Source organism: Nansenia antarctica (assembly GCF_963989245.1).
Source record: "Nansenia antarctica genome assembly, chromosome: 10".
NCBI lineage: Eukaryota > Metazoa > Chordata > Actinopteri > Argentiniformes > Microstomatidae > Nansenia > Nansenia antarctica.
In genome coordinates, this window is record NC_137680.1 from 22,843,491 (window position 1) to 22,903,490 (window position 60,000).

Consider the following 60,000-nt stretch of genomic DNA (forward strand, 5'->3'; position numbering starts at 1 on the left):
TTGGCGTCGGGCAGGATGATGTTGGGGCTCTTGCCCCCCAGCTCCAGGGTCACCTTCTTCAGGTTGCTGCTGGCCGATGCCCGCTGGATCAGGTGACCTACCTACACACACACACACACACACACACACACACACACAGCAGACGCACACACAAACACACACACACAGCAGACGCGCAGACGCACACAGCAGACGCGCAGACGCACACGCACACACACACACACACACACACACACACACACACCCCACACACCACTTGTTATGACTTTTAAGTCACTTAATGATTTTATTTTATTCATTTAATTTCTTATTTTTATACATTTAACCTGCTTAGCTACTTGGATGATATCTATCCATGGGCTGGCATTTCTATTATTGGATTCAACTACAGTATATCAAATAAGTATTAGTATTATTTGGGTGAATTATTATCGTCATTATCTCTAACATTAGGGTATTTATAAGCTGGTACATCTGGGCTCTGGCGGTGTATGATGTTCAGTGTTGCCACAGTTACTTTGAAAAAGTATTCTGATTACTGATTACTGATTACTCCTTTAAAAAGTAATCTAGTTACTTTACTGATTACTTGATTTTAAAAGTAACTAAGTTAGATTACTAGTTACTTTTTTTGTTACTATTGGCAGCTGCCTAGGCACCCGACCCCCCCCCCCCCCCCCCCCGCAACATAAAAATGAAAACTGGTTTTGCCAAAACTCACTTTATTTTAACAGTAACTTAAATTACATAATTAAACTTTAAACAATAACTTAAAACAACAAAATAAAGAGTCTTTCTTTGCCTCACCCAACATAAATACTTGTTTTTAAACAATAAAATAAATATAATCTTTATTTAACAGTAACTAGCAAGGAGTGGTTTCACAAAACCTAAAACCTACCCTGACCATTCAGATATGATCCTAATATAATCCTAATCCTAAACTGGGTGAGTCTGAGTTTATCAATGATCAACATTTATGTTCTTGTCATCCTTTGCTGACACAAACTCAAAATAATCCTTATATTTCCAGCTATTTAACGAATATCTCTGTTCTCGCTCCATTGTGTAGGCTACGCTTCTGTTTACACTGTGCAATCAGCGTGGTGATACACGTGAGCGATTCTGCTGCAATCTCGCGATAGTCGAGAGCCGTTTTTTGCGGGCATGGCCTTCCATAGTAACCTCGTGTTGAAAACGTGAGCACTGACGTCACTCCCCAAGACACGAGAAAAGCGAACAAATGTTTGTTTACTATCGAACATTACAAAGAAATACTGCATTTAGCCTAAGTTATGAGGTAGTAACGCAATAGTAACACACAGGCACTTGAATAAGTAACTTTAATCCGATTACTGATTTGGAAATAGTATCGCGTTAGAATACTAGTTACTGGAAAAAGTATTCCGATTAAAGTAACGCGTTACTTAGTAACGCGTTGCCGGCATCACTGATGATGTTACACATGTACTACAGGTTAGGGTTAGGTGTATGATGTTACACATGTACTACAGGTTAGGGTTAGGGTTAGGTGTATGATGTTAGGGTTAGGTGTATGATGTTAGGGTTAGGTGTATGATGTTAGGGTTAGGTGTATGATGTTAGGGTTAGGTGTATGATGTTAGGGTTAGGTGTATGATGTTAGGGTTAGGTGTATGAAGTGCTGCTAGCCAAGAGAAACAAATCAATTATATTCAAGTAAAAACAATGAGCAGGTTTTAGGCCTCGGACCTCCAAGGGTGGTACAAGGCGGGTCACAGATAGCTTCAATGTGTGTGTGTGTGTGTGTGTTACCTCTGTGGAGCCAGTGAAGGCCACCTTGTCTACGTCCATGTGGTTGGCGATGGCGGCGCCCGCGGAGGGACCCATGCCTGGCAGGATGTTCACCACCCCGGGGGGGAAGCCCACCTACACACACACACACACACACACACACACACGCACATCCTGTGTGTAGCATAACTGGTTGAATAACATCCTGTGTGTAGCATAACTGGTTGAATAACATCCTGTGTGTAGCATAACTGGTTGTTAATAACATCCTGTGTGTAGCATAACTGGTTGTTAATAACATCCTGTGTACTGTGTAGCATAACTGGTTGTTAATAACATCATGTGTGTAGCATAACTGGTTGTTAATAACATCCTGTGTGTAGCATAACTGGTTGAATAACGTCCTGTGTGTAGCATAACTGGTTGTTAATAACATCCTGTGTGTAGGATAACTGGTTGAATAACATCCTGTGTGTAGCATAACTGGTTGTTAATAACATCCTGTGTGTAGCATAACTGGTTGTTAATAACATCCTGTGTGTAGCATAACTGGTTGAATAACATCCTGTGTGTAGCATAACTGGTTGTTAATAACATCCTGTGTGTAGCATAACCGGTTGTTAATAACATCCTGTGTGTAGCATAACTGGTTGTTAATAACATCCTGTGTGTAGCATAACTGGTTGTTAATAACATCCTGTGTGTAGCATAACTGGTTGTTAATAACATCCTGTGTGTAGCATAACTGGTTGTTAATAACATCCTGTGTGTAGCATAACTGGTTGAATAACATCCTGTGTGTAGCATAACTGGTTGAATAACATCCTGTGTGTAGCATAACTGGTTGTTAATAACATCCTGTTTGTAGCAGAACTGGTTGAATAACATCCTGTGTGTAGCATAACTGGTTGTTGGCTCAGCTCTACTGTAACTGACTGTTTCCATAATGTCAAAATGCACTGATAGTATTTATGTCCTTTAGATATTGTACATTTATGTGGACATAAATAAAGCATTTAAAATGTGTGTATGTGTGTGTGTGTGTGTGTGTGTGTGTGTGTGTGTGTGAGTGAGTGAGTGTGTGTGTGTGTGTGTGTGAGTGAGTGTGAGTGTGTGTGTGTGTGTGTGTGTGTGTGTGTGTGTGTGTGTGTGTGTGTACCTCTCGTATCAGGCTGGCTACATACAGGGCGGTCAGGGGCGTCTGCTCCGCCACCTTCATCACCACCGTGTTCCCCGTGGCCAGCGCCGGGCCCAGCTTCCACGCCTGCATCAGCAGGGGGAAGTTCCACTACACACACACACACACACACACACACACACACACACACACACACACGTGCTGCATCAGGATGGGGAAGTTCCACTGGGGGGCGGGGCCAAACAGCTCCAAGGTTGTTGAATCCTCCAGGTACAACTGCTAGCCAAGCTAATGCTAACACATACATACACACACACACACACACACACACACACACACACACACACTCACTCACTCACACTCACACTCACACTCTCACACTCACACTCACACACACTCACACTCACATACACTCACACTCACACTCACACACACACTCACTCACACTCACACACACACACACTCTCTCACACACACACACTCATACTCACACTCTCACACACACACACACACACACACACACACACTCACACTCACACACACACACACACACTCACTCACACTCACACACACACACACTCACACACACACACACACACACACACACTCACACTCTCTCTCTCTCACACACTCACACTTTCTCTCACACACTCTCACTCTCAGTCTTACAGTGATTATCTGTATATACTGTATATATGTATATATACAGTATATGTATATCAGTCTTACAGGGATGATCTGTATACGGTATATATATGTATATCAGTCTTAATAATAATAATAATAATACATTTATTTTATAAGGCGCCTTTCATGGCACTCAAGGTCGCCGTACAACAACAAATTTAAAAACAGTTACAAAATTCAAAATACAAAATACATAGAAATATACAGTATACTGTAAAACATAGCTAGCAGCAGAGCAGCACGGGAACAGTAAATCAACACGGATATGCCTGCGTAAACAGGTGGGTTTTGAGGTGGGTTTTGAATGAGGAGATTGAATCAATGTTCCTGATGTCGAGGGGGAGGGAGTTCCAGAGGCGAGGGGCGGAGCGGCTGAAGGCTCTAAACCCCATGGTGGACAGACGGGCTGGGGGGACGGTCAGGTTGATGGAGGAGGCAGACCTGAGGGACCGGGTGGGAATGTTGATGTGGAGGAGGTCGGACAGGTATGGAGGGGCGAGGTTATGGATGGCCTTGAAAGGATGGAGAAGGATTTTGTAATCGATGCGGTGTTTGATGTGGAGCCAGTGGAGTTGGTGTAGAATGGGGGTGATGTGACTGATGACAGGGGTTCTGGTGACAATACGGGCAGCAGCGTTCTGGACCAGTTGGATCTTGTGGAGCAGTTTGTGGGGGAGACCAAAGAGAAGGGAGTTACAGTAATCTAGGCGGGAAGTGACGAGGGAGTGGACCAGGATTGCGGCGCTGTTGGGAGTGAGTGAAGGGCGGAGGCGGTTGATATTACGAAGATGGAAGAGTAAGCAGACCGGATGGTGTTGTTGACGTGGGAGTGGAATGAAAGGGTGCTGTCGAGGACGACACCCAGACTCTTAACCTGGGGGGAGGGGGAAACCAAGGAGTTGTCTATGTTGAGGGTGAAACTGGGGTGCTTGGTGAGTGTGGATTTGGAGCCAATGAGAATTACCTCTGTTTTATTACTGTTTAGTCTTACAGGGATGATCTGTATATATATATATATATATATATATATATATATATATATATATATATATATATGTATATATATATATATGTATATCAGTCTTACAGGGATGATCTGTATATATATATGTATATATATATGTATATCAGTCTTACAGGGATGATCTGTCCACAGACGCCCACAGGTTCGTGTATATATATATGTATATATAGTATATAGTCTTACAGGGTTGATCTGTCCACACACTCCCACAGGTTCTCTCTCTCTCTCTCTCTCAGTCTTACAGGTTAGGGTTAGGGTTATATGTACGTATATATATATAGGTATATTACAGGGATGATCTGTCCACACACTCCCACAGGTTCGTGTCTCTCTCTCTGTATATGTCACGCCCTCTAACTCTAGGTAGTGGGCAGTGCCTCTCTCTCTCTTTTCCCTCTCTCCCTCTCTCTCTCTCTCTCTCTCTCTCTCTCTCTCTCTCCCTCTAATTGGCAGGAGTAGTTTCAGGTTTGCAGTTGTCCGGCTGTTCTCAATTACCACATCGTTAGTCCTGCATAACATTTACATTTTTGGCATTTAGCAGACGCCTTATTCCAAAGCGACTTACAATCAATACATTTGAATACTAAGCATGTGAATCAGCAGTCCACTATTCGTTGCAGGAAGAGTACTCTAGCTCGGGCCCGGGGCCACTGATAGAAGGAAAAACCTTCTCCCTATTATCGCCTTCTACTAAAAAAATTTTTTTTAAAGACCCGGTCCAGCCGGATCGTAGCTTCAGCTTACCGTATGATACGCTTCCAGCTCCCCTACCTAATTACTACCCTGCCTGTACCTGCCTCCTACTTACCCCTGTTTTGCCTTTACCCCCAGACTCCTGCTACCTGCCCTCCTGCCTGCCTGCCCTACCGGCCTGACCCCTGCCTGCCTGCCGACTACCCCTCCTGTCTAAACTCCTGCCTGCCTGCCGTCTACTCCCCCTGCCTGACCCCCCGCTTGCCCTACGACCATTCTCTGCCCAACCCCTTAAATAAATATACCTTATTTTTCTACATCTGTCTCTGGTCTGTGTCTGCGCTTGGGTTCCTTATCTGACCATAACAGTATATATATATGTATTATAGTTAGGGTTAGGGTTAGGTGTATATACATACAGGGATGATCTGTCCACACACTCCCACAGGTTCGTGTCGTGTGAAGGTGAAGTAGTCTCCGTCGATGGGGATGGTCTTACCCTCCACCTTATCAGCCCAGCCAGCATAGTACCTACACACACACACACACACACACACACACACACACACAGACACACACACACACACACACACAGGACTCATGAGTACACAGACACACACACACGCACACACACACACACACACACAGGACTCATGAGTACACAGACACACACACACACACACACACACACACACACACACACACACACACACACACAGGACTCATGAGTACACAGACACACACAGGACTCATGAGTACACAGACACACACACACACACACACACACACACACACACCTCAGGACCTTCACCACCATGGGCAGGTCTACGGAGTAGGACACGGTGTAAGGCTTCCCGTTGTCCAGCGTCTCCAGTTCCTATGGCAACAAGAGGTCAGAGGTCAACAAGAGGTCAACAGAGGTCAACAGAGGTCAACAGGAGGTCAACAGGAGGTCAACAGAGGTCAATGAGCCATGAGGTTTCACAGCAGAACAGAGACAAGATCAGCAGTGTGTAACCACGACAACCAGGGGCCATGACAGTATCCCAGAGGTCATGTGACTCACCGCCAGGTAGGCGGAGTCTCTCTCGATGGCGTCGGCCAATCGGCTCAGCAGCAGCCCGCGGGCCGAGGCGTCCATCCGTCTCCATGGAGACCCCAGCCTGAACGCCTGCTTGGCTGCCTGCACGGCCTTGTCCACATCAGCCTGGGGGGGCAGAGGGTTCAGATAGCGGGGTGGGGGGAGGGTGAGAGGGGGGAGGGTGAGAGGGGGGAGGGTGAGAGGGATTAAAGTGTAGGGGTCTTAGACTAGGGTCTTAGACTAGGGTCTTAGACTAGGGTCTTAGACTAGGGACTTAGACTAGGGACTTAGACTAGGGTCTTAGACTAGGGTCTTATACTAGGGTCTTAGACTAGGGTCTTAGACTAGGGTCTTATACTAGGGACTTAGACTAGGGTCTTAGACTAGGGACTTAGAATAGGGACTTAGAATAGGGACTTAGACTAGGGTCTTAGACTAGGGACTTATACTAGGGACTTAGACTAGGGACTTAGACTAGGGACATAGACTAGGGACTTAGACTAGGGACTTAGACTAGGGACTTAGACTAGGGACTTATACTAGGGACTTAGACTAGGGACTTAGACTAGGGACTTAGACTAGGGACTTAGACTAGGGACTTAGACTAGGGACTTAGACTAGGGACTTAGACTAGACTAGGGTCTTAGACTAGGACTTAGACTAGGGACTTAGACTAGGGACTTAGACTAGGGACTTAGACTAGGGCCTTAGATTAGGGTCTTAGACTAGGGTCTTAGATTAGACTAGGGACTTAGATTAGGGTCTTAGACTAGGGTCTTAGATTAGACTAGGGACTTAGACTAGGGACTTAGACTAGGGACTTAGACTAGGGTCTTAGACTAGGGTCTTAGATTAGACTAGGGACTTAGACTAGGGTCTTAGACTAGGGACTTAGACTAGGGACTTAGACTAGGGACTTAGACTAGGGACTTAGACTAGGGACATAGACTAGGGACTTAGACTAGGGACTTAGACTAGGGACTTAGACTAGGGACTTATACTAGGGACTTAGACTAGGGACTTAGACTAGGGACTTAGACTAGGGACTTAGACTAGGGACTTAGACTAGGGACTTAGACTAGGGACTTAGACTAGACTAGGGTCTTAGACTAGGACTTAGACTAGGGACTTAGACTAGGGACTTAGACTAGGGACTTAGACTAGGGACTTAGATTAGGGTCTTAGACTAGGGTCTTAGATTAGACTAGGGACTTAGATTAGGGTCTTAGACTAGGGTCTTAGATTAGACTAGGGACTTAGACTAGGGACTTAGACTAGGGACTTAGACTAGGGTCTTAGACTAGGGTCTTAGATTAGACTAGGGACTTAGACTAGGGTCTTAGACTAGGGACTTAGACTAGGGACTTAGACTAGGGACTTAGACTAGGGACTTAGACTAGGGTCTTAGATTAGGGACTTAGATTAGACTAGGGTCTTAGACTAGACTAGGTTCTTAGAATAGGGTCTTAGACTAGGGTCTTAGACTAGGGACTTAGACTAGGGACTTAGACTAGGGACTTAGACTAGGGACTTAGACTAGGGTCTTAGACTAGGGTCTTAGATTAGACTAGGGTCTTAGACTAGGGTCTTAGACTAGACTAGGGTCTTAGACTAGGACTTAGATTAGACTAGGGTCTTAGACTAGACTAGGGTCTTAGACTAGGGACTTAGACTATACTAGGGTCAGGTTCAGGGTTAGGGGACAGGGGTCAGGTTCAGGGTCTCACCGCGTCGGCCTCGGCCACCTGACAGATGACGTCACCAGTAGAAGGGTTGATGGTGGGGAAGGATCGCCCGCTGACCGCATCCTGCCACTCGTTGTTAATGAACAGCTGCAGGGAGAGACATGTTATAACTACTGTTATTACTACTGTTATTACCACTGTTATAACTACTGTTATAACTACTGTTATTACTACTGTTATTACTACTGTTATTACTACTGTTATAACTACTGTCATTACTACTGCTATTACTACTGATACATGTTATAACTACTGTTATTACTACTGTTATAACTACTGCTATTACTACTGTTATAACTACTGTCATTACTACTGCTATTACTACTGATACATGTTATAACTACTGTTATTACTACTGTTATAACTACTGCTATTACTACTGTTATAACTACTGTCATTACTACTGCTATTACTACTGATACATGTTATAACTACTGTTATTACTACTGTTATAACTACTGCTATTACTACTGTTATAACTACTGTCATTACTACTGCTATTACTACTGATACATGTTATAACTACTGTTATTACTACTGTTATTACCACTGTTATAACTACTGTTATTACTACTGTTATAACTACTGAGACATGTTATTACTACTGTTATAACTACTGTTATAACTACTGTTATTACTACTGTTATTACTACTGCTATAACTACTGTTATTACTACTGAGACATGTTATTACTACTGTTATAACTACTATAACTACTGTTATAACTACTGTTATTACTACTGCTATTACTACTGTAGTATGTGTATGTGTGTGTATGTGTATGTATATGTGTATGTATATGTGTACATATACACTGTATATGTGTATGTATATGTGTATGTATATGTGTATATATATGTATATGTGTATGTATATGTGTATATATATATGTACCGTATTTTCCGGACTATAAGTCGCGGTTTTTTTCATACTTTGGCTGGTCCTGCGACTTATAGTCAGGTGCGACTTATATATCAATAATTCATAATCTCTGACTGACATGAACAGACATACGGTAATCTCTGACTGACATGAACCAAGGAGTAACTTCCGCTAGCGCCTCATACACGATAGAATAGCCATTATACTTGACAATGTGGACATTAAACACGACAATGTGGACATTAAACATGATGTTATGGACCTTATACACAATGTTATGGACGTTATAAACGATATTAAAGTCATTTATTCCTTCCAGAGACTGTTCTATGTTGCTAAGTTACCCCCGCGAGGCTATTTTGCTACTTCCGCTAGCGCCACATACGCGATAGAATAGCCATTATACTCGACAATGTGGACATTACACACGACAATGTGGACATTAAACATGATATTATGGACCTTATACACGATATTATGAACGTTATACACGATATTAAAGTCATTTATTACCTTTCAGAGGCTGTTCAATGTTGCATTGTTTGTAGGCCGCCCTTCATCCTAACTACTTCCGTTTTTCACCAAGCTATCTTTGTCATGGCCTTATACACGATAAATAGTCGTTACACTCGACAATGTGGACATTAAGCACTATATTATGAACGTTATACACGCTATTATGAACGTTATACACGATATTAAAGTCATTTATTACCTTTCAGAGGCTGTTCCATCCTGTTTGCTTGCTCCCGCGACACCATTTTGCTAACCTTCGTTAGCAACGCGCTAGCTAGCCCTGGCTTTACACTCGATAATTTAAGTATTTCTAACCTTTCAGAAGAAGTTTTAACGTGAATTATGTCCTTCCTGGGCTTACAAATCCTCTCATGTCTCTTCACAGTGCCAGACTAGAGTCAAGCTCAACAGGGTCTTCTTTCCCCGCTGATTCCGCCAAGCCCGTTCCCTTGAACCATGCGACTTATAGTCCAGTGCGACTTATATGTGGTTTTTTCCTCTTCATGACCCATTTTTGGCCTGCTGCGACTTATACTCGGGTGCGACTTATAGTCCGGAAAATACGGTATGTATATATATATGTGTATGTATATGTGTATGTATATATATATATGTATGTATGATATCGTATCGTGACTATCGTATCGTGAACCCCTGTATCGAGAGGTGCATCGTATCGTGAGTTGAGTGTATCGTCCCATCCCTAGTATATATATATGTATATGTATATATATATATGTGTATGTATATATATGTGTATGTATATATTAGGGATGCACCGAACATTCGGCCACCGAATGTATTCGGCCGAATATCGCAAAATAAAGCACATTCGGTATTCGGCCGAATGTGTGAAAACACTGAATGTTTACCACCGAATAGTGTGCGTGTTTTGATAACGCAATACAATTAAATATAACTCTCAACAGGCGCGCAGCGCGAGGCGACGCGCTTTCAAAACTGGCTGCGTTCGTAAATTCACTCAGGAAATCCGATCAGCACTCGTGGAATGCCTCTCGTCCAATCAAATGACTCGGTTTCTCTATGACGTCGGGCCCAGTGTGCGCTCCAGCGCTCTCAGAGCGACTTTACGAACGCAACCTTACACTCATCTAGCTAGTTAGCTTAGCAGTCGTAGCTCAATTTAAAATTGGAGTGAGAAGCAGAGTTGTTGCCTTGTTGAAAACATATTCAGACTCCCCAGCTGTTCTACATGAGTTTATGACATGCAGCTGTATCATGCGGTGGTTTCTATGCAAACCAGAGACTATAAAAACAAAAGATATTCATTCTGAAATAACATGAACTATTATCCTTACACTCAGGTGGACTCAATTCAACTTGTTGAATGACTTGTTGAAGACATTTAGCATTTGACCTAATTTTAAGAGTGACAAAGGGTCTGAATACTTATGTACATGAGGTATTTTAATACATTTGCAAACATTAAAAAACGTTTTTACTTAGATTATGGGGTACTGTGTGTGGATTGATGGCAAATCTACTCGAAAATGTGAAAAAAGTGAAGGGGTCTAAATACTTTCTGAAGCCTATGTAGAGACAAATCATGAATATCATATGAATAAAAAGCAAAATGTATTTAGTTTATGCAATGATAAAATTAAAAACTACCGATACACATTCGGTATTCGGTATTCGGTATTCGGCCAAGTGTTTCCTTAAATTCGGCCTCGGCCTCGGCCAAGAATTTTCATTTCGGTGCATCCCTAGTATATATATGTGTATATATGTGTATGTATATATATATATGTGTATGTATATGTGTGTATATATATATATACTGTATGTGTATGTATATGTATATGTGTATGTATATATATGTGTATGTATATGTATATGTGTATGTATATATATATGTGTATGTATATGTATGTGTATGTATATATATATATGTGTATGTATATATATATGTGTATATATATATATATGTGTGTGTGTGTATGTATATATATATATATATGTGTGTATGTATATGTATACATGAATACATTGCCGGGAGATTCAACAAGGTAGTTGTCAGGTCAGCTCAGGTTAGGGAGGCAGACTTACACTCATCAACACCTATTTTGTTATTTTTTTTCTATATAGCGAAGGCGATCGTTGACCGGTAACGACATTACATAATTGTTTGCCTGACTGACCATGGGATTTGGGCTCCTAATAGCTAAAGAGCAGTACTGTTTACTTATGTTATACTGTTAAATTAACAAAGACCTTGAATTTGTATTTACCACAAGTCAAACTAGAGGGACTGTTTCCCCCCCAAAAGGGGCGGGGCATGATGACAGGGGGCGGGGCATGATGACAGGGCAAAATACTCTGATTAACATGATGACAGGGCAAAATACTCTGATTAATCTCCATGGCAACACACCTTTCACCTAGTTTCATGTCATCCCAGTGGAGGAAAGGTGTGTGACAGTGTGGCGGCCAGCCCCCAGTAATGAGCAGCTTCACCCTACATGGAGTTCTAACCCTAACCTCTTGTTCTAACCCTAACCCTAACCTCTTGTTCTAACCATAAACTCGTGTTCTAACCCTAACCCTAAACTCTTGTTCTAACCCTAACAACTTGTTCTAACCCTAACCTCTTGTTCTAACCCTAACCAGTTCCTTCATTCCTAGACATCCATATATGGTTATATTATTCTGCTCAATTCCTAGACATACATGGTTATATTATTCTGCTCTCGAAACATTTCGCAATGTGAGGCTGCAGCATATTTCCGGTGCATTATCAGTAGAATATGTGCAGATACAGATATGGAAATGTATCAAAAGGACAATATCGATCGATAATATCGGTGCTCTGACCGTAGCCAACACTCTCCAAGGAACTCAACTACGGCTGCTGCGTTCGTCAAGTCGCTCTGAGAGCGCCGGAGCGCACACTGGGTTCAACGTCATAAAGGGACCAAGTCATTTGATTGGACAAGAGGCTGTCTGACAATGAGTGCTGATCGGATTCCCAAAGCGAATTTTACGAACGCAGCCTTTGTGACTATTCGAGTTTTAGCAAACTGCACGTTCGCAGAAATGCGGCGTAACCGCGCAGTGTTCAGATGCGTGTCGTAGCGGTCTGCAGGGTAACACACCGACCTGTCAGCAGGGTCAGGGCAGGGTCAGGGGTTAAGGGTCAGGGGTTGCCTACCTGGGTGTAGTGGACCTCCGGCTTGGCGTTGGGGACCGGGATGGAGGAGTAGCGGCAGGCGGAGACCCCGGACCACCGCGGCAAGGCTCGGGAGAGGACAGACCTGAGCATCGTGTTGCTTCTGTGTGTGTGTGAGTGTGTGTGAGTGTGTGTGTCAACAGAGAGACGGACGGACTTGTTGCACAACCACCCGCTCGCCCTGCCTGTCTCTCTGCACACCGCCCTCGGCTGGGTTTTCAAAATAAAAGCCCGTACGTTCAACTTGTTTAAGCATTTAGAAATAGTCAGTATGGATAAAGGAGCCACACATTATATATAACTATCAGTGGCGGCTGGCCAATAGAGGGCGCTAGGGCGCCGCCCCCACCTTCCAAAGTGCCCCCACTTCCTAGTTGCTACTTGTAAAAGTTTTTTAAAAATAAACATTGTTTATTCATAAAATGCGGCTGATATTCTGTCGGCGCCTATCAGCATTCATTAAAAATCCTCCAATACAATAAACATTTTATCTGTGTGTGTGTAAAATTCACTGTGAAAATACATAGGGGAGGAGTCCGGGACGCTGGCCGAATGGCACTCTATGGCAGTCCAAATACTTTTGGCTTACACGTGAGCTGTAGCAGCGCTCCAATTGGCTGTCTCCTATTTCTCGCAAAAAAATGCGCCCCGAGCATGCGCAGATTATAGGCTTACCTAGGCTGCAGCCTAGGGCCACTACCACTAGGGGTAGTAAAAATTAAAAAATGCGTGAGACTTGAGAGCCCTGAATATCCGGTTGTTAAGTCTGACGTCAAACGTGACGTTTTGCAATTTCCGGGTCCAAACCAGAAATTCTCCGCACCAGAATACCAGTGTACTACAGCGGTAGAATGACAGTTTAATCGTTTTTTAGACTCGGATCTATTCATACAACAAGGGACACAGCACTTTCCCGTTTTCCCCATATTGTCAGGGTATTTGAGCCTCGGAAAAGCGCTATATAAATATAATTTATTATTATTATTATTGCAGCATTTCGAAGACAGCGCCTCAGCCAACTTTGGACCCGGAAACACGTCGCGACTTAACAACCGATATTCGGACAGACAACAGGAGAGGAGAGCAACAGAGAGACAGACAACAGGAGAGGAGAGCAATAGAGACAGAACTGAGGTGAGGTGAGCAACAGAGATAGTTCAGGATGATAACAAACAGTTCAGTATGACAGAGACAACTAATAGAAAGACAACTCTATGATTATAGAGTTTACATGTTCAAGGAAATATTGTATGATAATAGAAAGGTACACTTTAATTTAATTAAAGAAGTAACAAAGAACACATTTATTATCACAATTGCATTGTGTTCCATGTCTTTCTCCATTGAATAAATAATGCCTAGTTGAATGGCTAAACAAGACAAATGTCTGGACAGTACTGCTACAATTATTCACCTTACCGCTGCACAGATAGACGAAGGGTATAAGTCCATTCTGTTAACATTAGGTCTACTCTGCTAACAAAGACTATTCCAGTTGATTTGTCAGTTGTTGTGCATTATATTTTTGTTGTGTTTGCAGTTTGCCCTTTAATAAGTTATACATAAAAATAATTAAGTTATATATATATTCTCATGCTAAAATCGACTGTAAATCCAGATTTTAACCTGTGCCCCACCCAATATTTTTATCACCAGCCGCCACTGATAACTATAACTATGTTACGGTACATGTAAGAATACAGTACATGTGGGAAAACTAGGGTTAGGTGCTAGGGTGCTACGGTTAGGGTTAGGGGTAGGGTTAGGGTTAAGGTTAGGGTTAGGGTTAGACATGCCAGCATGTACCAAGTCACCCTAGCACCTAACCCTAACCCTAGTTTTCCCACATGTACCGTATTCCCACATGTACCGTAACATACATTATATATAACTATGTACCTGAAATAAACATGTCATCCTCTTTATGTCATATTTGTGTTTTTTTAAGGGTTTGTAATTCTTCTAACATCCTAATTACCCAGATGAAAGACTGAACGAAGCAACACACACGTCCCCAGAAAGAAAACAGGACTTTTACTCTTTTACCTGACAGTAGTCCAGTTGGATGTTTTCCTATAATGTGGAAGAATTGTATTGTAGTATTGTATTGTAGTATTGGTAATTGGACTGCACTTATATAGCGCCTTTATCCAAAGAGCTTTACAACGGCCTCTCATTCACCCATCCACACACCAATGGCGGCAAGCTACGAAGGCGCCGGCCCGCTCACTGGGAGCAATTATTTGGGGTTCAGTGTCTTGCCCAAGGACACTTCGACGTGTGGCCAGCCGGGGCTCGAACCGCCGATCTGCCAACCTTGGGATCATTAGACAGTGGCTCTACCTCCGGAGACACAGCCTCCCAAGTATTAGTATTGTATTGTATTGTAGTATTGTACTATTGTAGTATTGTATTGTAGTATTGTTGTGATGGCTATCATGTCTATCAAATTATCAAATTAGCCATCGTCCTGGCATGAGTGGGTGTTGGTTCCAACGCACCTGTTGTTTCTCGTTCATCCGTTTGCAACAAAAACTCTGGACCTTTCCATGAATTAAAGTAGTCTTAAAATCCAAAGTTAAAATCAAAGTAACAAACGAAAGTACTATGTTGGTGTGGTGTGGTATGTACGCGTGTGTCAATGTTTGTTTGTATGCGTGTCTTTTCTGGGTCGGGCCTATTTCCGATCCGAATTCAATAGCAAAGTTTAACAAACAAAGTATTCAAGTTCCCTAAAATGAAATATAACGACAAATATCTTGTATTTATATCATTTTCTCTAATGTGGTGGTTATCGTGGGGTGGTAATGGTAATGAGTGATGATATAGTGTGATGGTTGAAAAACCCTCACGTGTCAGGACTATTCAAACCCAAGCAAGGAGTCATCACTTCCTTATATCCATACTGGTCCAGTATACTAGTATTGTAGTGTAGTATAGTATTGTAGTATTGTATTGTTGTATTGTAGTATTGTATTGTAGTGTAGTATTGTATTGTATTATTGTAGTATTGTATTGTATTGACGTATTGTAGTGTAGTATTGTATTGCAGTATTATATTGCAGTATTGTATTGTAGTATTGCATTGTAATATTGTAGTGTAGTATTGTATTGCAGTATTGTATTGTAGTATTGTATTGTAGTATTATTATACTCTCTCATTACCCATCAGTTAACACCCATCTGCCCTCTCATTACCCATAACACCCATCTGCCCTCTCATTACCCATAACACCCTGCCCTCTCATTACCCATAACACCCTGCCCTCTCATTACCCATAACACCCTGCCCTCTCATTACCCATAACACCCTGCCCTCTCATTACCCATAACACACTGCCCTCTCATTACCCATAACACCCTGCCCTCTCATTACCCATAACACCCTGCCCTCTCATTACCCATAACACCCTGCCCTCTCATTACCCATAACACACTGCTCAGTCTGCTCACTCACCCACATGAATGTGACCACAGTTCCTTGTTTTCTTACTCGTGAAGGTGTGGTGATTACCTACAGTATGTACCTAGCTAGCTTTATTAGATGTACCTAGCTAGCTTTACTAGATGTACCTAGCTAGCTTTACTAGATGTACCTAGCTAGCTTTACTAGATGTACCTAGCTAGCTTCAGGCTGTACAGACCAGATGCTGAGTCAGATAAAACAGATAAGAGCTCTGTTTGTTTGGCTTGTTCAATCCACTCTAAAGCCATCCAAATGGCCTACAACTCAACTGTACACACTTAAGAAGTTTGGAGTACTTTGGCATGATTCAACTCTGGCTGGGAACTACCACTGCAGAACCACAACCAGTATTAGGGTTAGTTAGTTAGGGTTAGTTATTGGACCTTTTGATCCGTCATAAACACCTGTATGTACTCTGGATTTACTTTCTGTATACCTATAAAACTTGTGAATTAAATCCTTCCTTGCCTTAACTTTGACCTCAGGGTCACCTGACTGTGGGAGCATGAGCAGTAAAGCCTTCATTTCAAAGACTACACACTATAAACATGTGCTAAAAAGTGGAAGACAGTGTCAAAGTTTGACAAAATATATATTTAATGGGATAAGAATAACAAACAAAAGAACAATCTCAAAGACAGACAGACCAGGGGCCTCATTTCTAGAAATGAGTACTGATCTACTAGTGGATCAAATTTGATCTTACCCGTGTCGTACGTAGAAAACCACGTCAATGTAGTGATTTCTAAAATGTCAATGTGAGTCAATTTGACAGGTCTTGACTTGACGTACGCACATTACCTACTGGTTATTACAGGCATGTGAGCCGCACTCGAACACGTTGCCTACTGTAATTCATGCGAAGTGAAACTAAAGTGGCTCGTAATAAAATTAAATATGTTGTTATCAGCCGAGAAAATGAGTTTAATTCAAGATTTAAAGGGAACTGATGTTTATGATTGTATTTCAGTCTTCCTTTATATCTCTCCGGAGCTGTCTATCTCCCCTTCAACATGACAGACAGACAGACAGACAGACAGACAGGCAGGCAGACAGACAGGCAGGTTAACAGACAGACAGACAGGCAGGTTAACAGACAGACAGGCTAACAGACAGACAGGCTAACAGATAGACAGACAGGCAGGTTAACAGACAGACAGGCTAACAGACAGACAGGCAGGTTAACAGACAGACAGGCTAACAGACAGACAGACAGGCAGGTTAACAGACAGAGACTAACAGACAGACAGGCTCACAGACAGACAGACAGACTAACAGACAGGCAGGTTAACAGACAGACAGGCAAGCTAACAGACAGACAGGCAGGTTAACAGACAGACAGACAGGCAGGTTAACAGACAGACAGACAGGCTAACAGACAGGCAGGTTAACAGACAGACAGGCTAACAGACAGGCTAACAGACAGACAGACAGGCAGGTTAACAGACAGACAGGATAACAGACAGACAGGCTAACAGACAGACAGGCAGGCAGGTTAACAGACAGGTTAACAGACAGACAGGCAGGCTAACAGACAGACAGGCAGACAGGTTAACAGACAGACAGGCAGGCTAACAGACAGACAGGCAGGCTAACAGACAGGCAGGCTAACAGACAGACAGGCTAACAGACAGGCAGGCTAACAGACAGACAGGTTAACAGATAGACAGACAGGTTAACAGACAGACAGGCAGACAGAGAGGTTAACAGACAGGCAGACAGGCTAACAGACAGACAGGTTAACAGACAGACAGGCTAACAGACAGGCAGGCTAACAGACAGACAGGCAGGCTAACAGATGGACAGACAGGCTAACAGGCAGGCAGACAGACAGGCAGGCTAACAGACAGACAGACTAACAGACAGACTAACAGACAGACAGGCAGGTTAACAGACAGACAGGCTAACAGACAGGCAGGCTAACAGATAGACAGGCAGGCTAACAGACAGACAGGCAGGTTAACAGACAGACAGGTTAACAGACAGACAGGCAGGTTTACAGACAGACAGGCTAACAGACAGACAGACAGGCAGGTTAACAGACGGACAGGTTAACAGACAGACAGGCAGGCTAACAGACAGACAGGCAGGCAGGTTAACAGACAGGTTAACAAACAGACAGGCAGGCTAACAGACAGACAGACTAACAGACAGACAGACTAACAGACAGACAAGCTAACAGACAGACCGGCTAACAGACAGACAGGCAGGTTAACAGACAGACAGGCAGGCTAACAGACAGACAGGCAGGTTAACAGACAGACAGGCAGGCTAACAGACAGACAGGCAGGTTAACAGACAGACAGGCAGGTTAACAGACAGACAGACAGGTTAACAGACAGACAGGCAGGCTAACAGACAGACAGACTAACAGACAGACAGACTAACAGACAGACAAGCTAACAGACAGACCGGCTAACAGACAGACAGGCAGGTTAACAGACAGACAGGCAGGCTAACAGACAGACAGGCAGGTTAACAGACAGACAGGCAGGTTAACAGGCAGACAGGCAGGTTAACAGACACACAGGCAGGCTAACAGACAGACAGGCTAACAGACAGGCAGGCTAACAGACAGGCAGACAGGCAGGTTAACAGACAGACAGGTTAACAGATAGACAGACAGGCAGACAGAGAGGTTAACAGACAGACAAACAGGTTAACAGACAGACAGACAGACAGACAGACAGACAGGCTAACAGACAGGCAGGTTAACAGACAGACAGACAGGCAGGCAGGCTAACAGACAGACAGGCTAACAGACAGATAGACAGACAGGCTAACAGACAGGCAGGCTAACAGACAGACAGGTTAACAGACAGACAGGCAGGCAGGCTTACAGACAGGCAGGCTAACAGACAGACAGACAGACAGGCTAACAGGCAGGCAGGCTAACAGACAGACAGGTTAACAGACAGACAGACAGGCAGGCAGGCTAACAGACAGACAGGCTAACAGACAGACAGACAGATAGACAGACAGGCTAACAGACAGACAGATAGACAGACAGGCTAACAGACAGGCAGGCTAACAGACAGGCAGACAGACAGACAGGCTAACAGACAGGCAGGCTAACAGACAGACAGGTTAACAGACAGACAGACAGCCAGGCAGGCTAACAGGCAGGCAGACAGACAGACAGACAGGCAGGCTAACAGACAGACAGGCTAACAGACAGACAGACAGACAGGCTAACAGACAGACAGGCTAACAGACAGACAGATAGACAGGCAGGCTAACAGGCAGGCAGACAGACAGACAGGCTACGGGTATCAGTGGACAGGGCGTGTGTTAATATCAGTGTTTCTATCAGTCGACCTTCAGACTGTCAAACAGCTCCGTGTTTACTGGAGGATCAGACTGCCACTAAGCACAGATAAGGACTGATTAGATAGGGATGTGTGTGTGTGTGTGTGTCTGTGTGTTTCACAAAACAACCTGTGACCAGTAATAAACCTAACCCTAACTAACCCCTACCCTAACTAACCCCTACCCTAACTAACCCCTACCCTAACTAACCCCTACCCTAACTAACCCTAACTAACCCCTACCCTAACTAACCCCTACCCTAACTAACCCCTACCCTAACTAACCCTAACTACCGCGTGCTAACCCCGCGTGCTGAAGGCGGTGGACCCCAGAAAAGCCTCAGGGCCGGACGGTGTCCTGGGACGGGTGCTGAGGGACTGTGCCGACCAGCTGGCCGGGGTTTTCACCAACATCTTCAACCAGTCCCTGTCCCAGGCCACCATCCCACCCTGGCTGAAAACCTCAACAATCATCCCAGTCCCGAAGAAAAGCACGGTGAGCTGCCTAAACGACTACCGCCCGGTGGCACTCACACCAATCATCAAGTGCTTCGAGAAACTGGTCCGGGCCCACATAGTCACATGCCTCCCGCCCAACCTGGATCCAGGTTACCAGTACGCCTACAGAGCCAACAGGTCCACAGAGGACGCCATCGCGACGAGTCGACGACTCTCCACTCCACTCTATCCCACCTGGAGAGGGGGAACAGCTACGCGAGACTGCTCTTTGTGGACTTCAGCTCTGCTTTCAACACTATCCTTCCAGACAGGCTAGTGACCAAACTACTAGACCTGGGACTATCACACTCTATCTGCGCATGGATCAAGGACTTCCTGTCTGACCGCCCCCAGAGAGTAAGGGTGTGCTCCCACACCTCCACAGCCCTCAGACTCAGCACTGGGTCCCCCCAGGGCTGCGTGCTGAGCCCCATCCTCTACAACCTCTACACCCACGACTTCACCCCCATCCACCCAAGCAACTCCATCATAGAGTTCCAATAAAAAATCCAATAAAATCCAATAAAAATAAATAAATAAATAAATAAATAAATAAATAAAAAAATAAATAAATAAAAAAAGTTTTAGTAGAAGGCGATAATAGGGAGAAAGTTTTTCCTTCTATCAGTGGCCCCGGGCCCGAGCTAGAGTACTCTTCCTGCAACGAATAGTGGACTGCTGATTCACATGCTTAGTATTCAAATGTATTGATTGTAAGTCGCTTTGGAATAAGGCGTCTGCTAAATGCCAAAAATGTAAATGTAATGTAAATGAGTTTGCAGACGACACCACCGTGGTGGGCTGCATCTCGGGGGGGGACGAGGCGGCGTACAGGGATGAGGTGGAGCAGCTGGGCAAGCTGTGCAAGGTAAACAACCTGCTGCTGAACCAGTCAAAGACCCAGGAAATCATCGTGGACTTCAGGAGGAAAAAATCTGAGGTCCAGCCCCTGCTCGTCGATGGAGGGAGCGTGGAGAGAGTCTCAACTCTCCGATTCCTGGGGGTGCACATACAGGAGGACCTGTCCTGGAGGACCAACACAGCAGCCATCATCAAGAAGGCACAACAGCGGCTCTACTTCCTGAGAGTCCTCAGGAAATACCACCTCAGACAGGAGCTGCTTGTGACCTTCTACCGCTGCACAGTGGAGAGCATCCTCACCTACTGCATTTGCGTGTGGTTCTCCAGCTGCACAGCCGCAGAGAGGAAAGCGCTACAGAGAGTCATGAGATCGGCCCAGAAGATCATCGGCGCCCCCCTCCCCTCTCTGGAAGAGCTGTACAACACACGCTGCCTCAGGAAGGCCTCCAAGATCTCCAGGGACCCATCCCACCCTGGGAACGAACACTTTGTTCGGCTGCGCTCAGGCAGGCGGTTCAGGACCATGTTCGTTCGCACGGACAAATAGACTGAAGCTCAGCTTCTACCCTAGGGCCATTCAGGCCCTGAACACAGCAAAGACCTAGGTTCTAGGCCCTGGACAATCTAGACAATTCGATGGCAGCTACTAGATTGTAAACATAAGTGCAATATTGAAATACAAGCCCCGCGGTGGCGCAGCGGTCTAAGCATCAGTCTCTGGTGCAAAGCTGCCCACCGGGGACTGGGAATCGAATCCCGGTCTCGCCAGATCCGGATATGGCCGGGGCCCACAGGGAGCGGCATATTGAGCGGCCGCTCCCAAGGGGGGTATAGGACTATTTCCGGACAAGGATCCGTCGCGCAACACCGCCCCCGCCTGGTGCTGAAATAACAGTGTTGGGCTCGAGGAGCCAGACAGCTAGTCTGCCTGGCTATCTCCTCTGGGGCTGCCGGCCACGGGGTCGTGCGGCGGATCCTACGCAATAGGCAGGGGATAATTGGATACTAGGTTGGGTGCAATTGGATACCAAATTGGGTGAAAAAAAGGGATAAAATCATAAATAAATAAATAAATATTGAAATACAACTGTGAACATTTCAAACATGCTAACTGCGACACTTTAATGAATGTGCAACAATACTATGTGCAATATGACAACCCTTGTGTACATACGGTTCAGATATAGGAAAAAGTTAGGATATTTATAGCATAGCATAGAGTACAGCACAGTGTTTTATTGTATAGTATAGTAGTATAGTATAGTACATAGCCTTTATTTATGTAAACCAGCTCTTTTCCCTTTTTTTTTTCCCTTGGACCTCTTGTTTTTAGTCTTTTTTCCAAGCACCAGGGGAGCCCCCCCTCCTAAATTTCGTTGTATGGTACCTGTACTGTATTAATGACAATAAAGACCATTCATTCATTCATTCAGTAACCCCTGCCCTAACTAACCCTAACTTACCCCTACCCTAACTAACCCCTACCCTAACTAACCCTAACTAATTGTGATACCCCCAAAGTAGTGACACAGAGTCCCGGGGTTGCTTGGAATAGTGTTAACTTTTAATGTCTCTTGGCAGGTACAACCAGTCATCACCGCTAGCTAGTACGTTCTGCCTCTGCAGCCTGTTGCCTACTCTGGGGAAACCTAGGGCTCCACCTGGTGGACAACACCGTATATTACACTAAGGCATTTACATTTTTTACATGTTTGGCATTTAGCAGACGCCTTATTCATTTAGCAGACGCCTTGTTCCAAAGCGACTTACAACTGATACATTTGACTAAGCAAGTGAATCATCAATCCACCAGTCGTAGCAGGAAGAGAAATCCAGCTCAGGCCCGGGGCCATTGATAGAAGGAAAAACCTTCTTCTATCACCTTCTTCTAAACCTAGGTTTCTTTTTTTTTCTTTTTTATATAGACACTGGGGAAACAGAGAAACAGTACAAGGGGGGCAAAATAAGTTTTTAGGGACACAGTAAAGGGAAAAGCGGGTGTCTTCAGGAGACGCAGTGCTGGGGGGCAGTAGATGTCTCAGGAGACACAGTACACGGGGTAGTAGATGTCTCAGGAGGAGCAGTTAAGGTGTAGCCTGAAGAGATGGAGGTCTTCAGTCTCCAGTGGAAGATGGGTAGTGACTCGCGGTTTGGTCCTCTGCGCCACACTCGCACGACGCATTTGGGGCCAAGCCCCATCTGTGCATTGATGAGCGGAAACGCCCGACGCCGGTCCGGAGACGATTGAGCCTCACCCAGGATAGCCTTGGCAAGTCCATCCCGAGGGGCTCAGGGCCAGCGACTGGGATGTGGTCGCGGGGAGCCAGTGTTGTGAAGAGACGTGATCGGGCAGCATTCAAATACTGTCTTTGATACCAAAGCATTTATGTTTATGAAATGCTGAACAACAACTGAACAGTTAAACAAAACACATTTGCATCACAGTACTTTTGTCTTTAATAAAACAACAAATAAGGTCAAGATAGTCAAAGCAACAAGTCGTATCTCGTTCGTATGGCTTACTGTGGAAACCTGAATACAACAACAGGACCTATAATATAAAGTCTAAGCAACATTGTCCTTTTTAGTTCAACAAAAAGTCAAAGAATTAAATTGCAACCTTCAACAACAAAACATGTTTACTCGCTTAAACAGACCATGTGAGGGAGCTGTGAATGCAGCTTTATAATAGTGGAGGACATTGCAACAGCATGTAAGCCGTTCAAAATTGCATTGAAAAGGTATGTGATGTTGTATGTCCCGACAAGAAGCAGGCATTTGCAAATATCAGCATGTCCCGAAACACCGTGGCTAGCTGGGTGGATGAGCCTCCGACCTTCAGATCCAGATAAAAACTAAAGCCAAGGAATGTTTGGTATTGGTTGGCTGCAGGTGAGAGTAGGAACAGGAATGTTTGGTATTGGTTGGCTGCAGGTGAGAGTAGGAACAGGAATGTTTGGTATTGGTTGGCTGCAGGTGAGAGTAGGAACAGGAATGTTTGGTATTGGTTGGCTGCAGGTGAGAGTAGGAACAGGACGGACGCTGCCCACCTTCCATATTCATGCGGGGGGGGATGCTCAGTTTTCCGTCACTGAGGAACTTCTGGATATAAAAGCGATTCCCAGTAAGGCCTGGACAGGACAGGACAGGACATGTTCACACCTGGACAGGACAGGACATGTTCACACCTGGACAGGACAGGACATGTTCACACCTGGACAGGACAGGACATGTTCACACCTGGACAGGACAGGACATGTTCACACCTGGACAGGACATGTTCACACAGGTGCAGCGGTGCGTCAACCAAACGGTCCATACCGAGCCATACCGAGCCATACCGAGCCATACCGAGCCATACCGAGCCATACTGAGCCATACCGAGCCGTACCGAGCCGTACTGAGCCGGTACTATCCGTGCTAGTCTGTGTGTGACGTGTGACGCTGCAGACCGTTGATTGGTCAATAGAAATCGTCACAATAACGTCATCCCAGGTAGATATTCGAGTTCACCTCTAACCGCCATTTTTAAATACCAATCGCTCTAGGCTATAGACCCTTTTAGAGTTTGTAAACAATGATGACGTACCAAGTATGCGCGCGCATTTAGGCAACGGAAAATGGCAGAGTGCACTGACTTGTCAAGCTATGCAAGGACATTATCCACAATAGATCGGGAATGCTGCTTCAACAAACTAACTGTCACATGGTCGGCGACTCCCAGATCCGTGTGCTATTACTGAGTGGGTAGATGACATTAGCAAGTGGCCCAATATTCAATGGACAGAAATATATACTTATTTGGTGGAGAAGCCTAGCGTGTACACCGGTGAGAAATTGAGAGCATATAAGTCACTCGATGCCGACAACTACGCCATCTGTGGAAAGTGTACAAGGGAAGTGTGTCAAATGTCATTTACTTTCTCTGTAATTACTTATTAATAAAGATTAAATATTTTTTGAAACATTATGACAAACATTTTATTATCTCCTCCTGTACTGGGGTAGGACTAGGTTTGTTGTGTGTCTGTGGGCTGCTGGTCCTGGAGTTGAACAGTCTGAAGCCCTCTCTGGTGGCAAAGTCCCACGCCAACACTGCCAGCCTCTCCCCTTCTACAGGGAGGGAGGGAGGAGGGAGGGAGAGAGGGAGGGGAGGGAGGTAGGGAGGGAGGGAGGAGGGAGGGGAGGGAGGGAGGGAGGGGAGGGAGGGAAGGGAGGGAGGAGGGAGGGAGAGAGGGAGGGGAGGGAGGGAGGAGGGAGGGAGGGAGGGAGGAGGGAGGGAGGGGAGGGAGGGAGGGAGAGAGGGAGGAGGGAGTGAGGGAGGGAGGGAGGAGGGAGGGGAGGGAGGGAGAGAGGGAGGGGGGAGTGAGGGAGGGGAGAGAGGGAGGAGGGAGGGAAGAGGGAGGGAGAGAGGGAGGAGGGAGGGAGGTAGGGAGGGAGGGAGGAGGGAGGGAGGGAGGAGGGAGTGAGGTAGGGAGGGAGGGAGGGAAGAGGGAGTGAGGTAGGGAAGGAGGGGAGGGAGGGGAAAGGGAGGGAGGAAGGGAAGGAGGGAGGGAGGAAGGGAGAGAAGGAGGAAGGGAGGGAGGGAGGGAGGGAGGGGGGAGGGAGGAGGGAGGGAGGGAGGGAGGGAGGGAGGGAGGGAGGGGGGAGGGAGGGAGGGAGGGAGGGAGGGAGGGAGGGAGAGAGAGAGAGAGAGAGAATGAGGAGAGTACATACAAGAAAGTCTGTACCTGCGTGGCTAACAGTGACTAGCGTGGCTAACAGGCTAACAGTGCTGGTCCTGTACCTGCGTGGCTAACAGGCTAACAGTGCTAGTCCTGTACCTGCGTGGCTAACATGCTAACATGCTAACAGGCTAACAGTGCTAGTCCTGTACCTGCGTGGCTAACAGGCTAACAGGCTAACAGGCTAACAGTGCTAGTCCTGTACCTGCGTGGCTAACATGCTAACAGGCTAACAGTGCTAGCCTGTACCTGTGGTGTGTGGAGCGCCCTGGCGCTGGGAGGAGGCGGCCAGGCAGAACAGGTGATAGGCCGCGTAGAAGCGCCAGTCAGGGACGCCGTCGTGGAGGCCTCGGGAGCTGCAGTACTGGCCAATCAGCTCCTCCGGTGTGGGCCCGCCCACCGGGGCCAGGCAGAGAGGCAGCAGGCTGGAGGTCAGCTCTGATTGGCCGTCTCCCAGAGAGGCGTGGCCCCAGCCCAACACTGCCACCACCTCCAGCCTGTCTGGAGCAAACACCAGACTGGACAGACTGACAGACAGACAGGCAAGCAGACAGACAGACAGACAGACAGAAAGACAGGCAGGCAGGCAGGCAGACAGGCAGACAGGCAGACAGACAGACAGACAAACAGGCAGACAGACAGGCATACAGACAGACAGACAGACAGGCAAGCAGACAGACAGGTAGACAGACAGACAGACAGGCAGGCAGACAGGCAGACAGACAGACAGACAAGCAGGCAGGCAGACAGGCAGACAGACAGACAGAGAGACAGACAGACAAGCAGGCAGGCAGACAGAGAGACAGACAGACAGACAGACAGGCAGACAGACAGGCAGACAGACAGGCAGACAGACAAGCAGGCAGACAGGCACAGGCAAGCAGACAGACAGGCAGACAGACAGGCAGACAGACAGGCAGACAGACAGGCAGGCAGACAGACAGAGAGACAGGCAGACAGACAGACAGACAGATAGATAGACAGACCGACAGACAGACAGAGAGACAGACAGACCGGCAGACAGACAGGTAGATATTGACACAGACAGACAGACAGGCAAGCAGACAGACAGGCAGGCAGAGAGACAGACAGACAGGCAGACAGACAGAGAGACAGACAAACAGACAGACAGATTATTGGTTAGAGTTACAACTGACTATGTAAGTATGGTAACGGTTGTGTGTGTGTGTGTGTTTGCGTGTGTGTTTGTGGGTATGTGTGTGTGTGTGTGTGTGTGTGTGTGTGTGTGTGTGCATGCTTGCGTGTGTGCTTGCGTATGTGTGTGTGTGTGTGTGTGTGTGTGTGTAAGTGTGTGTGTGTGTGGGTATGTGTTTGTGTGGGTGTGTACGTGCTGCTTGTGTGTGTGTGTGTGTGTGTGTACGTGCTGTGTGTGTGTGTGTGTGTGTGTGTGTGTGTACCTGTAGTCTCCATGCACCAGTGTAGGTGTGTGTTGTGTGGGCAGGTGCAGAGGCAGCCATTGGATGAGTCTCTCCATGGCTGGGGACGGAGAGCTCTGATTGGCCCTGTACTGTTGGCTCCGCCTCTCCAGCTGCTGGCCCAGGTCTGGGGGGCAGGGCATCAGACAGTCAGGAGTCATTCTGCAGAGATACCTGTTTGCCTGCCTGCCTGCCTGCCTGCCTGCCTGCCTGTCTGCCTGCCTGTCTGTCTGCCTGCCTGCCTGTCTGTCTGTCTATCTATCTATCTATCACTCTATCACTATATCTATCTATGCATCTATCTATCTATCTATCTATCTAACCCTATCTATCTATCTATCACTCTATCTATCTATCACTCTATCTATCTATCACTCTATCTATCTATCTAACTAACTATCTATCACTCTGTCTATCTATCACTCTATCTATCTATCACTCTATCTATCTAACTATCTATCTATCTATCACTCTATCTATCTATCACTCTATCTATCTATCACTCTATCTATCTATCACTCTATCTATATCTCTCTCTCTATCTATCTATCACTCTATCTATCTATCTATCTATCTATCACTCTATCTATCTATCTACCTACCAGTGTAGCCGAGACCCTCCAGAGCAGCAGTTTCCAGCCTGTGTATCTGCGCCAGGGTCTGGGCCTGGGCCTGGTACACAGCCCTCCTCTCTGTCAGGGTCAGAGTCAGGGTCTGGGCCAGGGTCTGGGTCTGGGTCTGGGTCTGGGCCAGGGTCTGGGTCTGGGGGAGAGGCTGTGGCTCGGGGAGGGGCAGGTCACAGAACCTCCGGCCTGGACACACCTCCATCAGCAGAAACGCTGCACCAATGACACTGGACACACACACACACACACACACACACACACACACACGTGACCAGGTGACTTGGAGAGGATCGTTGTCTTCTCCATGAGCCCTCACCACTGGGGTCCCTCAGGGCTCTGTCCTAGGGCCCTTACTGTTCTCCCTCTATACATCTACTACCCCCCTGTACTGTCCCTCCTGAGACATCTACTACCCCCTGTACTGTTTCTCCTGAGACATCTACTACCCCCCTGTACTGTCCCTCCTGAGACATCTACTACCCCCTGTACTGTTTCTCCTGAGACATCTACTACCCCCTGTACTGTCTCTCCTGAGACATCTATTACCCCCTGTACTGTCTCTCCTGAGACATCTACTACCCCCCTGTACTGTCTCTCCTGAGACATTTTCTACCTCCTGTACTGTCCCTCCTGAGACATCTACTACCCCCTGTACTGTCCCTCCTGAGACATCTACTACCCCCTGTACTGTTTCTCCTGAGACATCTACTACCCCCTGTACTGTCTCTCCTGAGACATCTACTACCCCCTGTACTGTCCCTCCTGAGACATCTACTACCCCCTGTACTGTCCCTCCTGAGACATCTACTACCCCCTGTACTGTCCCTCCTGAGACATCTACTACCCCCTGTACTGTCCCTCCTGAGACATCTACTAACCCCTGTACTGTCCCTCCTGAGACATCTACTAACCCCCTGTACTGTCCCTCCTGAGACATCTACTAACCCCCTGTACTGTCCCTCCTGAGACATCTACTACCCCCTGTACTGTCCCTCCTGAGACATCTACTAACCCCCTGTACTGTCCCTCCTGAGACATCTACTACCCCCTGTACTGTTTCTCCAGTGTCTGATTTAAAAAAAAGACAAGAAAAAAGAAACACGACTGCCTATGGCCCCTGGCCTGAGCTAGATTACTCTTCCTGCTACGACTGGTGGATTGATGCTTCACTTGCTTAGTCAAATGCATCAACTGATTGTAAGTCGCTTTGGAATAAGGCGTCTGCTAAATGCCAAATATGTAAATGTAAATGTGTGTGTGTGTGTGTGTGTCTGTGTGTGTGTGTGTGTGTGTCTGTGTGTGTGTGTGTGTGTGTGTGTTCTCACCTTGGATCCTCACAGTAGTGGATGACGTCTGGAACAGGGACGCTGGTACCCTGGAGCGCCTTCAGCACCCTGGAGACACAACACACCTCAACACACCTGAACACACCTGAACACACCTCAACACACCTGAATACACCTCAACACACCTGAATACACCTGAACACACCTCAACACACCTGAACACACCTCAACACACCTGAACACACCTGTACTCACCTCAACACACCTCAACACACCTCAACACACCTCAACACACCTGTACACACCTCAACACACCTGTACACACCTCAACACACCTGTACACACCTGTACACACCTCAACACACTCTTCCTTTTACCACAGGTCAACAAGAAGAAGCCACACATCAATGATTGATGATTCAGATGGACATGATCAGTCTTAAGGCTCATCACTGATCAACCAGAACACACACACACACACACCACCCCTCCCCACCTGTGCTCTGTCTGCAGGGTGTGGGGGTGGTGTGGCTGCTGTGTTCTCAGTAGAAGGTGGCGCCCCCCGGAGGTGGTGAGATGCAGGGCGTTCCCCTGGCTGGCAGGCTGGACGGAGGCGTAGTCTGGAGAACACAGAAACACCACCTGACACCACCTGACACCACCTGACACCACCTGACATCACCTGACACCACCTGACACCACCTGACATCACCTGACATCACCTGACATCACCTGAAATCACCTGACACCACCTGACACCACCTGACACCACCTGACATCACCTGACACCACCTGACACCACCTGACACCACCTGACATCACCTGACATCACCTGACATCACCTGACATCACCTGACACCACCTGACACCACCTGACATCACCTGACATCACCTGACATCACCTGACACCACCTGACATCACCTGACACCACCTGACACCACCTGAAATCACCTGACATCACCTGACACCACCTGACACCTGACATCACCTGACATCACCTGACATCACCTGACACCACCTGACATCACCTGACATCACCTGACACCACCTGACATCACTTGACACCACCTGACATCACCTGACATCACCTGACACCTGACATCACCTGACACCACCTGACACCACCTGACACCACCTGACATCACCTGACATCACCGGACACCTGACATCACCTGACACCACCTGACATCACTTGACACCACCTGACATCACCTGACATCACCTGACACCACCTGACACCACCTGACACCTGACACCACCTGACACCTGACATCACCTGACATCACCTGACACCACCTGACATCACCTGACACCTGACACCACCTGACATCACCTGACACCACCTGACATCACCTGAAATCACCTGACATCACCTGACATCACCTGAAATCACCTGACACCACCTGAAATCACCTGACACCTGACATCACCTGACATCACCTGACATCACCTGAAATCACCTGACACCACCTGAAATCACCTGACACCACCTGACACCTGACATCACCTGACACCACCTGACATCACCTGACACCACCTGACATCACCTGACACCACCTGACACCTGACATCACCTGACACCTGACATCACCTGACACCACCTGACATTACCTGACACCACCTGACATTACCTGACACCACCTGACATCACCTGACACCTGACATCACCTGACACCACCTGACATTACCTGACACCACCTGACATCACCTGACACCTGACATCACCTGACACCACCTGACATTACCTGACACCACCTGACATCACCTGACACCACCTGACATCACCTGACACCTGACATCACCTGACACCACCTGACACCACCTGACATCACCTGACACCCCCTGACACCACCTGACATCACCTGACACCACCTGACACCACCTGACACCACCTGACATCACCTGACACCACCTGACACCACCTGACATCACCTGACATCACCTGACACCACCTGACATCACCTGACACCTGACACCACCTGACATTACCTGACATCACCTGACATCACCTGACATCACCTGACACCACCTGACATCACCTGACATCACCTGACACCACCTGACATCACCTGACATCACCTGACACCACCTGACATCACCTGACACCACCTGACATCACCTGACACCACCTGACATTACCTGACACCACCTGACATCACCTGACATCACCTGCAGTGTTTCCTCTATATGTGTTGTGAAGGCCCACAGTTTAGTGCCAGTTTTAGTTTCCCCAAACCAGCCCTATTTTTGCCCCTAGTATTTCCTTTGTTATTTTCTATACAATTATATACGTTTCGTGAAGTATATGTATTATTCTTGTAATGTTTTATGCATATGTTTGATGACGTAGTATCCGGGGTGTGTCTGTGACCCGGATGTTACGTTCGGTGGTGCCTATATAAGAGCCGGAAGGGCGGAGTCAGTCAGAGTGTGTGTAGAGAAGCCGAACGAGAGAGAACTAGAACGAGAGAAGCAACGAAGCCGATCTAAGATGGCGGATTCAGCAGCGAGCACACCGTGCAGCAACTGAAGACGCCAGGAAAAGCGATTCTTGAGTGAGCCACTGTAGCCTGTTGGTTGTGTTCCCGTTGGACCGTCTTGCCAGCGGCCGGCTGTTCACCGTGGGACCAAGCGGGACGCCAGCTGGACATTAATCGTCGTCTCCACGAGCAAACACAGACTCCAGCGGAGCTTCAACGCGGACCACTTCGTCGACGCACATGCCAGTCAACCAGGCCTCGACGCGCACCACGCCACTGGACTATAGGCCTGTTCAGGCCAGAGACTGTCAGTGAGTGATTGAGAGTGTGTGTGGCCGGCCGGGTGGGAATGTATATATGGGGATGTATACAACCGTCGTGTAATAAATGTGTTGTTCATCTGTAATACCGTGTGTTAGTTGTTTGTAGCTTCAATGCTAATGCTAGTTGTTTGTAGCGCTAATGCTAATGCTAGTTGTTTGTAGCGCTAATGCTAATGCTAGTTGTTTGAAGGCTAATGCTAATGCTAGTCCCCTTGCTAATGCTAACGACCTTAACTGCTAGTCTAACGGTTTGCTGTCGCCCCCTGCCTGTATCCTCTTATACTGCCTATTTAGCTCCCTTAGTTAGATAACCAGCCCTTTCCTAAAAGTATACAGTCCTTTTCAGCTACTCCCTGGTTACAATTGGTCCTTCGAGCCGGATAGGTAGTGTAGTGATAGCATGGCTGAGCGCAGCCAACCAGACCAGACAGTTACCCCCCCTTCTCCGCCCCCTGAGCCAGAGCCACGACCACAGAGAGTCCCGCGGTTGCCTCCGAGGTTACAGGAGTATGAGCTTGAGCTTGAAAGCTCACTGAGTGGTAGCGAGGAGCGCACTCCACGGGATACAGTGGTCGGAGAGGCCGAGGTGTCCGCCGGCGAGCAGGTGGCTAGCACTGAGACAGCCCTCAAAGAGCACCAGCCTGAGGATGAGATGGCAGAACCGCAGGGTTTTGCCGTGGAAACGGAAGAACAGGAAGGAGAGGCCCGGTCCGACAGCGCCTGCGGGCGGAAGAGGGAGGGCCTCAGCCTTAACGATCTGCCTCCCAGTACGGCGCGCTCGAGACCTAGCTCCTGCCGCTCAGTGGCTTCCTACCGGTCCAGGGCTTCCGTGGGCAGTTCTGCCTCTGGGGCGGATAGCCTGCACTCCAGAGGGAGTGGTGCCGCGCTGTCCGAATATATGCGCCAACAGGCCGAGATGGCGTTAGAGCGGGAGCGCCAACAGGCCGAGACGGCGTTAGAGCGGGAACGACTCCAGTTCGAGCGTGAACGCCTCCAGCGCCAGGAGGCGCTAGAACGCGAACGCCTCCAGATGAACGGAGCGGAACGCGCGGCGGAGAGACAGCGCCAGGAGGCGCTAGAACGTGAATGCCTCCAGCGCCAGGAGGCGCTAGAACGGGAACGCTTCCAGATGGAGCGCGACCGCCTCCAGATGGAGGGGGCGGAACGCGCGGCGGAGAGGCAGATGGCGAGAGAGCAACTGCACGCAGAGAAGATGGAGGAAATGATGCAGACCATGCGCGACGTGTGCATCAGCAGAACTCCGTCGGCCTGTAGCTCCAGAGTATCATCCGCACGGCCCTCTCGAGTGCCATCTCCTGAACCCCCCGCCGATGGCTCCATGACCCCCGCCAGGACTGTCCAACCACAGGCCCAGCTGACCACCTGGAAGGAAGAGGACCAGGGACCCGACCGCTACGCGGCCCAGAGGGAGCCAGCGTCGCTGCCCGGGGGGGGAGTCATCCCCCAAGAGCGTAGCACACCCCTAGGTCCTCCAGTGCACCAAAATGCATGCAGGCCGGACACCCAGACCGTCACTCCAGCACCGATGATCCACTACAGGATGTTCCCCCAGGTGGAGGGACCCAAGTTCCCCTTCTTCAAGGACGAGGACAGGAGCCAGTATGTGGAGCTACGCATCTGCCTAGACACGCTCTTGGACAACTCCTGCTCCGAGTCCTACAAATATGCGATTCTCCTTCAGCATGTGAGGAACCCCAGAGCCCACAACATGGTACTGGCCCATGCCTCCGCACCGACACCTTACACCAGAGCGCTCGCTGACTTGGATGCCCGCTACGGTCGTCCCTGGAACCACGCCCTTGCTGAACTGCAAGCCCTCGAACAGCAGGCCCCCATCAAGGATGACCGGGCGCTGGATGACTTCGCGCTCCGCGTGCACACCTTGGTTGGGATGCTGAAGACGCAGGGCCCAGCTGGCGCCAGCGAGATCAACAGCACCTCCAACGTAGAGCGGCTGCTCCGCAAGATCCCACGCTTCCGGCAGGAGAGGTTCCGGCGACAGCAGCGCGTTCGTAACCCCGAGAAGTTGGGTCTGAGCATGGCTGCCTTCGCGGAGTTCCTACTGGAGGAAGTGCATGACACCAACGTAGACGCCATGGGATACGCTGAGCCGAAGAAGGAGAGGGAGAAGGGAGACCGCTGGGACGGGCCGAGCTCGAACAGAGGACGCCCAGTAGGAGTGCTGCACACGGAGGAGGAGCCTCGGAGAGAGAGGACCACCCGACCTGAGGGAAAGGATTCCTCTCAACCCTCTCCAACGGGACGGAGAGGTCCACCGCCATGTCCGTACTGCACCAGCGAGCACTGGCTCAATGAGTGCAGTGACTTCAACAACCTGAGTACCGAGGCCAAGCAGAGGTGGCTCGAGAAGAACCAGAGGTGCTGGAACTGTGGGCGCGACCATCTGGCGAAGAACTGCACCTTGAGGAGGAAGTGCAACCGCTGTGAGGAGGTCCACCTCCACATCCTACACGAGGTCTCCCTCGCCAGGTCCACGGAGGGCAACAGAAGCCCTAGGTCCGGTCGCGCACCGGAAGAGGAAACCCCTGTCTACTACCTAGACTCGCCACAGAGCAGCGGCTCCAAGGTTCTACTGAAGGTGGTGAAGGTCCGACTTCACCACAACAACGCTGTGTACGACACGTACGCCGTTCTAGACGACGGGTCGGAACGGACCATCCTTCTCCAGGGGGCAGTGCGCCAGTTGGGGCTCCAAGGGACTGCGGAGAAGCTGACTCTGCGCACGATACGTCGCGACCTTAAAGAGGTCACCGGGGCGAGAATCAACTTCTCTATCTCCCCGGCGGGGCGGCCGTCGGATAGACATCGGCTTCAGAATGTCTTCACCGCCGACCAGCTAGCGCTCTCCCGCTACGACTACCCCCTGGAGAGGTTACGCGCAAGATATCCCCACCTACGGGGAGTAGACCTACATCCGATAGAAGGAGCGGAGCCAACCCTTCTCATCGGCTCGGACAACGCTGAACTGATCGTGTCGCTCCGTCCTCCGCTGAGAGGACCACGAGGCTGCCCGATGGCTGTTAAGACGGCGCTTGGGTGGGCCCTCCAAGGCGCTACCGAGTGGAGAGAGAGGGACGGGAGAGCTACGTCATCCCTCCATGTCCGAACCGAAGAAGCAAACCCACCAACCGGACCGCCTGGAGTGGAATCTATTGCTGCCAGTGCACCTGGAACAGTTAGTACCACAAATGGTTCACCACAGGATGACCAACCGAGGAAGAAGTCTCTGTGGACAGAGCATAAGTCTCTGGATGGGAAGACCTACTACTACAACTCCCAGACTAAGGAGTCCCGGTGGTGGCGCTACCGTGCCATGGCGGCAACAGTTGTTGCCGAGGAACACCTGCAGGTGGCCATGCACCCTCACGTGGCCGAGGTCAGCATTGACGCACCCGTCAACTCCGTCAAGTACACGTCAGCCATGAAAGTCTCAGCCAGTATTGTAGACGCCTCCAAGGAGGAAAGGCCGAAGTTGGCGAAGAAGAGAGTAAAGTGGAACCCAGAAGAGGAGGCCAAGCAGGCCTTCAAAGAGCTTCTGGAAGAGGATGGTGGTTCATCCGACGCGTCATGGGAGCAAACCATGAGAATGATCATCAACGACCCACGCTACAGCGCCCTGCCCAAGCTGAGTGAGAAGAAGCAAGCGTTTAAGGCCTACCAGGCTAAGAAGGAGAAGGAACAAGCCAAGCAGCTCAGGAAGAGGAACTGTGAGGCGCTGACGAGCATTCTGGACAACATGGCCAACGTCACCCACTGCACCACCTGGTCCGAGGCCCAGCAGTACCTGCTGGACAACCCCACCTTCGTTGAGTACGAGGCGCTGGAGAACATGGACCAGGAAGACGCTCTGATCTGCTTCGAGGAGCACATCCGCGCCCTGGAGAAGGAGGAGAAGCAGAAGATTCTGCTGAGGGAGAGAGACAAGATGTCCGAAGGTGCCGTGGTACTGGGGATGGACCAGTCCCTTCCGCGCGCCGCCTGGCGGACAGGCAGAGTGGTCGACACTCTCACCTCCTACTTCACGCTGCTAGAGCAGCCTAGCCAGTGTGCCTTCTTAGTTGACTGAAACCGAGGGTTTCATGGGGCGGCTGTTGTGAAGGCCCACAGTTTAGTGCCAGTTTTAGTTTCCCCAAACCAGCCCTATTTTTGCCCCTAGTATTTCCTTTGTTATTTTCTATACAATTATATACGTTTCGTGAAGTATATGTATTATTCTTGTAATGTTTTATGCATATGTTTGATGACGTAGTATCCGGGGTGTGTCTGTGACCCGGATGTTACGTTCGGTGGTGCCTATATAAGAGCCGGAAGGGCGGAGTCAGTCAGAGTGTGTGTAGAGAAGCCGAACGAGAGAGAACTAGAACGAGAGAAGCAACGAAGCCGATCTAAGATGGCGGATTCAGCAGCGAGCACACCGTGCAGCAACTGAAGACGCCAGGAAAAGCGATTCTTGAGTGAGCCACTGTAGCCTGTTGGTTGTGTTCCCGTTGGACCGTCTTGCCAGCGGCCGGCTGTTCACCGTGGGACCAAGCGGGACGCCAGCTGGACATTAATCGTCGTCTCCACGAGCAAACACAGACTCCAGCGGAGCTTCAACGCGGACCACTTCGTCGACGCACATGCCAGTCAACCAGGCCTCGACGCGCACCACGCCACTGGACTATAGGCCTGTTCAGGCCAGAGACTGTCAGTGAGTGATTGAGAGTGTGTGTGGCCGGCCGGGTGGGAATGTATATATGGGGATGTATACAACCGTCGTGTAATAAATGTGTTGTTCATCTGTAATACCGTGTGTTAGTTGTTTGTAGCTTCAATGCTAATGCTAGTTGTTTGTAGCGCTAATGCTAATGCTAGTTGTTTGTAGCGCTAATGCTAATGCTAGTTGTTTGAAGGCTAATGCTAATGCTAGTCCCCTTGCTAATGCTAACGACCTTAACTGCTAGTCTAACGGTTTGCTGTCGCCCCCTGCCTGTATCCTCTTATACTGCCTATTTAGCTCCCTTAGTTAGATAACCAGCCCTTTCCTAAAAGTATACAGTCCTTTTCAGCTACTCCCTGGTTACAATATGCATTTATTGGTGGCGGGCCGCCACAAATGAATTTCCTCCGCCACTAATTGATTCAGACAGTCCACTTTGATTCAGGCTGCGCAGAAAGGCAGCGAGTTATTATGACCGGAGAACAGAAAAAAAGCAGATCGAAGCTAGATTTAGGCCGCTTCCAGACCAACATTTCGTTACGATTTAGGGCGTAGTTATTTACAATATGTTACAATGTTGCAATTAACCTCGTCTTTTGTGTTCGCACTACAATCGAGACTGAAGCGAGGCGACGCGCGAGGCGACTGAAGCGAGGCGTTGGTGTCCTCAAATTTAAGAATTGGTTTTCTTTAACTCAACTGATAGCATTACCTTGCTGTTGTTGTTTACCGAATGCTCCTGTCACACTGTGATTTTACTTGTGTAAACAGTTAATGAGTAACGTTAGCCGGTTTTGTGCGTGTACTCTCACTTAGGCCTACTTCAGTGGTGTAGTCTAGTTTTTCTAGTGGGTATACTGTGATTTTTCCCTCCCAGCCTCATATCGTTCATAAAAATACATCTGCGCTCCCTGTCTAACGTTATATATATATATATATATATATATATATATATATATATATATATATATATATAACATTACATGTTATAAGGCTGATCTGTGCATGATAGTGCTGCATTTTGACACATTTCATGTCGCATCTTCCCCATGTTGATGGTATATGACGCTATAGTCAGTCCCAATGGTCCAAAAGTCAAGTGCTTCGTAACACAGACGGTGTGAATTTTATGAATGAAAGTGAAAGTCCTGTCACAAAACGCTGTTACGTATCCTCACACATTTTTAAGTGGGTGTATGGAAATCCTTGGCTTTCCTAGTGGGTATACGGCGTAGTCCTGCGTGTCACGTAGACTACACCACTGGCCCTACTTCGTATTGATCTTTCTGTGTGTGTGTGTGTAATGCGCGTTCCGCATGTTCCGCTGCAGCTGTAGGATATATTGGTATTTGGTATCACCTTCTATATAAAATCACCTGCTCGGCTTTAATGACTTAATCGCTATTTAAGAAATTATAATTGTTGCCACCCTATAGTTTTGGGTGAAATTACGTCTTTGTTTTGAGCGCCAGTGCGCGTTTTATGCGCGGCGCGCGCGAAAGAGGACCGCTCCGCCACTAATGTGAAAAATCCTGGGGGAAACACTGACCTGACATCACCTGACATCACCTGACATCACCTGACACCACCTGACACGCGTTCTGATTGGTTGGGTCCTACCTGTGTCAGACAGATGGAGGCGTGTCCTCAGGTACTGTGTGAGCTGGTTTAGGAGAGAGGTCGACCCAGACCCACGCTGAAACACTACACACACACACACACACACACACACACACACACACACACCATGGGTTAGATAGATAGTCAGACAGATAGACAGACAGACAAGGCAGACAGACAGACAGACAGACAGGCAGGCAGGCAAACAGGCAGACAGACAGACAGACAGACATACAGACAGGCAGGCAGGCAAACAGACAGACAGACAGGCAGGCAGGCAAACAGACAGACAGGCAAACAGACAGACAGACAGACAAGCAGGCAGGCAGACAGACAAGCAGACAGACAAGCAGGCAGACAGACAGAGAGACAGACAGACAAGCAGACAGGCAAACAAACAGACAGACAAGCAGGCAGACAAACAGACAGACAAGCAGGCAGACAAACAGACAGACAGACAGGCAGACAAACAGACAGACAGACAGGCCTACCTGTGGGCAGTAAGACAGGTGAGGGAGTCAGAAGTGGGCACCTGTCAGAGATGACAGCTCTGTAGGAGGACCTGAGCTCACGCACAGCTGGGCACAACAACTGTAGCTTCTTCTTCATCATCATCATCATCTGTCCTGGCCAACAGAGTAGAGGGATTGTCTGCTGTCATAAAGTTACGGTTTCCTGTGTCTGATAGAGAACTAAGTTCATGTTGCCATGGCAACGGCTGGCCTACTGCACGTCTTTTACGCAGGTCTGTCAAAATAAAAGTCTGACATCAGAAAGCTAAACACCAAGTATCTGGGGGGTTTCTCCAGTGTTTTTTTTTTTTTACCACACACTCTGACTCATTTACCGCGACCCATTCAGAACGAGTCAGACCCTCCCTGGTTAGCTGGTTAGCTGGTTAACTGGTTAGCAGGTTAGCTGGTTAACTGGTTAGCTGGTTAGCTGGTTAACTGGCTCGGTGTCTCTGACCTACCGTCGCTGCGAGGTTTATAGGCCCTGGTTCCACAGTGTCATGAAGAGCATGTTATATTATGTTATATTAAAGTAAAGTCTCGTGCACTACTCTCACTACTTCTGTTGTTTACATCCGGGTTTAGGTCATGTGATCGAGACGTAGCTGCACGTCGCTGAGACTACGTCACTACGCTCCTTGTTTTACCTTCACACTTGTCTTGTCCACGATACATGTTAGCACATCTCATTCTCAAATGGAAGAAATCGGCAGAAATTCCTTTGGACAAACCAGAAAAAAAGAAAATGATAAAAAGTTCTCAAAAGGTTGTTTATTTGTATTATCTTTATTAAATTCTCCAGGCTTTGTGCGCATGCGTTAGGGTGTCGGTCTCTGTCTCGAACAGGAAGCAGCAGAACGATGAGGTAGTAGACCAACAGCGCCATCTGCTGGCTCGAGTGTGAAGTACTGCACTCCAGTTATGCCTTGTTTTTCAGAAACCATTCATAACATCTGTGCTTGTGACTGACCATTTGTCAGGTCGTACATACATTCACATTTACATGTTTGGCATTTAGCAGACGCCTTATTCCAAAGCGACTTACAATCGATACATTTGACTAAGCAAGTGAATCATCAATCCACCAGTCGTAGCAGGAAGAGTAATCTAGCTCAGGCCAGGGGCCACTGGCAGTCTCTGTGATAGAAGGAACACCTTCTATCTTCTTTTCACATCACCTGATTGGTCAGTGTGTGTAGGAGCCTACACCTGATTGGTCAGTATGTGTAGGAGCCTACACCTGATTGGTCAGTGTGTGTAGGAGCCTACACCTGATTGGTCAGTGTGTGTAGGAGCCTACACCTGATTGGTCAGTGTGTGTAGGCGCCTACACCTGATTGGCCAGTGCTACAGTAAGCCTACAGTTTACATAGGGCCTTCAGTGGTTGGCTAGGCTTGGGCTTATGCTTGTTCAAGCAGCGTAAGGTAACAGGGTCTTATCTAACCAGGTCTGCTGGGGCTGTCTCATCACACAATCACAATAAGCCTGGATTCTCCTTTAGCAACATTGATGGAATACCCCCCTGGACTCCTCGGCTGACAGGACAGAATAGTGACCTGAAGATGAAGACTTCTCTGTCCATCCTCATCCAGTCTGAGGCATCAAAGAGCTAAGACACAAAAGGCCCATTTCTCTAAAATGTTGTTCACAAATGTGTTTAAATCTGTGTTAGTGAGCACTTCTCCTTTGTCCACCTGACAGGTGTGGCGTATCGATGCTGCCGAGACAGCAGGAGTATCTGTGGCTGGTCACAATAAAAGGCCACTCTAAAATGTGCAGTTTTATCGTGAAAAGAGAAATTAAGAGGCACTGAACTAGGGATTTCAACTGTGATGTTTTCAGCTTCCAGGAGTTGTGTCCAGATCCTTGCAGTACCGGTTTGAGACACTAGTGGTCTCTGCTGGATCTGCCTCTCTCTCTGACTGTCTTCATTCAGCAGCGTCTGTCTATATCATATCATATATAAATATCATATATATCATATCATATATCTCATATCATATATAAATATCATATATATCATATCATGTAACTCATATCATATATAAATATCATATATATCATATCATATAACTCATATCATATATAACTATCATATAATCATATCATATAACTCATATCATATATAACTATCATATATCAGGGGTCACCAACTACATTTATCCAAAGGCCAGAATTCCAAAGGGCAGTCCTCTCCCCGAGGACACCCAGCAGCAGAGGTATGTGGTGGTATGTGCTGCCTCTGGCTCTGAACATGACAGTGCAAAACTCTCGTTTCGGTGGTAGCCTATGTACTGGTGCGCTGTCACAGTGTCACCAAATAGGCCCTATGTTTTCCCCATGTGTTAGGTGCGCTGTCACCTGGGCTATGTTTTCATCGGTGTTTCGGGTGCGCCGCCACCATAATGTTTGTGTTGCTGCACTCTGTGTAGTGTTATTATTGATACAACAATCCAACCTATATTGTAGGCTAGTTTGCAAAGTTTTGTTACATTTCTGTGCTATGAAATCTAATCCTGGCGGCGCCACTGCCTTACGTTACTTGTGCATGGCCGAACTTTTGCTGGACTTTGAGGTGCGCCGTCCTCACCAGACGCGTGTCTGCTGCTACCGCAGCGCGTGTGGGGTTCTCTGTTCTCCAGGCTTTCAGAGGTGGTTGGTTGTTCTATAGGCTTTCAGTGGTGGCTGTTTGTTCTCCAGGCTTTCAGAGGTGGTTGTCCCGAACTATTGGTGTCTTGATGCCTTGCTGTCCCTATTATCCCCTCTGTCTCTTTACCACTTTCATTAACTTAATTAAGATCACCAGTTCTTTACTAGAGAGCCCCCCCCCTCGCGCTCACAGCACCCAGAGACACCTTGGTAACGCCATGGTAACGTCATGGTAACGCCCCCACTCAGAGTAACCACGGCGACAGTTAAACAACGTTCAGACATTTTAATACGAAATGTTTTATTTATATAAATCTTCTCTGAGGCTATGACATCAGCAACCAAACCATGACATCAGCAACCAAACCATGACATCATCAGGGAGACACCTTGAAGGACAGGTGTCAGAGTCTGCCCGGCAACAGTACCTCCTGCTGGTCTGATTGGTCATCGCCCCACTCCTCTGGCTCCTGATTGGCCTGTAAAAACACCAAGGCCTGGTCTGTCTGCTGGTCTGTCTGCTGGTCTGTCTGCTGGTCTGTCTGCTGGTCTGTCTGCTGGTCTGTCTGCTGGTCTGTCTGCTGGTCTGTCTGCTGGTCTCTCTGCTGGCTGGGCGGGAGCAGGGCTTGGGCGTGGTCTTCTGAAGGCCTCTCCATCTCCATCCCTCCATCCCTCCCTCCATCCCTCCCTCTTCTGGCCCTGCCCCTCACCTCTCCTCCTCCCCCCTCCCTCTCCTCCTCCTCCTCTTCCTCTCTTCCTGTCCTTGCTCTCTCTGAAACCTCAGCTGTCATGACGACGTCACCTGCATGGTTGTCAGGGACAACCTCCTGACCCCCCACAGGCCTGACCTCTGACCCCTCCCCCACCATCCCCCTCTCCCCCTCCTCCCCAACCACCATCCCGCTCTCCCCCTCCTCCCCAACCACCATCCCGCTCTCCCCCTCCTCCCCTACTTCCATCCCCCTCTCCTCCTCTACCTCCATCCCCCTCTCCTCCTCCTCCCCTCCTACCTCCACCCCCCTCTCCTCCAGACCTCCTATCTCCTGCTGGTCTGCTCCTCGTGTTTTGACTGTCGAACTCTTGAATTTCTTCTTCTTCTCCTCCCAGGCCCCCTCCTCCTCCCAGCCCTCCTCTGCCTGAATGGACACTGGACCCTTGAGGCCCACGTCTCCCCTGCCCTCCCCCCTGCCTCCCCAGGTGGCGGTGATGAGGCTCCTGACAGCAGGAGAGATGGAGGTGGGCCCTGAAAACAACAACACAGATGTTCAGACAGACAGGTCTGTCAGACAGAAAGGTCAGACAGGTCAGAGAGACAGACAGGTCAGTGAGACAGAGGTCAGACAGACAGGTCAGACAGACAGGTCGATCAGACAGACAGGTCAGACGGACAGGTCAGACGGACAGACAGACAGGTCGATCAGACAGACAGGTCAGACAGACAGGAAGACAGGTCAGACAGACAGGTCAGACAGGTCATACAGACAGGTCAGACAGGTCAGACAGACAGGTCAGACAGGACAGACAGACAGGAAGACAGGAAGACAGGTCAGACAGACAGGAAGACAGCCAGCTTGGACAGACAGGTCGGACAGACAGACATGTCAGACAGACAGACAGACATGACAGACAGGTCAGACAGACAGGTCAGACAGACAAACAGACAGACAGGTCAGTCAGACAGCTCAGACAGACAGGTCGGTCAGACAGACAGGTCAGACAGACAGGTCAGACAGACAGGTCAGACAGACAGGTCGGTCAGACAGGAAGACAGACAGGTCAGACAGACAGGTCGGTCAGACAGACAGACAGGTCAGACAGACAGGAAGACAGCCAGCTTGGACAGACAGGTCGGACAGACAGACATGTCTGTCGGACAGACATGACAGACAGGTCAGACAGACAGGTCAGACAGACAGACAGGTCAGACAGACAGACAGACAGACAGACAGGTCAGACAGACAGACAGGTCAGACGGTCAGACAGACAGACAAGTCAGAGAGACATACAGGTCAGAGAGACAGACAGGTCAGAGAGACAGACAGGTCAGAGAGACAGGTCAGACAGACAGAAGTGTCAGAGAGACAGACAGGTCAGACAGACAGGTCAGACAGACAGGTCAGAGAGACAGACAGGTCAGACAATCAGGTCAGACAGAAGGGTCAGACAGACAGTCAGACAGACAAACAGACAGGTCGGTCAGACAGACAGGTCGGTCAGACAGACAGGTTGTTCAGACAGAGAGCTCAGACAGACAGGTCGGTCAGACAGACAGGTCAAACAGACAGACAGGTCGGTCAGACAGACAAACAGACAGGTCGGTCAGACAGACAGGTCAGACAGGTCAGACAGACAGGTCGGTCAGACAGGACAGACAGGCAGGTCAGAGAGACAGACAGACAGGTCAGAGAGACAGGTCAGACAGACAGGTCAGACAGGCAGGTCAGAGAGACAGACAGGTCACAGATACAGACAGGTCAGACAGACAGGTCAAACAGACAGATAGGTCAGACAGGTCAGACAGACAGGTCAGACAGACAAACAGATAGGTCGGTCAGACAGACAGGTCGGTCAGACCGGTCAAAGACAGGTCAAACAGACAGACAGGTCGGTCAGACAGGTCAGAGAGACAGGTCAGAGAGACAGACAGGCAGGTCAGACAGACAGGTCAGACAGACAGGTCAGACAGACAGGTCAGACAGACAGGTCAGAGAGACAGGTCAGACAGGCAGGTCAGACAGACAGACAGGTCAGACAGACAGGTCAGACAGACAGGTCAGAGAGACAGGTCAGACAGGCAGGTCAGACAGACAGACAGGTCAGACAGGCAGGTCAAAGAGACAGGCCAGACAGGCAGGTCAGACAGACAGGCAGGTCAGACAGACAGGTCATACAGACAGGTCAGAGAGGCAGGTCAGAGAGACAGGCTGCCTATTGGCTTGTTGGGAGGTTGACTATCATGTTACAGGTCAGACCCTTACACACCATCAAGAGGTCACATGGTAGAGATAACAGGAAGTCAAGTGGTAGAGATAACAGACGTACTCACAGAGCTCTGCTGCCTCACACACACTGGAGCAGCAGGAACACACAGAAGACGCCGCTTCTAGCTCCTCCCACCTGCAGGACCAATCACAGCTTAGTCAGCAAGGAATTAACCAAAGTGAAGTGAATGTTAGGACTACCTCCCTACTGACGTTAGGACTACCTCCCTACTGACGTTAGGACTACCTCCCTACTGACGTTAGGACTACCTCCCTACTGACGTTAGGACTACCTCCCTACTGACGTTAGGACTACCTCCCTACTGACATTAGGACTACCTACTGACGTTAGGACCACCTCCCTACTGACGTTAGGACTACCTACTGACGTTAGGACTACCTCCCTACTGACGTTAGGACTACCTCCCTACTGACGTTAGGACTACCTCCCTACTGACGTTAGGACCACCTACTGAGGTTAGGACCACCTCCCTACTGACGTTAGGACCACCTCCCTACTGACGTTAGGACTACCTCCCTACTGACGTTAGAACTAGTGTTGTTCCGATACCATTTTTTGATCCCGATACCGATACCGATACCTGACCGTGCAGTACTTGCCGATACCGAGTACCGATCCGATACCACGGCGTTTGAAAAAACAAAACAAAAAAACATGTCTTTTGAGCCGCATACTCACCTCGATGTAAAATTATTGCTAACACTTAGTCTGGCACTGCTCAAAACCTTTGTAAAACAGGAAAAAATACCAACAGAGAGTGAATGCTATAGAACTTTTTTTTATTGTCTACCTGGTATGGTGACAAGAAAATCAACCCCTTATAAAACCTGAAATGTGGCTCTCACAGATGCCAATCAGTGCAATATCCATTTAAGATATAAAACAGTCGTAGTAGTAGTGCAACAGCAAGTGAACATTTACAAACAAAATAACTTTAGTAAAAAAAAAAAAAGTAAAAAAATAAATAAATAAAAAATAAATTAAAAAAGTTAGTACTCGCCGATACCGATACCAGCATTTTTGTGCGTATCGGTGGCCATGCCGATACTAGTATCGGTATCGGAACAACACTAGTTAGAACTACGTCCCTACTGACGTTAGAACTACGTCCCTACTGACGTTAGGACTACGTCCCTACTGACGTTAGGACTACGTCCCTACTGACGTTAGGACTACGTCCCTACTGACGTTAGGACTACGTCCCTACTGACGTTAGGACTACGTCCCTACTGACGTTAGGACTACCTCCCTACTGACGTTAGGACTACCTCCCTACTGACGTTAAGACTACCTCCCTACTGACGTTAGGACTACCTACTGACGTTAGGACCACCTCCCTACTGATGTTAGGACCACCTCCCTACTGACGTTAGGACCACCTCCCTACTGACGTTAGGACCACCTCCCTACTGACGTTAGGACCACCTCCCTACTGACGTTAAGACTACCTACTGACGTTAGGACTACCTCCTGACGTTAGGACTACCTACCTAATGATGGTAACTATGGTAACTATGGTAGCCACCTACCTTTCGACTTCCCTGTTGTAGGTGCAGGCCTTGGCACTGGGCTTGGGGGTGGAGCTTCCTACAGTCACGACGCAATGCAGGAAGAGATGCTGAGGAACAACAGAGGGGCAGGGTCAGGGGTCAGGAGGGGTCAGGGGGTGACAGGGGGGGCGGGGTCAGAAGGGGAGGGGTCATTGTGTGATTGTCCACCAACCTCGGAGGCGACGTAGGGGAACAGGAAGGCGTCCACAGAGAAACGCAGGAAGTTGTCGCCTCTGGAGACGAACTGAGACAGACTGGCCTGTCTCTGACTGTCCACCATGCACCTGCACACACACACACACACACACACGTACACACGTACACACACACACACACACACACACGATTCAGCTAACCAACACAGCGTTAGGAGGTTTGATGAATAGCTAGTTCGTAGAATCAGTGTGTGTGTGTGTGTGTGCGTGTGTACCCATGGTTGTGTATGAGGGTGTAGCGGGGGGGGTGGTGGGGGTCTCTGGTGGGCGTGGCGTAGCAGGAGGAGATGAACAGCCGCTCGCCCGGGGACAGGAAGTCAACGGCGGCCTGGAAGAACAGGGGCTCGCCCATGGTGACCTGGGGCTCGGGGGCCAGCGCCTCCCACTGGGCTGGGGGCACAGGCAGGGAGGGTAACAGGCAGGGAGGGGGGGGGGGTCACAGGCAGGGAGGGGGGGGGGGGTCACAGGCAGGGAGGGGGGGGGGTCACAGGCAGGGAGGGTAACAGGCAGGGAGGGGGGGGGGGGGTCACAGGCAGGGAGGGGGGGGTCACAGGCAGGGAGGGGTCACAGGCAGGGAGGGGTCACAGGCAGGGAGGGGTCACAGGCAGGGAGGGGTCACAGGCAGGGGGGGGTCACAGATAGGGTGGGGGGTCATGTCCCATAGAAACAGAATGAGTAGAAGGACGCGGCCATTCAAATCAACATTCCACCGGCGGCCATCTTGTGGAGGCCATCTTGTGGCGGCCATTCGGAGGTGTTCGTTGACATCTTTATCAAATCAACTGACAGGGGAATGTTTAGTCTAATGACGCCTGGTTGCCATGGTGCCGCCTCAGAATGTTCAGCTTCTATCTTTGTTCTACAGGTGCAACAACAACGTCACCATGGCAACAACGACACCATGGCAACAACAACTGCAGGGTGCAGTGTTCAATAATAATTAGGGCTGGGTTCAAAAAATCGATTTCCCGATTCTGAATCGATCTTCATTGAATGAGCGATTTATCGATTCATAAATCCCGAGATCGATTTTTTTTTTATTATTATTATTTTTTTTTGCTTGCAGCTTCAACCCGCAACGAGATCTCGCGCTACAAGAATTTATCATATCTCACGCAACGAGAGGTCTCAACACTAAAATCTAAAAACATGGCGATGGCAGGGACACTCAAGTCACCACCAGGCTTAAAGTCAGATGTCTGGGTGCATTTTGGATTAGCAAAATGTTGGTCAATGATGTTCATTTATGTTCCAATAAAAAGTACATTCATGTAACTGCTTTGGAGTCAATTCTTAATGTAAACATTGATATGTTTAACAATGCTACATGTTATAGGGTTCCTTGAACCATTTATAGCATTAGTTCTGAGAATCTCTTTCATATTCAAGCAAAAAATGTATATTGTAACTAGATCGAATCCGAATCGGAATCGAATCGGAATCGAATCGTTTTGGGAAATCAGTGGCGATACCCAGCCCTAATAATAATCATAATAATAATAAACAATACTACTACTACTAATACTAATAATATTAACAATACTACTACTACTAATAATAGAAAAATACTTATAATAATAATACTAACAATAGTACTAATACTAATAATAATAATAATGTAAAAAAAATACTACTACTAATAATACTACTAATAACAATAATAACAATACCACTAATAGTAACAATACTACTACTACTAATACTAACAATACTACTATTTATAATAATAGTAAAAATACTACTACTAATACTAACAATACCATTAATAATAATACTAACAATACTTCTACTACTACTAATAATAATACTAACTATACAACTACTTATAATAATACTAACACTACTAATAATAATACTAACAATACTACTACTACTACTAATACTACCAATACTACTACTAATAATACTAACAATACTACTACTACAAATAATACTAACAATACTACTAATAATAATACTAACAATACTACTACTACTAATAATAATAATAATACTAACAATACTACTCATAATAATAATACTAACAATACTACTACTAATAATACTAACAATACTACTAATAATAATACTAACAATACTAATAATAATAATACTAACAATACTATTACTACTACTACTACTACTAATAATAATAATGAATATAATATTAATATAATAATAATGATACATTACCATTGCATGCTGTGAGACTAAAGATGCGTTTGCTCTTCAAACTCTTTAGGAAGGTGCGCTCGTGGACCACTGGCTTGTAGCCAACCTTGTATGAGTAGTGAAACCTGGAGAACACAGCCTTGTATGAGGGGGGGGACACACAGCCTTGTATGGGGGGGGGGGACACTGCCTTGTATGAGGGGGGGGGACACTGCCTTGTATGAGGGGGGGGGACACTGCCTTGTATGAGGGGGGGGGACACTGCCTTGTATGATGGGGGGGGACACAGCCTTGTATGAGGGGGGGGACACAGCCTTGTATGAGGGGGGGGACACAGCCTTGTATGAGGGGGGGACACACAGCCTTGTATGAGGGGGGGGACACAGCCTTGTATGAGGGGGGGGGACACAGCCTTGTAGGAGGGGGGACACACAGCCTTGTATGAGGGGGGGGGGACACAGCCTTGTATGAGGGGGGACACAGCCTTGTATGAGGGGGGGGGGACACAGCCTTGTATGAGGGGGGGAGACACAGCCTTGTATGAGGGGGGGGGACACAGCCTTGTATGAGGGAGGGGGGGACACAGCCTTGTATGAGGGGGGGGACACAGCCTTGTATGAGGGAGGGGGGACACAGCCTTGTATGAGGGAGGGGGGACACAGCCTTGTATGAGGGAGGGGGGACACAGCCTTGTATGAGGGGGGGGACACAGCCTTGTATGAGGGGGGGGACACAGCCTTGTATGAGGGGGGGGGACACAGTCTTGTATGGGAGGGGGGACACAGCCTTGTATGAGGGGGGGGACACAGTCTTGTATGAGGGGGGGGGACACAGCCTTGTATGAGGGGGGGGACACAGCCTTGTATGAGGGGGGGGACACAGCCTTGTATGAGGGGGGGGACACAGCCTTGTATGAGGGAGGGGGGACACAGCCTTGTATGAGGGGGGGGACACAGCCTTGTATGAGGGGGGGGACACAGCCTTGTATGAGGGGGGGACACAGCCTTGTAGGAGGGGGGGGACACAGCCTTGTAGGAGGGGGGGGACACAGCCTTGTATGAGGGGGGGGACACAGCCTTGTATGAGGGGGGGGGACACAGCCTTGTATGAGGGGGGGGACACAGCCTTGTATGAGGGGGGGGACACAGCCTTGTATGAGGGGGGGGACACAGCCTTGTATGAGGGGAGGGGGGACACAGCCTTGTATGAGGGGGGGGGACACAGCCTTGTATGAGGGGAGGGGGGGACACAGCCTTGTATGAGGGGGGGACACAGCCTTGTAGGAGGGGGGGGACACAGCCTTGTAGGAGGGGGGGGACACAGCCTTGTATGAGGGGGGGGGACACAGCCTTGTATGAGGGGGGGGACACAGCCTTGTATGAGGGGGGGGACACAGCCTTGTATGAGGGGGGGGACACAGCCTTGTATGAGGGGGGGACACAGCCTTGTAGGAGGGGGGGGACACAGCCTTGTATGAGGAGGGGGGACACAGCCTTGTATGAGGGGGGGGACACACAGCCTTGTATGAGGGGGGGGACACAGCCTTGTATGAGGGGGGGGGACACAGCCTTGTATGAGGGGGGGGGACACAGCCTTGTATGAGGGGGGGACACAGCCTTGTATGAGGGGGGGGACACAGCCTTGTATGAGGGGGGGACACAGCCTTGTATGAGGGGGGGGGGACACAGCCTTGTATGAGGGGGGGGGGACACAGCCTTGTATGAGGGGGGGACACAGCCTTGTATGAGGGGGGGGGACACAGCCTTGTATGAGGGGGGGGGACACAGCCTTGTATGAGGGGGGGGACACAGCCTTGTATGAGGGGGGGGGACACAGCCTTGTATGAGGGGGGGGACACAGCCTTGTATGAGGGAGGGGGACACAGCCTTGTATGAGGGGGGGGGACACAGCCTTGTATGAGGGGGGGGACACAGCCTTGTATGAGGGGGGGGACACAGCCTTGGAGGAGTAGGGGGAGGAGGAGGGGGAGGTGCCTGTTGTAGTTGCAGTGAAGGGGGAGGAGGAGTAGGGGGAGGAGGTACTTGTTGTAGTTGCAGTGGGGGGGGGGGGAGGAGGAGGGGGAGGAGGAGGGGAAGGGGGAGGAGGAGGGGGAGGAGGTACCTGTTGTAGCTGCAGTGGAGGGGGAGGAGGAGGAGGAGTAGAGGGAGGAGGAGGAGGAGGGGGAGGTACCTGTTGTAGTTGCAGTGGAGGGGGAGGAGAAGGGGGAGGTGGAGGGGGAGGAGGGAGAGGTACCTGTTGTAGTTGCAGTGGAGGGGGAGGAGGAGGGGGAGTAGGGGGAGGAGGTAGAGGAGGAGGAGGTACCTGTTGTAGCTGCAGTGGAGGGGGAGGAGGAGGGGGAGGTCTCGCAGCACGGGTCCCTGAGGGGGGGGCGTGTAGCGGAGGGCGTTGGAGTAGATCAGCTGACCAGCCAGCGTCTAGGGGAGGGAGGGGGGGAGTCATGGGGAGAACAGATAGTATATAGTGTGTGTATATATATATATATATATATATATATATATAATATATATATACTATTAGGTTAGGGATATATATATACAGTATATATACCATTAGGTTAGGGATGTATATAAACCACTCAAAAAAAGTTTGGAAACGTTATTTCAGTCGATTCTTCCTCCCCTTTAATAATACCAATTGGTATTGTATTTTATATTGTTGGAAAGCCTGATTAGTCACCTTTACAACGAGGTACAACTTGTAAGGATCATGCATTCGTGGAATGAGTTACACAGCTAAACATGTGGGTAGTGGCCCAAATTTTTTTGCCAAAATCCCCTGCAATATTCTTCTGTTGGTATTCACTCTCGTTTTGAGCTTCAAGTGCTGGCAGGTGTATGTCAGTCACAGCAGTGGCGGCTGGTGATAAAAATGTTGGGTGGGGCACAGGTTATGGGGGCATGCTCCACGGGGAAGAATATCAACTTTAAAATCTGGATTTACAGTCGATTTTAGCATGAGAATATACTGTATATATAACTTAATAATTTTTATATATAACTTATTAAAGGGCAAACTGCAAACACAACAAAAATAGAATGCACAACAACTGACAAATCAACTGGAATAGTATTTGTTAGCAGAGTAGACCTAATGCAGGGACGTGCCGTCCATATAAGCAGAGTAAGCAGTGCTTACCCAACGAAAAAAAAAAAAAGGACCGTGAAAATATTAAAATAAAAGTGCATGTAACCGTTTGTTTGTTTTCATTAAAAGAGTCGTATTTTAGGTCCCAGGGCAGCAGGAGTCATTCATTTTGACGTTGCATTTTTAGCGCCACCTGCAGGAGTAAGCACTTCCTACTCTGCCTGCATTACGTTACATTATAAGCACTTCTCTCTCTGCTTTCCCTCGCGTACATTCGAATGCGTGAAAATGTCTTTTTTATTTTTTTCCGACGCCTCAGCCCGCTGTTTAATGTGGCCAGGGTAAGCATGCTTATAGCCAATCAGTAGTTCTTTCATTCCGATAAGAGCTACTGATTGGCTCTCATCACTTTCAAGTTCACTTAACATTTCACCTCTCGCCCGGCAGAATAGTAGCTAGCTCAAACGATCTAAATAATAATAATCAATAAGGATAACTTGCTTGATTTTGTGAATATGGACATTACTGTCAGCGACCTAAAGGGATTTCGTAGACTGGACTGGACTGGAAAAACACAACTACTGGCTAAATGCCGAGAGCGAAGTGCCTGTGTGACAAAGTGTGAAAAGAAAGTGTGTTGTGAGTTTACTATGGAGGATGGAAACGGTGTGTGTCTGTGTTGTGCATGTGTGCGTTTGCGATGTTGAAACTGGACTTGTAGATTTCAGCAGGCTGGCTACTTGAAAAGATCTTGGTTCAAAAAAGATTGAACAATGAGCACCCCTGATATAGTCGAAACTGGCAACTGTTTTTTTTGTTTTTGGTAATCTGATCACAAAGTGACACTACAGTTTATTAGCGGGTTCTAGGGCATCACAATTGCATTTACTTGAAACTGCGTTCACTTATAGCGTGTATGTGTAATTATGTGTATTTCTATATTTTATGCTTACCCAATCTAAAAGCTCACGGCACGTGCCTGACCTAATGTTAACAGAATGGATTTATACCCTTTGTCTATCTGTGCAGCGGTAAGGTGAATAATTCTAGCAGTACTGTCCAGACAGTTGTCTTGTTTAGCCATTCAAGTAGGCATTATTTATTCAATGGAGAAAGACATGGAACACAATGCAATTGTGATAATAAATGTGTTCTTTGTTACTTCTTTAATTAAATTAAAGTGTACCTTTCTATTATCATACAATATTTCCTTGAACATGTAAACTCTATAATCATACAGTTGTCTTTCTATTAGTTGTCTCTGTCATACTGAACTGTTTGTTATCATCCTGAACTATCTCTGTTGCTCACCTCACCTCAGTTCTGTCTCTATTGCTCTCCTCTCCTGTTGTCTGTCTCTCTGTTGCTGTCCTGTTGTCTGTCTCTCTGTTGCTGTCCTGTTGTCTGTCTCTCTGTTGCTGTCCTGTTGTCTGTCTCTCTGTTGCTGTCTTGTTGTCTGTCTCTCTGTTGCTGTCCTGTTGTCTGTCTCTTTGTTGCTCTCCTCTCCTGTTGTCTGTCTCTCTGTTGCTCTCCTCTCCTGTTGTCTATCTCTCTGTTGCTCTCCTCTCCTGTTGTCTGTCTCTCTGTTGCTGTCTTGTTGTCTGTCTCTCTGTTGCTCTCCTCTCCTGTTGTCTGTCTCTCTGTTGCTGTCCCCCATGTTCGCCTCAGTGCTGCTAGTGCTGTTTTTTCCTTATTACTGTGGGAGAGTGCAATCATCCAATCCACCAAGCAACTCAAAACGAGAGTGAATACCAACAGAAGAATATAGGGGATTTTGGCAAATATCTTTGGGCCGCTACCCACACGTTTAGCTGTGTTGCTCATTCCACGAATGCATGATCCTTACAAGTTGTACCTCGTTGTCAAGGTGACTAATCAGGCTTTCCAACGATATCAAATACAATACCAATTGGTATTATTAAAGGGGAGGAATAATCGACAGAAATAACGTTTCCGAACTTTTTTTGAGGAGTTTATATACTAATACCATTAGGTTAGGGATGGTCTTACCGTCAGAGTAGGAGCGCACGCGAACAGGTCGTAGTGGAAGTAGAGGAAGTGCGGGGTCGTCCTGGTAGCGGGGCACGGGCCCAGGTGCAGCAGCGCCGGTAGGAACCGGAGCCCGAGCTGGTACCGGTCCACGCGCACCGAGACCTTCCTGTATCCGCACCACACCTCCACGCCGCGCGCGCTGCGCACGGAGGACACCTGCATGCGCTCCGGGCCGGAGGGCGGCGGGACCAGGAGGCTGCGGATCCCAGGGAACGGAGCTCTGCCCCCGGGGCTAAACGGGTAATCACGGGGGCTGAACAGCTCCCGGTCCGCCAGAGGCGCCGCGGCGTGCTGGAACATGGGGAGGAGGAGGTGCGGTGGGTCCTCCCTCCCCGGCCTGCCCCCCGCCTGGCCCGGGAGGAGCTGCTCCGTGGACGGGCTGGCTTGGTGCCACGGACCGCCCGGACTCCCCACCTCATTACCGGCCGCTGCCACCGACATGCGCGTTAACGGGAGAACAAACACCAAAACAAGCGGACAGAACAACCGCGCGACTCGTCCCTCCATGCTCAGACAAAGCAGCGGGTAACAGTGAGCTCAGTCTCGAGGCCGCTGACATTACGGACACCTGGTTAATTAGCTAATTATATAGGCGTGTGTGCGTGCGTGTGTGCGTGCGTGGTAATTATGAACCGTCCCGTCTGGCTTTCTTCACTCTGTGTAACTGTCCACCAGATGGCGCTGTAGCCCATACCCCTCTCTCCACACACACACACAAACACACACACACACACACACACACACACACACACACACACACACACACACACACACACACACACACTAGCCATCCCATACCCCTCTCTCCACACACACACACACACACACACACACACACACACACACACACACACACACACACACACACACACACACACACACACACACTAGCCATCCCATACCCCTCAAAATACACTGCTCAAAAAAATGAAGGGAACACTTAATTATCCCAGTATAACACCAAGTCAGTTACACTTCTGGGATATCGTCTGTCCAGCTGGGAAGCGGTTTGCTCTCTTCTTATCCTTCCTGACTTAGGAGGAGGGGGGAGACGAGGAGAGCTTGAGTGGGCCCTACTCAGCTCTCAAAAACAAACAAAAAAGCAATAAAATAGGGGAAATATTACTTAAAAATAAGCAACATTTTCTGCCAACAGAACAGGAACATCTCCCTCGCCGCTTTTTTTCAGTAAAAAATATCTTAAAAGTAGTACAGTCAGACAAAAAACAAGCATATATGGCTCACCAGACAACTCATTTGATAAATAAAAGTGTGAGTTTTCATGGAAAACACGAAATTGTCTGGGTGACCCCAAACTCTTGAACGGTAGTGTATATACATTCATACATACAGTACATGTATATACATTCACACATTCATACATATACACATTCATACATATACACATTCATACATATATACACATTTATACATATACACATTCATACATATATACACATTTATACATATATACATTCATACATATATACATTCATACATACATGTATATACACATGCATACATACAGTATATACATTCATACATACAGTATATACACATTTATACATATACACATTCATACATATATACACATTTATACATATACACATTCATACATATACAGTACACATTCATACATATACATTCATACATATATACATTCATACATCTGTTTGACCACCTGTCTGTGTATCTGTCTGTCCCCCTGTCTGACCACCTGTCTGTGTCCTCCTGTCTGTCTGCCCAGCTGTCTGTCTGCCCAGCTGTCTGTCTGCCCAGCTGTCTGTCTGACCAGCTGTCTGTCTGACCTCCTGTCTGTCTGACCTCCTGTCTGTCTGACCACCTGTCTGTGTCCTCCTGTCTGTCTGCCCACCTGTCTGTCTGACTTCATGTCTGTCTGTCTGCCCACCTGTCTGTCTGTCTGACCACCTGTCTGTCTGCCTGTCCACCTGTCTGTCTGCCTGTCCACCTGTCTGTCTGACCACTTGTCTGTCTGACCTTCTGTCTGTCTGACCACAAGTTTGTCTGACCACCTGTCTGTCTGTCTGTCTACCTGTCTGTCTGCCCACCTGTCTGTCTGACTTCATGTCTGTCTGTCTGCCTGTCCACCTGTCTGTCTGTCTACCTGTCTGTCTGACCACCTGTCTGTCTGCCCACCTGTCTGTCTGTTTGACCACCTGTCTGTTTGACCACCTGTCTGTCTGACCACCTGTCTGTGTGTCTGTCTTTCCACCTGTCTGTTTATTTGACCACCTGTCTGTGTCTGTCTGTCCCCCTGACTGACCACCTGTCTGTCTGACCACTTGTCTGTCTGACATCCTGTCTGTGTCCTCCTGTCTGTCTGCCCAGCTGTCTGTCTGCCCACCTGTCTGTCTGACCTCCTGTCTGTCCGACCACCTGTCTGTCTGTTTGACCACCGATCTGTCTGACCACCTGTCTGTCTGCCCACCTGTCTGTGTGTCTGTCCACCTGTCTGTCTATTTGACCACCTGTCTTTGTCTGTCTGTCCCCCTGTCTGACCACTTGTCTGTCTGACCACCAGTTTGTGTCCTCCTGTCTGTCCAGCTGTCTGTCTGCCCACCTGTCTGTGTGCCCACCTGTCTGTGTCCTCCTGTCTGTCTGCCCAACTGTCTGTGTCCTCCTGTCTGTCTGCCCACCTGTCTGTCTGTCCAATTGTCTGTCTGTCCAACTGTCTGTCTGTTTGACCACCTGTCTGTGTCTGTCTGTCCCCCTGTCTGTATGTTTGACCACCTGTCTGTCCACCTGTCTGTGTGTCTGTCTGTCCACCTGTCTGTCTGACCACATGTCTGTCTGACCACCTGTCTATGTGTCTGTCTGTCCCCCTGTCTGCCCACCTGTCTGTCTCACCTCCTGTCTGTCTGACCACCTGTCTGTGTCCTCCTGTCTGTCTTCCCACCTGTCACATTCATACATATACACATTCATATACAGCATATAGACACACACAGTCTAACAGACAGACAGGTGGTCATACAGACAGGTGTATACTGTCATACAGACTTCACAATGTGGTGTTAGTGTGGACAGCATCATCTGGTCTACAATGTGGTCTGTCTGATCACCTGTCTGCCTGTTTGACTACCTGTCTGTCTGCCCAGCTGTCTCTTTGTTCACCTGTCTGTCTGACCCCCTGTCTGTTTGACCACCTGTCTGTCTGTCCACCTGTCTGTCTGACTACCTGTCTGTGTGTCTGTCTTTCAACCTGTCTGTCTGTTTGACCACCTGTTTGTCTGTCCACCTGTCTGTCTGACCACCTGTCTGTCAACCTGTCTGTCTGTTTGACCACCTGTCTGTGTATCTGTCTCTCCCCCTGTCTGACCACCTGTCTGTGTCCTCCTGTCTGTCTGCCCAGCTGTCTGTCTGCCCACCTGTTTGTGTGCCCACCTGTCTGTCTGACCTCCTGTCTGTCTATTTGAACACCTATCTGTCTGACCACCTGTTTGTCTCACCACCTGTCTGTCTGTCTGACCACCTGTCTGTCTATCCACCTGTCTGTGTCTGTCTGTCCCCCTGTCTGTCTGACCACTTGTCTGTCTGACCACCTGTCTATGTCCTCCTGTCTGTGTGTCCACCTGTCTGCCCACCTCTCTGTGTCCTCCTGTCTTTCTGCCCACCTGTCTGTCTGACCTCCTGTCTGTCTGCCCAGCTGTCTGTCTGCCCACCTGTCTGTCTGTCCAATTGTCTGTCTGTCCAACTGTCTGTCTGTTTGACCACCTGTCTGTGTCTGTCTGTCCCCCTGTCTGTCTATCCACCTGTCTGTGTGTCTGTCTGTCCACCTGTCTGTCTGACCACCTGTCTGTGTGTCTGTCCCCCTGTCTGCGCAGCTGTCTGTCTGACCTCCTGTCTGTCTGACAACCTGTTTGAGTCCTCCTGTCTGTCTTCTGTGTCCTCCTGTCTGTCTTCCCACCTGTCTGTCACATTCATACATATACACATTCATATACAGCATATAGACACACACAGTCTAACAGACAGACAGGTGGTCATACAGACAGGTGTATACTGTCATACAGACTTCACAATGTCGTTTTAGTGTGGACAGCATCATCTGGTCTACAATGTGGTCTGTCTGATCACCTGTCTGCCTGTTTGACTACCTGTCTGCCCACCTGTCTGTTTGACCACCTGTCTGTCCACCTGTCTGTCTGACCACCTGTCTGTGTGTCTGTCCACCTGTTTGACCACCTGTCTGTGTGTCTGTCTGCCCACATGTCTGTCTGACCACCTGTCTGTGTCCTCCTGTCTGTCTGCCCACCTGTCTGTCTGTCCAACTGTCTGTCTTTTTGACAACCTGTCTGTGTGTCTGTCTGACCTCCTGTCTGTCTTCTGTGTCCTCCTGTCTGTCTTCCCACCTGTCTGTCACATTCATACATATACACATTCATATACAGCATATAGACACACAGTCTAACAGACAGACAGGTGGTCAGACAGACAGGTGTATACTGTCATACAGACTTCACAATGTGGTGTTAGTGTGGACAGCATCATCTGGTCTACAATGTGGTCTGTCTGATCACCTGTCTGCCTGTTTGACTACCTGTCTGTCTGCCCAGCTGTCTGTCTGACCTCCTGTCTGTTTGACCACCTATCTGTCTGTCCACCTGTCTGTGTGTCTGACCACCTGTCTGTCTGACCACTTGTCTGTCTTTCCAGCTGTCTGTCTGTCCACCTTTCTGCCAACTTGTCTGTCTGACCTCCTGTCTGTGTCCTCCTGTCTGACCTGTCTGTGTGTCCCCCTGTCTGTCTGTTTGACCACCTGTCTGTGTCTGTACCCCTGTCTGCCCACCTGTCTGTCTGCCCATCTGTCTGTGTGTCTGTCTGTCTGTTTGACCACCTGTCTGTGTCTGTCTGTCCCCCTGTCTGCCCACCTGTCTGTGTCTGTCCCCCTGTCTGACCACCTGTCTGTCTGACCACCTGTCTCTCTGACCTCCTGTCTGTCTGACCACCTGTCTGTCTGACCACCTGTCTGTCTGACCAGCTGTTGACTGAAACATGAAGGAAGCAGGAATCTGTGATCTGACCTTGGTGTGCAAAAGTAAACTCTTTATTCTTATAGATCAGAACCAGCCCCCCCCCCCCCCCCACTCAGCCCCTCCCACGCTGGGACAGCCAATCAGCTGACTGGTACAGCCAGCCAATGCCCATCTCTCCCCGACAGGAAGGCAACCAATCAAAACACAGCAGGAAACAGTTAAATAGTAATAAATAGATGAGATGCAGTGGTTTATTTATCCTTTTTTTCTGAAGCAGGAGGATTAAAAAGTTTATTTAATTTGTATTTATTTATTTATTCATCTGTCTGTATTCTTTAGCAGCAATCCGAACATGAACATGGAGATAGCAGCCGAGAGGGAGGTGGCACTCACAGAGCGAAAGAAAACAGGGAGGAGGAGGAGGAGGAGGGGGGGGAGGGAGGAGGAGGAGGGGGGGGGAGGAGGAGGAGGAGTCAGGGGGGCGTGAAAGTGTCCCCTCAGAAGTATGTACCCCCCCTCCCGCAGTAGACCACCCCCCTCTCTTCCTTCCCACTGAAGGATGGCAGGAGGAGGGAGGGAGAGAGAGATAGACAGAGAGAGAGAGAGAGAAGGGGGGAGAGAGAGGGAGGGAGGGTGAAGGAGAGGTGAGATGGTGCAGTAGAAGGCAGATTAGTTTGAAACAACAACAGGGAAGCATTTTGGTTTTCCTCCTTCTGGCAAAATGTTCTTCTCCTGTCCTCAAACACCGTGTGGCAGAGTTAGGTTCCCCCCCCCCTCCTCCTCCTCCTCCTCCTCCTCCCCTCCCCTCCCCTCCCCTCCTCCTCCTCTCCAGCCAGCGTCCCGTGTGTCGGGGTGACCAGCGGCGGTGCGTCAGGGTCTCAGAGCCTCTCAGAGGAAACAGAAAACAATGGAACCAAAGTGTGTGTGTGTGTGTGTGTGTGTGTGTGTGTAAGTGTCTCCTGTCCATTAGCAAATAGAACAAACAAACCTGTATAAATAAACCCAGAACAAACTCTCCTCCTCTCCTCTCCTCTCCTCTCTCCTCCTCTCCTCTCCTCTCCTCTCTCATGTAGTGATTTTTAATAAATTAAAAATGTACAATTAAACCGAGACTTCAGAAAAACAAAACAAACAAAATAAGAAACAATAAAAAAAAATAACATCAGGGTTGTCTCTATTTCTCTGTCTGTCTGTCACTCATCTTTCCTCATCTTGACCAATCACCCTCCTCTACCTTCCAAACCTTAAATCACAAAAAAATCTAATAATATCATAATAACAATAATAATAAAAACAAACTTCTCTGAAACTTTAGATTTCAACTACTTAAACCCACTAACCCCCTAAACCCACTAACCCCCCCTAACCCCCTAAACCCACTAACCCCACTCCATTCCTTCAACAACAAAAAAACAAAGAAACTGAAAAAAGGATAAAAAGGGTGTCTATATCTTCCCTCTGTCCTCCTCCTCCTCCTCCCCCCCCCTCCCCCTCCCCCCTCCATGCAAAAACTAATAAAATCCATTGATGTTTCTCAGGTGTGTAACTCTGTGTGGCCCTATCTGTGTGTCAGGTGTGTGTGTGTGTGTGTATGCGTGTTGTCATGGTAACTGTATGGCTTTTGGAATTTGTTCAAGATTTATCAAGAGTTGGCTGTGTTCTGGCC

The 60,000-nt window shown here is 48.4% G+C and overlaps 3 protein-coding genes across 3 annotated transcripts in view; all 3 read right to left on the reverse strand.

Moving 5' to 3' along the window:
• LOC308166515 (aldehyde dehydrogenase, mitochondrial-like) overlaps positions 1-12,870 on the reverse strand; it is a 19,906-nt gene extending 7,036 nt beyond the window's left edge. The window contains exons 1-8 of the mRNA XM_080540839.1: positions 12,712-12,870; positions 8,124-8,228; positions 6,382-6,522; positions 6,113-6,192; positions 5,735-5,846; positions 2,933-3,061; positions 1,795-1,908; positions 1-101 (exon numbers count right to left, since the gene is read on the reverse strand). The exon at positions 1-101 is cut by the window's left edge and continues 2 nt beyond it. Coding sequence (XP_080396965.1) covers positions 1-101; positions 1,795-1,908; positions 2,933-3,061; positions 5,735-5,846; positions 6,113-6,192; positions 6,382-6,522; positions 8,124-8,228; positions 12,712-12,822 — 893 coding nt within the window. The 5' untranslated portion in view covers positions 12,823-12,870. The remainder of the gene's footprint in view (positions 102-1,794; positions 1,909-2,932; positions 3,062-5,734; positions 5,847-6,112; positions 6,193-6,381; positions 6,523-8,123; positions 8,229-12,711) is intronic.
• Positions 12,871-24,712: 11,842 nt separating this feature from the next.
• On the reverse strand, positions 24,713-39,106 carry LOC308166517 (acyl-CoA dehydrogenase family member 10-like). The gene is made up of 9 exons (XM_080540841.1): positions 39,073-39,106; positions 38,591-38,720; positions 38,100-38,183; positions 29,431-29,554; positions 28,974-29,042; positions 27,625-27,875; positions 27,005-27,149; positions 25,836-26,113; positions 24,713-24,975 (listed from the first exon to the last, which is right to left on the reverse strand). The coding sequence occupies exons 2-9, from the start codon at positions 38,718-38,720 to the stop codon at positions 24,830-24,832; spliced, it is 1,227 nt and encodes a 408-aa protein (XP_080396967.1). The 5' UTR covers positions 39,073-39,106; the 3' UTR covers positions 24,713-24,829.
• A 20,870-nt stretch (positions 39,107-59,976) lies between these two features.
• Positions 59,977-60,000, reverse strand: part of dyrk1b (dual-specificity tyrosine-(Y)-phosphorylation regulated kinase 1B) — a gene marked incomplete at its 3' end in the record, with an annotated part of 36,372 nt that continues 36,348 nt past the window's right edge. The window contains 1 exon segment of the mRNA XM_080541093.1: positions 59,977-60,000. This exon segment is cut by the window's right edge and continues 121 nt beyond it. Coding sequence (XP_080397219.1) covers positions 59,977-60,000 — 24 coding nt within the window.

Excerpts from the sequence above, each read along its gene's own strand:
- LOC308166517 (XM_080540841.1), bottom strand. The coding sequence starts at position 38,720 with ATGATGATGATGATGAAGAAGAAGCTACAGTTGTTGTGCCCAGCTGTG. Across the intron at positions 29,555-38,099 it reads CCTCCATCTGTCTGACACAG|ACTACGCCTCCGTCCAGCCT; the intron begins GTAGGACCCAAC and ends TGTGTTCTCCAG. Across the intron at positions 24,976-25,835 it reads GGGCGCTCCACACACCACAG|AAGGGGAGAGGCTGGCAGTG; the intron begins GTACAGGCTAGC and ends CCCTCCCTGTAG.